The following is a 72,089-nucleotide window of genomic DNA, read 5'->3' as shown; positions in this document are numbered from 1 at the left end:
GCCTATTATTATAGGAAAGAAGAGAAGCTGCTTGTTTATGACTATGCCTCCAATGGTAGCTTGGCCAGTCACCTCCATGGTATGTATATGTATATGTATATGTATATGTATAATGATTAGTGTTTAAATTAAATTATTAATTACTCGGCTATGTGTAGGCAATCACTCTAGGCTGGACTGGTCAAGCCGCTTGAAAATCATAAAAGGAGTTGCAAAGGCGTTGGCCTACCTTCACAACGAGCTGCCAAGCCTAGCACTTCCGCACGGTCACCTCAAGTCATCAAATGTACTTCTGGACAAATATTCTAATCCATTGTTGATGGATTACACATTGGCGCCCCTGGTGAATCTTTCCCAAGTCCAACATCTTTTAGTGGCTTACAAAGCCCCTGAGTATGCACAACAAGGCCGCATCACAAGGAAGACTGATGTTTGGAGCCTTGGGATTCTAATACTAGAGACCCTCACCGGTAAATTCCCAACAAACTATCTTGCTCTCAGCACTGGCTATGGCACCGAACTGGCTACCTGGATTGACACCATCATTAAAGATAATGAATCGGCTTTTGACAAAGAGATGGACCAGCTCACGCATCAAGGACAGATCCAAAAGCTCTTCAACATTGGAGTGGCTTGCTGTCAAGAAGATTTGGATACAAGGTGGGATCTCAAGGAAGCTATTGAAAGTATACAAGCCTTAAATGACAAGGACGATCAAGTTGATGATGGAGTTTAATTTTAACATCGATCAAATACATGTATACACTCAACACCATTAGTTAATTCCCCTCTCTATATTTATATGTGCATTACACATAATCTCATGTTTGTACACATTTTCTACTTATCTAAATGACTCAAGGTGTAAATAGACATGCATGCCAACCGATCGGTCATAAGTATATATGTACTTTGTTTAGCTCTAAAATTTTCTGGTTTAAACTTTAATGGGTTATGCGGTCGTTTAGAAATATTTATTAGTGGCGACCCTTGACTATCACGGCAAAAGACGCCTTTGGCGAAACATATTATGTAGTTCTTCTTATACTTGCTACTCAATTCTTACAAAAAGAAAAAGTGACCGATATGCGAGGAAAAATAACTGGGTGACTAACGAACAAGTGGCCCCATTTTTGCTTGTGCCGGAACGACCCACATAAAGCTGGAGCATTGGGTTGAGTTGGGCACTTTAGTAGACGAATTTTTATTCAAATTAAGTCGTTATGTAAAACAATTTATTAAAGTAATACGTTTTTTTTAAAACTTTACAAAATTAGTATAAACGTATTTCACAGTAATGTTTTAGGGTATATTTTATTTTTAAAAAAACTAACAGTATTAGGTTGATATACGTTACTGTAAGTAACGTTTCACTTTTAAAACGTTATTTTCAGTAACGTTTTACTGTGAGTAACGTTTTAGGAGTAAAACGTTACTGTGAGTAACGTATATCAATCTGACGCCATCAACTTTTAAAAAATAAAATATATTCTAAAACATTATTGTAGAATACGTTTATACTAATTTTGTAAAATTTTAAAAAAACATATTATTTTGATGAATGATTTTATATAATGGCTCAGTTAGATTAAAACCTATTATTAGACTGTACCGGCACGGGTCAAAGCGGCGTACCAGACGCGCTGAAACTATCAATAGCCGCTTAGTCTCGAGATTATCGTTATCGTATCATTAAAAATAACCACAATCTTATTCCAATAAATATGGGATGAACTTATCCTAAAAAAAAATTCAGAATTAATTATCCCTTCTGTCAAATGAGACAATAAGCTTTTAAAATCTAATTAAAATATTTTTCTTCATATTGTTAATGCCTATTTAGAAAGAAAAAAAATCAAATTTATTAAATTATAAAGCAACTAATGTAAATGTAATTTTTGTGATGAATTGACTGTGAAAAGAGGAGATGGGTTTTATGGAGGTCCTGGTGGTGTTTGTGGTGTTTTCTGGTGTTGTTGTTACTAGTTCTTATGGTGGAGGCTGGTAGTCAGAAAACAATTGTAAGCGAGATGCTTTCGCCGGTGACTAATGACTATTCACATTTGCTGTTTCTCACAAAAGAATGTTAAAAATAATATTTCATCCACTAGTGGCGTAGCCATATATTATCAAGGGTGTTCAATTTCGGGAAAAAAATAGCATACATATTAAATAACTTATTTTGAACATTCTTAGCATAACAATTTGTTATTTTTGGACACCCTTTAAAAAATTTCTAACTCCGCCATCATCATCCACACAAAATGAATTGGTTTTTTTATTCCCTTTTACAAATATCAATTTAAGTTATAATGTTAATTCATTAATAAAGTTTATGTTACATTCTGTTTTTAAAACTAAAATTAAAAACATTTCATAGCTGTTAATTTGAAAATAATTAATAAGAGTTGCCAAAGTAATTTAGAAAAATTAAAAAACTATTTAAAAAGATATTTTTTGGGAAAGAAAACCTTGAAATAAATAAACTAGAATCGAATAAGAGTTCAAACAATCCTCTATTAAAAGAATACTACAACCCCAACATTATTCATCTAATAATAATATAACTTGTTAGAGCTTGTAATTAATTTTGTGTACTATCATATATTCCATGACATCATCCATATGGTGAACATCTCCTCAAGGAGAAATTATATTATTATTGTCATGGTCAAAATATTATGAGGAATACATGTTTCTTGTTTTAATTTTGTTGTACCATAGATATACAACCAATAACAAATTTATATTACCACACAATAATATTATTTTGGTCATGGACACAATCTTTGCAGGCAAGAATTATTTCTTTCTTTTGCATTTTCGATACTTCACAATAAACATGTCATAATTACGTGTAAACGTACACGACCATTGACCATTCTTGCCAAATAAATTTATTTATTTCTCTCAAACCTCCCGTAGAGATGAGTTGTGGCGTATATCTTTTTTTTTCTCAAACCTCTCATAGAGGTGAGTTGTGGTATATATCCAACCCATAATGATTTTATCACATCTTGACTCATTCTCTTATAGAATGATCGAGCATTCACGATAATCATCACCAGTCACATTCTCTTCAAAGTATGGACTAATCATTTACATGTACTTCATAAATTTGCATTATAATTACATTGTCATGGTTTTAAAATTCAGCATATTTCCATGACACACCTCAACATCACTTTGAAAAATCAAGTGTACCATCACTTTATCTTCTTGTCTTTTGATGGAGAATTTATAAACTCGTCAAATTATTGGGTCTACAACATTCACAAGTCCAATGACCTTTCATACATTTTTATAATAAAAATTGCCTTCACATTTGGAAGGACTATTTGGAGAACTCGTAGTGTTCTTTCTTTTATAATTACCACAATAATAACTATTATTATTCAGTCCCTTCACGCCCTTTTTCATATTGTTAAGGGAAAATACCCAAGTACCCCCTCAACCTATGCCCGAAATCCCAGAGACACACTTATACTATATTAAGGTCCTATTACCCCCCTGAACTTATTTTATATGTAATTTTCTACCCCTTTTTAGCCTACGTGGAACTAGTTCGAAAAAAAGTCAATCATCGTTGGGCCCACAAGATAGTGCCACGTAAGCTAAAAAGGGGTAAAAAATTATAAATAAAATAAGTTCAGGGGGGTAATAGGACCTTAGTATTGTATAAGTGTGTCTCTGAGATTTCGGGCATAGGTTGAGAGGGTACTTGGGCATTATCCCAATTGTTAATCATTTGTCATCTTTTAGATTAATTATTTTGTGCTACCACATTCATACAATAGAATGGAGAAAGTCAACATGCGATTTTAAAGTTATCATATGTTGCTATCACATTCTTTTAAGAAATGAAGCAAATTCAATAGGACGAATTTCAAGGCTTTTCATCATAGCCTTAGTCATCATTATATCATCACTATGGTGCATTGACTCAAACTCAATGTTATCCATATAAGGCGTGTTAGGCCAAATTCTATGGGACTTGAACCCAATCCTTATTCTCATGGTGCATCAAAATTCAAATTGATGTCTTACCCTCTTTGTTCGATAGAACTTGAATCTACCGTCTTACCCTCAAATACTTTTTCATTATGGTGCATCAGGACTTTAATTTGATGTCTTACCCTTTTGGGTGATGAGACTTGAATCCATCGTCTTACCCTTAACCAAGACCGAAATACAACATGACTCACCTTTTGAGTCTTTCAAAACAATCAAAATAATATTCAAACTCATGCTATTAAAATTTTATGCCTTATTCCATTTAAGAAGTTATGTATAGCATGTCATATTCAACCAATAGTAGTATATGCCTTTGTTTCCTGATAACGGTTAGTGATTAAATATTATTATATTCTAAATCATAAAAATATTTCAGAAAATACATATCTGATTTTATGCAAATAATATCTTGATTCTCATAACGAGATCAACCAAAACATGAGCTAAAGAAAAACTAAACTCACTCTCGATTGGCTAGAGTCTCATGCTGATAACGTATTATAAGATCAAGCTCAAAACAATATAAGTATAAAGACAAAAAGAAGACAAGAAGTATAAGATGAAGGAGAGAACTTTTTTTTCTTATTCAAGTGTATCATACATTGAGAATGATATATCTATTTATAAGTAGAGAAATCATCTCAAAAGCCACTTTGATGAATGTCAAATTAATAAATACATCATTATCCCATAAAGATTCATGTTACCTTGGAAATATACATATCCAAGATAAGGATAAATCTTGGGAATACATATCCATCCTTGAAAAGGATAAGTTCATGAATAAATGGATCATCCACTTAGTTCAATGGTTATAACATTAAATATTTAAAAATGAGTGCAACAAAATAGTGAAAAAACAATCTCCCCCAAGGATTCATCCATCATGTCAAAGAAGAAAATACTAAAAATATATAAAATAACTTTAGGGAATAGTAGCTCTAAACAGAGAATGCATTTGATATTTTTCAGTAAAATATTAACCATGAGAACGAAAGAAACATTAAACAAAGAGACTAAAACAAAGCTAAGAACACATAGAATAACTACGATTTAAACAAACCTAAGAAAGAATTTATCTCAGTGAACTAAGATAACCGGTTGAGAAGCTGTTTCCACCACTCAAAAATTACCATGGAACAAAAAGATTTTAGATATGAAAACAAGAATAGCACCCAAAATCGTGAGAATGATCAGAGAGGCCTACTTATAGGGAAAGATTAGAGGGGATTTCCTGACCAAAAATGATGTGGGAGCACTCAAAATTCAAAATCTTAGAGGATAAGGTTAAAGCTGGCTGATTTGTAAGATGTAGAACGAAAACGAAAAAAAGGAAAAGGAATATTATTGTTGGAGAATTCCTGGAAGCTACGAAATGTTGGGTTTAGCAAAGTGTGAACGGAAAATTAAAAGAGAGAATATGAAAAAGTGAGCGAACCAATTTGGAGGGAAAATGAAAAGTCTTTTTTTTGCAAAGTGCAAATGAAAAGTCATTTCTCCCATATCGGCAAAAGAAAGAGAAATTGTTGTCCTTATATAAGGAAACACTTCCTTTACTTTTTAAAGAGCTAAGAAAAAGGTGCCCCTCACGCCATCGTCGTCGCTCGGCTTCGATTTCGACAAATAATGTGGTTGATTGATAAATTTTTTGGACAAAATTTATTTGATCAATTTTTGTTAATCAAATAAATCCTGTTAATCTTATCTCTTATAAATTAATTCAGGACTTTAGTTAATTAGTTAATTAACAGAATTAATTCGCATTTCCCAAAAGACACATTTTACGAAAAAATTGTTATTTTTTTCAAAAGACGCAACTTTCTGGATAAAAAGAGTCTGAACAGATTTCTCTATACGTTACTTGCTGAAAATGACTATAAAAAGAAGTCATTTTTCGTTTTTTCAAACACTAAATTTTTTTCTCTGCATATATTTTCTCTCAAAACCAAAGTGTCGATCGATTAAGTCTGTGTGACTTGTTGCTATTCTTAAGTTCGTTCAAGTTAAAGAAGCTTGAGGTACCGCTATTTATTTAACAGGATTAATCCATTTTATCTTGGGAGAAATTAATTTGTAACCTCGTTTACAGTGAAAAGATTAAATTTCTTAAGGAGACACAATAGTTTCTATGAACTCGGATTATTCTGTTTTCTGTCTACTTCATCTTATTTTTGTTTTCGTTTTTGACTAACCTTATTAGTACAAATTAATAACAAGAAATGCCTCACTGGCATGCGGACTTGTGCCGAGCACGCTGATATGTATGGATTCATATGAAGATTTGAAGGAACGGTGTCGTTTTGATGATGGGTCGGAGCTTTTGGAGGTTGTTCTTCGTTGGAGAAGAAGAGGTTGAGTTGTTGTGTTCTTTGAGAGCTTGAAAGGGAAAAATGCATTTGTTCAAATAATTTGTTATTATTTGATAAATATTTTTAGTATATAATTTAAATTTTTTAGAAAAAATTATAGTATTCAAGCCAAGTCTCATTTAATAATTTAAATTTTGCATCAAATTTTTATCTTTTATAATAACACTTTCTATAGTAGGTATTTTGCGTTATTTACATAATTATTTTTTTTAAGTGAACATTAAAGTAGTGATATTGAGTAAATATGAAAGTATTGATATGAATGAAATATATTTCTCAAATATGATGAGTGATTTTTTATTTTGAATTTAATTAATTGATCAAATAGGTTACTTCCGTAGAATTGTGTATCCCTATTTGGATAGTCCTATTTTTTTTTTTTATCTATGCAAACACAACAATATTTCAAAAATATATTTATAAAAATGTTACCTCCATTCTACATTGATAATCTTTGTCGCATATTGTGGAAACAAAACACCCCTAGTTCAAGACAGGTTTTCTCGCCCAAATATAATATTGTGTAAACAGGAATAGGGTAGAGCTGTAGAAATGAGAATTTAATTTACAGATTAGGATGCGTTGCATACAAATGTTTTCACATTGCCTTTTAAGTAATTTGTCATTCGCCGTCCCAAACTCAAAACCTCAACTTTTCCCTATTCGTTTCTCTTGCCATTGCAATACCTTTTTCTACTGCAATCTTATACGTCCAGAGCAAGTCTGTCATAAATTGAGGAGTTATGCGCCACTTGTACCTCTTGCTGCTAGGTCTTCGTCGTCAAAACGAACAGAAGACACGGAAGAAGTAATCGCTGAAGCTAGGGAGGCTGTCAGCTATTACCTACAAGAACTTGGTGTTTCTCATAAGGAATCCATCGAAGTAGCCCTCAACTCACCTAATTACGTTAGCATGCTGATAGATAGCGTCCGTGAACTGGATGAGTTTTCCTTATGGAATTCCACTGACTTTGAAAAAGCATATGACCCGGTTCCTGCAATTCCACCTTTCAAGAGCAAGGTCTACCTGATGGCAAAACAAAAAGGTGATAAGGGTATGCTTCCCTTCTTGGAGAGCATTGGCCTCACTCTCTCTTCCGCAACACACTTAGCTCGCTACCTTTCCTCGAATTCTCTGTTTCAGACACTACCTACCCTTATCAATAAGGTACGCCTACTCATTTCTTCTGCTGTATTTTTCTCTTGATTTTGTTTTCCTTACTCCTGTCTGTGTATCTTTTCTTTAAACAGAATAACACTGAACTCCTGTCTGTATATCTTTTCTCTAAACAGAATAACACTAAACTCCTGTCTGTGTATTTTTTCTTTAAACAGAATAACACTAATTACGGAAGACCTTTTGTTAATGTCAAATTGTTGTTATGTTGTTCATCTTTCCTAGTGTTGTTGGCTCATTCTATGAAAATCTCATGAGCTCTGTGGGAGAGTTCTGTCATCTCTGCAGGCATTGAAATATCACAGGAGGATGAAAAGTCTTGATTTAGTGTGGCTAGATAAGAAAGTAATATACTCGCTGGAATCTTTTAAATAATTGCTAAGGTTTCCTCTGGTTCAAAGAATAAGGCCAAGTATAGGTGACATATAGTTATTGATTAAGATCTATAAATTGTGTATATAAATTCTATTCATTCCATGGTTAAGGGAGTTGAAAAGGATCACGAGTGGCCATAAAGTTGTCACTTTCTTGAGATAAGAAGTTTGAACCCTTTTTCAGTTTTTTCTTAATGTGCTGATCCCTCTTCTACTTGCTCATAGGTTAAGTATGTGAAGAAAATATTCTTCGCAAACAGTGATGATGGAGGACATATTGCTAGAAATGCCCGGCAAATGATGATGCACTTGTCCATCAGTATTGATGAGGATGTCCAGCAGACCTTGTCATTTTTTCAGAAGGTCAGTTGCCTCCTTGAATCAGGATGGTTAATGGGGCTTATTTACTGTGCCTGTCTTGGAGTTTGTGGCACTGATGTCTGTTCACTTTCATTGAGCTACACCTACCCTAAAGTTTGTGGAACTAAGTTATTACAACTATATCTTGATATACTCCCTCATCTCCTTTTATGACTATTTTTCCTAAAGGGTACAGTCTGTCATCTACAGACCCTTGAAATAACTTATGGTCAACCACTACTTTATGTCATAGCCTTTACATGACTATTTCTCTAAAATTCACCCAGTTCCACCTAGTCTTAACATATTAGTCTAAACATCCAGTCAATCCCTCACTCTCCATCATAGTTCACAGTCCACTTAAGGAAACTACAACGAGTCAGAATAATACATCCTGCAAGCAACTTCATAATGTGATTGTACTTTTTGTAGATCCAAGCAAGACGTGGAGGTCTACATTTGTTAGGTTCTCAAGATGCATCTTTCCGACATCTTATTGAGTCATTTCCACGACTTCTTTTGCTACCTAAGGAGAGTCATATGAAGCGCCTGATGGTATTTCTTGATGATATTGGAGTGGTGGAAGGATGTAAGAGACAAATTCTTCTTTTATTTCCGCCTATTATTTTCTATGACATTGAAAAGGATGTTAGACCAAGACTGCAGGCGATCCTTAAGGTATCACATTATTTATTTATATCTGATCTTAATAGTTTTCCTTCCTTACTTATCTCCAACTCGGCCTCAAGTTTAGCGACTCATGGTTATCACATAAATATGATAGCAATATGCTCTATTGGCTTCTGTTAATATTACTAGTGCGAGACAAAGGTCATTTAGATCTTTATCATCTCTCTCTCTCTCTTTCCGTCAGTCTCTTCTTTTGGTATGTGTGGAAGTTCTGCACCGAAACCTGTTTGTGAGGATGTACTTACAGACGATTTTGAACAATTTCCTAGTATTTTGGGACTAAGAAAGGAGACAGTTTTCAGCCTTGAACTGATGTAGCAAACATAATTTTTTATAAATCTGCCGAGGAGAACTGAATTATAGTTTTAGAGTTCTGTAGAAATATTAGTGTAGGTATGAAATTGTTAACATACTATTTAAGTTAGAAATTTATTTACTTGTGAATAAGTTGGACAATCTAGGAGCTTTCATTTTTAGGATGGTGTGATTGTTGTTCATTTATTGCAAGGATGGTCTGGAGGCTAAAGATTTTGGGCAGATGTTGCTGAAATATCCATGGATTCTTTCAAGGAGCATTCTGCAAAACTACGAGAACATTCTGATTTTCTTTGATGATGAGAAGGTATAAACCCTGGTTACCCTATTTTGCACATGAGGCCAATTTTCTCATTTGAGCAGTTAGTTTTTGCTATGAAATATGTCTGGTTGATTCTAATGGGTCTTCTATGTATAGTCATTGCAACTTTCTAGGAGTCCCTTAATCCTCTGTATTTAATTACCTTGACTTGTGGTCTCTAATTCAGTGGTGTATCCACTGTGTAGGTTGTTGTTATCCACTGTACAGAAACAGTGGATTTGGTTTCTGTATCACTATATGCCTTGTGCTGCAGTAAGTTAGAGTGTAATATAGATGTCATTTTGCTATTTTATGTTTTGGGCAGGTGCCAAAAATTAGTGTATCTCAGGCAATTAAAAGCTGCCCGCTCCTTTTGGGGTTATCAGTTAACAAGCTGAAATTGGTGGTGGAACAGTTGGGTGACTTCGGCATTCGAAACCAGAAGTTGGGTAAGGTGATTGCTACAAGTCCTCAGTTATTACTACAGAAGCCTCAGGAATTCCATCAGGTGAGAGTCAAAATTATGGTGTTCACCTATCAAATTACTAACATCAGCACAAAAGTATGCAAGATTGTGCATTAGTTCTGATTGACACTGGAGCTTTAGTATGAGATTTTGGAATTATTTGGTGATGGTAGTTGTACAACTAGGCTGGTTGATCCAGGTAGCAACATGCTCCAAATTCCAATCGAAAGGAACCACACGTATGCTAGAAAGACGTATAGGCAAGCCTTCCTTTATGATACATGGATTGCTTTTCATGACTTTTCTTTCCATAGGCATATATTGCAGTCTAACCAGCTTGCAAACTTTAGGGACTGAGAGTCAGTCTTTTGATCCTCCTCGAGCCTAGTCTTGTCTTTCAAATTAAGCTTCCAATTTAGTTGGTGCAAACACCTTCATCTTTATTTTAGTAAATCTTTCATAATACTAGGTTGGTGAAGATGTTTCTTCCCCTTTCAAAATAAAATAAAATAAAATAAATCTTCACAAATCTTGGATTGAGATGATTACACAATTCTTTGGTTCTAAAAGCTTCACATTCCTGATTTAAGGTCCATCATAAATGTGATAGTGATCTTAGAAATGACTTCAAATCTTTTTGTTTCTGGAGTAGTAGACTGTTAGTTTGTCATTAGTTTAAACATGTGGACATGAGAAACTTTCCCATATATGGAAACAGGTCACATCAGTTCTACTCATATAGATGATTTTAGGGTCTTGCTTGTCTTTGAGGTATCCACACTTTATAACATTTAAAATATTTATTGATGATTGAAGGTTATTTGAATTGAGAATTGTTAGTTATAGGGGTATTGCTTTCTTTGAAGTATTCACCTTTATAGCAATAAAATATTTTATTGATGATTGAAGGGTGTTGAAACTGAGAAACACGTATGCTCGTTTTGGGGTATCCCCACTTTCTGTCAATTAAATATATTTCTTTTGAAACATAAGCATTTCAGTAAACATTTTTACTTATAAGAAGAAAAAAAATCATCACAATCTTTCCATGCTCGTAGAATAATCTAAAATTGGAAAAGATTCCAAGGGTAGTAACCATCTAGTCGAGCGCATACCTTAATTAGAGTCAGCTTGAGAATATGACCCCTCAAACCTTTATCAGATTTTTTGATAAATTTAACTATATCTATTAATGAGGATAGTTCTAGCATACAAGATGGATATAAAGTAGGGGTGACATTTGGGCAGGTCAAACAGGTGAAAACGGATAAAATACCGATCTTATCCATATTTGATATGTATAAAAATGGGTAAACTCAATGGATGATATGGATATTTATTGCTTCTTATTATGTAAAGAAACAAGTACTTGCACATTACAAGATTTTTTTTGCAAATCTTTTTCACCTTTTAGGGTGTATATTTGGCATGATGGTAAAATATTTCATATTTTCCTAGAAAATATTTTTCTTGAAAGTGAGTGCTTTGGAATCAAGGTCGGAAGGTCAAGAAACTTTTGAATAATATTTTTATGATTTAAGGTAAGTTTTGAATTTTCTAATTTTCTTATTTTATGTACGAAATTTTTTTCTTTAATCAAAGGAAAATAAAAAGGGCTGCCCGGTGCACTAAAGCTCCCGCTATGTGCAAGGTTCGGGAAAGGGCCTGATCACAAGGGCCTATTATACGCAGTCTTACCTTGCATTTTTGCCAGAGGTTGTTTGCATGGCTTGAACCCTTGACATGACAACAACTTTATCGGTTACTCCAAAGCTTGAACCCATGACTCTCTTGGTCACATGATGAGAACTTTACTGAGTACTCCAAGGCTCGCTTCCAATCAAAGGAAAATAAGTCTATTTGAAAAACATTTTTCAAAACATTTAAACCAACCAAACATGAGAAAATTGAAAAATCTTTTTCTTAATACCAAAACACCTTTAATAAGTGTACTTTTTAAAGGTCCTTCACCCTTACATACTTGATACTTTAAGGGGAGTTCATTTGGTGGATACCCATGAGTTATCCATATTTTATAGAGAAAATTACGCGGTTAAACAAACTTATACTACTTAATTACTCATCATAGCTATAGTTTGCTATAATTACCACTCGCGACTAATATTATACATTAATTACGTGGACTGACTTCGAGTTTGTATAATTAGCCACGTTTGTATATGTATAATTTGCCAGAATATACAAATACATATGTATAATATACAATTATCTAACCTATATAAATATACAATTCACCTCTCCCCCACTTTCTACCCTCTCTCGCTCAACTCTCTCCTCCCTCTCCCAATCTCGCTTGTCATATATACAAATGCATATGTATAATATACAATTATCTAACCATTATACCTATACAATTCACCTCTCTTCCCTCTCGCTCGCCTCTTTCCTCTCTCTCCCAATCTCGCTCGCCTCTCTCCCCCCCTCTCCCTATCTCGCTTGCCATATATACAGATACATATGTATAATATACAATTATCTAACCGATATACATATACAATTCACCTTTCTCCCACTCTTTTCCCCCTCTCTCCTCTCTCTCCGAGTGTCGCTCGCCTCTCTCCTCCCTATAACATGTAGTTACGAATTGTAATTATCAAACTATAGCTATGGAGAGTAATTAGGTTATTTTTGAATGGCTATATGAGAGAGTATCTCTATTTTATAATGGATAATATGTGTTGTTTCATATTTAACCCACTTTAAAATGATTGGAAATCAACCCATTTGAAATGAGTTGGATCGAGACCATAAAGTTTAACCATTTTGCCACCCCTAATACAAAGGGTAGAGATGAAAATATGACTTTATACGAAGAACACCCAATTTCCTGAACTAAGTAGAATGTATATGGAGAGAATTTCATACAAAAGCATGATTCTCACATACATAAGATGAAAGATAAAGGGTTAAGTCATATGCGGCCCCTTAAAGTTGTCCACATTTTTTACTTGGACACCTGAATAAACCTTGTACCCATTGAACAATTGAATTTTAACAAATTTATATCTATTTGACACAAAATAATAATAATTAAAAAGATAAAACACTCATGCATCTCAAACCTTATGCATACCAAATGGACCAATGAAACAATGTACATGTCGATTGGATTAAGTTTTTTAAAAAATCTCTATTTAATTAAAATAATTCAAAAGGAACTTCAAGAAGAAAAAAAAAAGAATATTGAAATTAACCCATCCCCAGCCCATCCTTCTTCTTCTTCTCCATTGAAACTTATTTCCAATTCCACAGTGTAGCTGCACCTCGACCGCTACTTATTTTCATTTCCAATGTCATCAAATCTTAATTCCTAATCATTGAGACGCACCTCAACTGCCACTGAACCATAGCCTCCATCCATTTCTTCTTCTCCATCGAATCTTATCCCTTTCACCGGCGTCAATAATACACCATTGCTATATATCAATCCAAACTAACCCTTCAATACCTTTCATTCTAATGGCATTGAACCTTTCATTTATGGTCTTCATCTTCTTTCACTAGTTATCATTATCACAATTACATGAAAAAATAATGAACTTTTATTGGAAAAAATAATCAATAATTTTGCTGGAATATTATTTTCATCCGAAACAATGGAGCTTTGTCGGAATATTTAAGACCTTAACTAGATCTACATAAAAAAAATAAAAAAGGGAAAAAAGTGGAAGAATAGTTGGAGGGAGAAGATGTTTTTTTTTAAAAAAAATTTACTTATATATTATTATTATTATTTATTAATATAATTTAGGTGTATAAGTTGGAAAAAGAGAAAGAAAAAATATCATTTTTTATTGTTCCACACGCTTAATGAGAGTGTTGCACACATTTTTTTGCCATATCAGCGGATTGTGTCTAATTGGAATCACTTTTGAATATATAAAGTGTTCAATAGGTACAAGGATAAATTGAGGTGTCTAAGTGAAATCTATGGACAACTTTAAGTGGCTGTGTATGACTTAAGCCTAAGATAAATTACTGATGTGCACGTAAGCTGGGTGTGGTGTGCTTTAACCTTAATAATGGTGATTCTTTGCTTGGGTTTTAACCAATTGTTTGAGGATTATCTATATGGCATGGCTGTAAACAAATCTCTACTGTATCTGTCTTGGCTACATGTATTTCTCCTTCTAGCTTGATATTTCAGATGAATGCATTCTCTCCCTCTTCATCTTGATTTTGGCATGCTTTCATTTTTATTTCAGGGAGGGAGGGAGGGAGGGCTTTTTAATTGGTTGTTACTATGATTTTATGATGATGAGAGAGATTGTTTTTTAACTGGTTGTTAACCCTATCAGAGTAAGATTTTATGATGATGCTTGAACATCTTCTTTGCTGATTATAGTAGATACTTTTTTTTTTGGGTGAATGCGAGTAGTATAATTATCTCAGCACCTGTTATATAATTTCTGTTTTCCGTGGGAGTAATAATTCATTATCTCCAGATAGTGTGCTTCTTAAGGGATCTAGGCCTGGATGATGATATTATTGGTAGGATTCTTGGTCGCTGTCCTGAAATTTTTGCATCGAGCATCGGGAGAACTCTTAAGAGAAAACTCAACTTCCTAATGGGTATTGGAGTTTCCAGAAGTCATCTTCCCAGGATTATCAGGAAATATCCCGAGTTTTTTGTATGTGATATCCACAGAGCTTTACGTCCAAGGTACAAATATCATACTCTCTGGTATATGCTTAAGTTGTTCTATTAAATGGCACTCAAGGGTGTGACCTAGTGGTCAATGAAGTAGGAAGAGAAATATGAAGTGTCAAGTTTAAATCCCAATGGAGACACATAACACTAGGTGATTTCTTCCTATCTGCCTAAGCCTTAAGCCAAGTGGACAGAATTATTTGGTATTTGTGTTTGTGGGATGCAGTAGGTACCCTGAGTATTTTGGAAATTGAAACGCAGTTGATTGATCCATATGAATGTTTAAATTTATTTTGCAAAGAGAACTTAGCCCAAGTCCAATTAAAATCCAGAAATGGGTCTAAGTGTAACCTAGCAGAATAGTACTATCAATTTGGGACAAAATAGCAACATTTCATAATGTTGTGATTTCAATCTAGTTTTACATTTTGCTGGGCATACAATTATTAGATAACATACAGATATATGTTTTTACAGCTTTCCAAGCACAATTATAAATTCCTTGTGCAAGTATGATACCTTGTGTTATGACAATGCTTTTCTAATTATCATTTTGAGCAGAATGATGTACTTGATGCATGTTGGGCTTTCGAAGAGGGAAGTAGCACTAATGGTTTGCAGGTTCTCTCCATTGCTTGGCTACAGCATAGACGAAGTTCTCAAGCCTAAGGTAGAATTTCTGATGAATTCAATGGGAAAACCAATAAGTGATGTAGTTGAATACCCAAGATATTTCAGCTATTCTTTAGAGAAGAAGATAAAACCTAGATATTGGGTGCTCAATGGTAGAAACATGGAATGCAGCTTGAAAAGTATGTTGGGTAAAAATGATGAAGAATTTGCTGCAGAGTTTGGAAAGGGGAAGATGCTTGTCCCCCCACTTTAATTCTGGAACATTACTCGCCAGTCGCCAGTGTTGTTTTAATACATTTTTTTAAGTAGATGCACGAATCAATTGATGGTTGGTGTGGTGGACTGGTGCATGTGCACAGGTGACTCGGTGTTTTTTCTTGTGAATAAATTCAGATCACGGAGTTTCAATACAGAGAGATTATTCTTACGTGCTTAACTAACTATAAATGAAGCTCAACATTGTCTCTTTATCTTTTGACTTTAGATTCAAAGGTGGATCATAAACAGTGTTCCATTTTTAAAAAATAATATTATTGGTATTAGTATATACTATATCTGTAACACCTGTTTTATTACTACTTAAACTAAAATACACATCTTGCAACACATAATATTTGGATTTGGATATGGGCAATAGTTACCTGTTTTGTGGGTCCGATCCAAATATTCAATGATGTTGACAAATCACTTCTCCTTCATAATTTTTCTACACCATGAGTGGTCGGAGTAATTTTTTTCTTGTGTTTTCCTACTCTAAACCATACAGACAGTAATGAAGTGCTGTAAGAATCATCGATTCTTTCTTATGAAACAATATACTGAATGACGGGTCTTGACTTTTGAGAGATATTTTTCATGTGAAGAATATCTGAAATTAAAATAATAGTAACACGAGTTGGGAAGGAGTATCTAGTTAAGTTGTTTTATTTTGTTATAGATAGCTAGAGCCGTCAAAATGAATCAACCCTAACGGGTTAGAGAGTTTAATGAGTTGGGACAAACCGACTCTTTTAATTAAATGATCAATAAAATAGCGGTTCAATCCAGCCCTAAGCGGGTCATGGGTTGGGACGGGTAGACCCTTCAATCAAAAAATGAAGATATTACTCTCTTAGAAGGAGTATCCAGGAGTATTCAATGTTGACATCTATGAACATGACATCTATACATACAAATTTTCATTTATGAATCACACATTTCAGTGAATACTTACCGAAATACATTTATGAATCTCACACTTCGATGCATGCTTACCAAAATACATAATAGACAAGTACAACATAAGATTTAGCAGAAAAATGTTGATCATTCAATCATTCCTCCCACGAAAAACAAGCTAGTTTGAAAGACTTGATTCTTTATGTTTTTAAATATTTATTGATAAAAACTTTACAAATAAAACACTATTCTCTCTCTATCTATCTATCTATCTAGCCCATGGGCAGCCTTGGAGGTTTGCAGGTTGAGAGACTAGCGGGTCAAGTGAGGTTGAGCTAAAAAGCTTTGTTCCTAAAGGAGCCAAAAAAATTAGGTATAACTCCACTCAATTCAAGAGTTGGATTGGACTGACCTCGCGGGTCAAGCCCATTTTGACTAACTCTATAAATAGCTTTTCAACATTCTAAAGAAAAGAAAGACATTATGTTCCACTAAAAATACTTATTTTTTTTTATATTTATTACAAATAAAAATAGATTGTGTTTGGCCTATCTTTTAAAAAGTGATTTTAAATGTTTAAATTACGAAAAAGACAAATCTTGTGACGTGGATGGCTATTATACATAGGAATAAAGCTTTTGGAATCATGTGAAAAATTATATTAACTCAAATTTTTTCCTTGTTAATACTTTGTTATTTGGAAGGAGGGTAGAAATATAAGAAAAGGACCGTAAGAGAAAAGAAAAAATAACTCATCTTTATAGTTGACAAATTCAAATCTTGATAAATTATTGATCAAATGATGGAAAAATTTATTTTAGCTCAGTCTTGTAGTATTTAGGCGATTTTTTCGTAAGTAAACTTTATTTTTTATTTTATTTTTTGCAATCAACTCTACTGACATATTTAAATTCTTTTGTATCCATTTTTTCTCTATTGAGACGATTAATAAATCTAGTCATTATAACTTTCTCATCTTCGTCACTGTTAGTTTGAATCCTAGTTGTATAGGTCAAACATGCAATGAAAGCTGGATAAATTAGGAGATACAAAACATTCCAAGTTCGATCAAAGCCATTTCAATAAAAACAACACTCATGAAACATTAAAACATCGGAAAAGGATCTGATATGCCTATCGTTATAAAAGTGACTCAAGTATCCATCAACGAAAGTTAAAAAATTAGTTTTAAATTTATATTTTTTACTTTTACTTTTACTTTTAAAAAAAATCATGTAATTGTATATTTGATCTTTCAAGTGAAGTTCAAAATATTTTTTAATTTATTTTTTTTTATACATAAATTATTTCGTTGACTTCTTTGAGTTTCTTATTAAAAATAATTAAGAAAGTTATATGACAAAATTTACGTGTCCTTTTCCCTTAAAACATTTAGGATGCATTGCAACGTGCAAAAATAAAAAAATTAACTATCATTTAATTTTCTCAAGATATATTTATTTATATGTTAGAGAGAAACGGCATACCTTATCTAATGGCCGTTGCAGGGACTCACTTTACTGTTGTTCAGCAGCCGCAAGTGTTGTTTGCTCCTAAGTCTTGCAGTATTTATAGTCGAACATTCTCTTTCCCTAGTGGTAAAAGCCAGAGCAATCATCAGTTCCAGTTTCAGTACCATACCAAGTCCAAGTATGGGGTTCTGAATTGTATATGCTGCTCTACTGATTCAAATTCAAGTCGTGGTTTCGGTCCGAGTGATGGCAACACTAACAAGGTATTGCTTCACCCTTTTAATTTTGTAATGGATAATTTCGATACTCTTCTTGCTACTTAAATTCAGGGTAAGAATTCTGCAACCGCCAGAAGGCAGGCCAAGGGCACAGTGCGGCCGCAAAGGTATGCTTCTCTGTGGAACTTCTTGTTACAATTCAATTTATAAATAATAATACTAGAAGTTGTCTTAACTTGGTAACCACCAATAACTACTCTTATCTAGTTAAAATAAAAATTACAATTGGTCTTGCATTTTGAAAGAATTTTGACTTTTGCAGCAAATATTTCCTTCTTTTCTCAAAATTCTCTTCCTCGTCCAATCTTTAGGTTGAAAGATGAAGTTGATGTGTCTTCTCTTGTTTTCGGAAGAAGAATTTCTCCATGACTCGTACCAACTTCTTCATCCTAAGAAATCTTGTAGAAAACCTTGACCTTCCTATTACACTCGTAAAATTACAATTTGTGTAAATCCACATACTCCATTGCTAATATACTGTGTTTATTACTTCAATTGCCTCTTGGTACCCAAAGGAGACCTTTGAAGATGCAATACTTGAGCAGATACATGCTTAAGATGAAAACAAAACTTGAAATTTGGTGGATTTAAGCAAAAGAAAGAAAATAGTGGATGCAAGTAAGTTTTCTTAGTCAAAGACAATCATGAAGGCTCTTTGACAAAATTTAAGGCAAGACTTGTGACAAAAGGAAGGATATGTTGAGACTTATAAGGTGGATTATTCAAATATACAACAGTATGTAGATGAAGACTTAACTTAAGAGGCGATATAGAACGGTCATTTGAAGTGGGAGATATTAATTTAATTAGAATGCACTTCTCTCATCTCCTACTGCTTTAGAAATTGTGTGTATTATTCTCTGAACTTGTACCTATGTTGTCTAGAATTGCATATTGATGTAAATAGCGAGTTTATTGTAGTTATTCTAAAGCTGTTGTTTACTCTTGCAGGAATTCATCTACCCGACAGTCAGACGACCTCCTTAATCGTTAGTAAACCACCCTACCTTGCATTTGTGTAGTGTGTAGTTGGGTATCATTTTGTTTGTACTTGTGGTTTACCGATTAATAATTTAAAAGAAAATAGAAAAGTTTGTTTGATTAGATGTATAAATTATGATGCATCAAAAATATTTAGCATTAAACAGATATTATACATTGGGAACTTTTTAACCTAAAATAAGGCATGCCAAAACTCCATTTGAAAAAATAAGAATAGAATTAGGTATGTATTGAGACAGAGGATGTATACCTTAGATTAATCATTTTACTTTCTCGATCTATGCTATAAATGATACATGGAGTTTGAATCACATCGTGAGAAACATTTCTCACATAGTTGATGATCTGATGGAATATCGATGTAACACTCTATCCCTGATAGGACTTTGGAGAAGACCAAACATGTTCTTAGAAAAGAGACACAAAATGTTGGGAGACAAGTCGTAGAGCCGTATGCTCTCGGGAGGAAGGTAGTCAAGGGTCGACCCCCTATAGCCTTTGTGAAAAATATTTGTAGTCTTGTGGCCTAAAGGATTCTCCTATTAATGAATTTCCTTTCTAGAAAAAAGTAGTATCTTTGATTTTTTTCATGTCATCTCCATGCTAGTTAGAGTAGGTCATTTGTGGCTCCGATGTTCTGGTAAATTGTTTTTGAACCATGGGTAATTTTTTTGTTCATGAAACTAACAATACAAAGAAAAACAATCATTATGGTTTAAGGTGTGATATATTGCTCGAGTACATGGTTGCTTGAAGTGTTTCCAACACTTGGTTGAATCTTCTGGAAATACTCTTTGAACCCCTGAATGTGTTGATAGATTACTGTTTGGAAAGTATTCTGATGTGTTTCTTGCCAGTTATTTTATCAACGTTACAATTTGATGTTTTATGTGTACAAGAGCTCTGATGCGTAGCGGTTTCATAGTGTTGTATGATCTGAGTTTGTTTCTATTTTCTGGCTTTCCCTTCCGAATTTATCTTTTGATTCCTTGCCTTGTCCTCACTTGTCAAAACTATTTGACACCACACATTCTTTTGGATTGTAAAGTTGATTCTTCTGGCTAAAATACGTATGCTTTGGAAGCTTATTTCTAATTCAAAATGTGTGAACACATTCTTCTAGTTTCATACTAAGTGGTCTCTTAAAGGGTTTTCCCCTGTTATATCTTGTTTAAGGTGAGGTCTGAGTTATAGGTGTTGTAGAATATACAATCTAAGGCTCATTATTGTGCAGAGGCACCTCGTTTGAACTCTACGAATGATGTCAGAAAGTCAAAAAGTGTGGGGTCAGATCTTCAGTTTGAGGAACGGTTGGATGTAGTAAAAAGGTGCTACTAGTATTTAGAATGGTTTCTTTCCTGCTGGTTTTACATTTATGCTTACCTGCAGTAGCTGTCTTATAAAATTAATTTTTGTTGTATTATTGCACTAACTTGTCATTGTAAATTTTCCTTTTGAGTCAATTATCTGTTCATATTGTATTGGAGTCCAAAATTTGATGACTCACAAAAGCAGATGAAAGAGATTATTTTTCATCATTTTATGTGGTGTACTCATTAGACTTCACATATATGCAAGTAGCCTTCGTATCCATGCTTCATCATATCATCTTGTATGTGGATAGTCACAACAATAACTACTTATCAGCATACCTTGTGAGGGTCTGGGGATGATTTGATGTATGTAGACCTTACCCCTACTTGTGTGGGGTAGAGAAATGTTTCGTACAGACCATCGGCTCAAAAGAAGTGTAATCAAAACATAATAGAAAGGAATTAACGATCCCAAAAATAGCAAGATAAACAAAGCAAATGAAGGAAAAAGTAGTGGGTAAAACAAAGAATAAGATACTATGCAATACTAGATAAGATTAGTAATTGAGGAGAAGGATGAGACAACACCCCTGCCTCTCCCACGTAAAAGTACTTTAACACTCTGCTACCTACTACCCTACCCTAATCCTCGACTTCCATATCTTGTCATCTAGGGTCATGTCAATGTGATTTAAATAGAGACTTCTCTCCCCAACCATTTGAATAAAAAGGAGGAAGTAATACATTCATACATAGATTAGGAGAAATTCTGTCAGCAGTCCTGGTCAATCCACCAGCTGGTAGTGGCCATCACTTTTCAATGACCTAGTATGAAAATAATCTTGGAACTACTTGATCATGCTTACTAGATGTGTCACCAACGTTTTGCATTCCAAACAAGGGATTGAATGAATAATCACTGGTGACAAGTGCTGTGATCAATTATTGAACTTCTGGTTGCAAAGGCAAAATTTGTGCAATTTCAACTAGTGACAAGTGCTTGATCAATTATCAAACTTCTGGTTGCAAAGGCAAAATTTCTGCAATTTCAACTTCTGAGTTTATAATCTAGACTGTTTTGGGATGTTTTTAGTTCTTGGATAAAGTAAGCTCTGCTTCGACAATGTAGGCATGTTAAATCTATGTTGTGTCAACTTTTGATGTCTAGTTTCTTACTTCTTGGACTTCTTGGTCCATCTTTGTGGGCTATGTGGGCAATGTGTTGATGACATTATCCTTTTTTTATCTTTCTTTCTTCATCGATTAAAATATGTTAGGTCGGCGCTTCAGCAGAAAAAAACAGAGGAAGAGAAAGCATATGGAGCAATTGACTATGATGCTCCGGTTGAGTCCAGAAGTACTACAATCGGACTGGGTACCAAGGTGGTACTATAATCTAGCTGACACATCCGCCTATTGATCCATTTTAATTCATTTCTTCATAAGGATACTAATAGATATATTCCAAATTTAATAGATTGGAGTTGGAGCGGCTGTTATTGTATTTGGACTCTTGTTTGCACTTGGTGACTTTCTTCCCTCTGGAAGGTAGATTCTGGTGCTTCCAATTATGCTGGCTATTTGTTATCAAATAGATCTCATTGTTTCCGTCCTATTTTTCTTTTCTACTCTATCTAGAGGTTTCCACGTCTCATGATTTATTTGGTGCTTATTTCTTTTTATTTCCCCCCTTTTTTATTTTGAATGTATCTTAATGAGGCCATTGGTCCAGTGTTAGTCCCACTGAGGAGATTGCCAGCAAGGGTAAGAGAATTGCTGAAGATGAGAGAGCTAACCTCCTGGTAAATTGTTTTCCGTCGCACTGAAATTTATAATTTTCTAGTGTGCAACTATAAGGTAAGACATGCTTTTGAGTTCAGTTGAAAGTTGCTGCAGAAAGAAGAAAGATTGGTGAGAAGCACCTATTGCTAATGCCTACCATCTCTTTATCTATAATGGGCTTGCATATGTAGTTATCATTGCTAGTCAGTATGACCAACTTCTCTCTGATATGAAAGTATGAAACAGGTTCGTACGGAGTTAAATGAATATTTAGGATATAAAATGTGCAATATTAGTAATTTCTACATATAGAAGCTCCTTAGAATAGAAAACTGTTTAGCAATATGTTAAATTCACTCAATTTTGTATAATTGAAGAATTCGTAAATATGTTAAGCAATGTGTCGTTCATCAGATTTGATGCTTTTGCAGAAGACGCTTCAGCAATTTGAGGCTACACTGGCTTCATCACCAGAGGATCCCATCTCGCTTGAAGTGAGTTGTTATCTATGATGTAATTTAAGATTTCTTTGTTTATTGTATGCTTACAGTGTCAGAACTTCCCATTCTCTAAGAGCATACCTACTTCAGTTTAGCCTCCTAAGAGTTGCATATACTTATGCTCGGGGTCTAGAAATTAATCTTATCGCATAAGGAGGCAAAAAATTTTTGCAACTTAAACATACCTCACCCATTAATACCATTGTTCTCTTTACTTTAAGATTGAGTAGCGATATGAAATGCAAGTACGTTAGCTTTTATTAGACTTTGCAACCTCTAGGTTAGTCCCCTTCACTTTAGACGGTGGTTCATTGCCTCTAATTGTTTCTGGCAGGTTTGTTGATAAGCATCAACCCATTTTTTCTTTGTGAGAAGTATAGGAGAAAAATATTATTAAATTGTGTATCTACATTATTACATTGCGACCCTATCTGTAGACTCTATATTACAATCCTTTTCCTGTCAAACGCTTCCCCTCAAGCGAGTGCATACAAGTGATACGAGACCGATGAGGGACTTGATGAAGATATTTGCAAGTTGATCCGTCAACTTCACTAATTTTATAATAGTATCTCAATTTGCTTAGGTTTCTCATGAAATACTGGATTTGATGCAGAATGTTTGATAAAACACAAAATGATCAGCTCCATTACAAGTTATGCCAAGCTCCTGAATTATTGTGTTGAACTTTCCAAACCAAGCTTGAGAAGACTATTTCAGATCATAGAGTGACCTGCGCAACCGACATACAAGGCTACTAGACTTCTCGCAAGCAACAAAATCAGGTGGTTGCTCCATATAGACTTCTTCCTCGAGATCACTATGGAAAAAAACATTATTAATGTCTAACTAATTAAAAGACAAATGGAAAATGACAACCACAGATAGAATCGGAGTATACCCTTTTGGCAAAAGTGCATCTGAAATGGAGAATAATATTGGAAAACTTAGATTTGTTGGAAACAATGTATTTGTTGTTGGAAAGTGCTTAAAATCTGGTATAAAACATATGGATTGTCTCGGAATCAAGAGACGAGTTAATATTGAACAAGAAAGTTGCCAAATAATTGGTTAGAAGAGGCTCACGCATCAGTGCGTGGTACGATCTAGTCAAAGGTGATGATATCTTTGGTGGCGCATGGAGGCACGTGGGAGTTTTATCCGTTGTAGTGTCAGTTGTGGTTTAAACGCAAGGAGATACTATACGTTTTGGTGGTGTTGATTTTTTGCACAACACTGGCGAAAAGTGAGACTATGTAAGTAATATTTGAGGAGTCACCGGAAGACACACGAAATTATGCAGATCAGATGTGTCACTAAAAAGACGCACGGTGCTACACAACTAGATATAAAAAAGTAGTTCGAAAAGATGCATGGTGCTACACAAATCAGATATGAGAAAGTAGTCACCAAAAAGATGCACGGTGCTACACAAATCAAAGATAAAAAGGCAGTCACCGGAGGTGCCACACAAAATCAGGTTTGTGAGAATAGTCACTGGAAGATGGACGGTGCCACGCAAAATCAGATATGAGAAAATAGTCACCACGAAAATGCATGGTGCTACACAAATTAGATATGAAAAAGTAGTCACAAAAAAGATGCATAGTGCTACGATAAAGTAACCATAAGGTAGATGCACGGTGCTATGCAAAATCATATTTGAGAAAGTAGTCATCAGAATGAAGCACTATGACTACTATGCATCTTTTCGGTGACTATTTTTTCATATCTGATTTGTGTAGCACCATGCATTTTCCTAGTGACTATTTTCTCATATCTGATTTTGCACCATGCATTTGTACTTCAAATAGCAATAAATAAGAGTAGTTAAATCTCTACATCTCCAAGTTTTGAAGGATTTTCCTTTGAATTCTGAAGCTTCGTTAAAATTTCTGCATAGCCACTGTAGAGCTACTCTACTCAACTCCATTCTTCTCACATACCGTCCAACACTCTCCACCCATTCAAACCTAGAATCTGAAGCTAGCTTAGTATCAGTTAAGTCATAAGACTTAACCCATAATTTGAAAAAGATTCTGTTATCCATCTCTGTCCAGAAATTCGAAGAAAAGAAAATTAAGTGCTTTAAACTAAAGCAGAGTGGGAGGTGAAAGCCCTTGTGGCCTGGATCAAACCAAGAAAAAGAAAAAATTCTGATTTTTGTCGACTCACGCGCCGGCGCGTGTCGCGAGTGACGTCGAGATCTGAGCAGAAGTGGTGGCGCGTGGGAAACTTTCTGGTGATGAGTCTTTTTGGGCTTGAGTCGCGGGTGTGTTTTAGAGGCTTTGGTGGAAGGAGATTGTCAGAAAAGGAAGAGGGAGGGAGGATTCCGGTGATCAAAAGGATTAGCGGTGGGGTTAAAGGTTGGGAGTTGATTTTAAAATTACATTGGGATTCGTGCCTGGGAGGAAAGAGAAAGATTTCAGTCTTATATATATATATATATATAGAAAGAGAAAGATTTCAGTCTTAATATATATATATATATATATTCCTCCCTTTACGCCTTTTTTCATTAATGCCCACACTTTATTTGCACTTTGCGCTTAAAGCCCCGACGGACCTTAGAGCTTTTTTGTGCTTTTCGCCTTTGATAACACTGATACTATATACTATTCATGTTCTTATTCTAACATTCTCTTATGAGGCATTCAACTTGAATTGATCAAGCAACTTCCCAGTTCGATAACACTAAAGTTATGGCAACTTTTTTCTGGTGTGCAACTACTATACTGTCCCTAACCATCTTTTTCCTTGCCTGTCATGGAAAGCTGTGGTCCCCTTGTCCTCAAAAACCCCGTAATCTTGTCCCAGTCAACCTTGACAAAAATGATGACAGTTGGGTGTATAGTCAAGTGAAAGGAGGAATCAAATTTCTACAAGGCTTATTCCAGAAAAACCTGGGCTTAATGTCTCAGCTCCTTCTCTTTCCCTTTATTCCAACAACAATCAAGTGGATTGGGTCTTGCTGGATTTATTAAGGTCTCAAAAATTTACATGCTGTTTCCTTCGCTTCAGCTACTGTATTACCTGTTGTTGCTATTGTTCCTTCTCCTTTATTTTTAGCATGGTTTTTTTTACTGTTGCATTTCTTTTCCATACTTGTCTTTTGATATGTTTTACTTGAGACAAGGGCATACCAGAAACAATTTATCTAACTTCGTAAGGTAGCGGTGAGAATGTGTACACTCTTTACCAAAACAGAACACCTAACTTCTTCACTTGTGCCTCCTTTTCTTTACAACGATACTGTGAAATTTATAGCTACTTGTAAAACGTTTAAAGGTATTTTAGTATTTCTAAAAAAAGAACAGCTTATCAACACTTCTTTACCACTTATTAGCAATTTTAGTACTTCTATCAAACACGACTGCCCATTATTAAATCATGATCAACATTTGAAATGCTTAGCAGCTATTTATAATCAGCTAGTTTAAACGGGCTCATAGTGCCCTGTGTCTTGTAAGGATTTTCCTTTATATTTTATGTAAGAATTATTGTATGCAATTTCTTTTTTTGATGTCATCCAATCCAAAACCACCTCTTTTTAATTTTCACTCTGCAACTGTGTAAGTTTTTTTTAATGGTTTTCAGGGAGCTGCTGTGACCTTATCAGAACTGGGGGAGTACAATCGAGCCTCTTCCCTTCTTGAAGAATTGATTAAGGTTTTCTTCAGCTGACTTATTTTTTGCTTATCAAGAGATTGTTCTATGTCCATATGAATAAAACGAAATCACCTGTTCGCGAATGCAGAAAAAACCAAGTGACCCAGATGTTTACCGTTTGCTTGGAGAAGTCAAATATGGACTGATGGATTATGAAGGGAGTGCTGCTGCTTTTAGAATGTCTGCCATGGTCAGTAGCTTATTAGCTGGATAATATGTCTATTCTGGTATACCTTGTTACTTTAATCAGTTATCATTGTTTATGGTGCCTACCTGTAGTACCTCTCTAGACTTGAACCTTTTGAAATGTTCGTTGGTTGTAAGGTTTTCGAAAGAAGTCTCCTTATTTTATTTATTCTATCTAAACATCTACCTAGCCTAAAAGTTAACTGATTTATATTCATCAGGTTTGTCATGTTAGTAGACCATACCAAATCCCACAAATAAAATGTTTATTAGAGATTCTTCACCTCTTGTTCATAGAATAGTTTTCTCAGCACTTGGCCAAACTCGAATAACCTGTTAGGATGATCTTACAGGTATCCGGAACTATTGATTTTGAAGTTCAACGTGGCCTTACAAATGCACTAATTGCCGCGAGGAAGCCAGATGAGGTTGGTCGGTCAATCTGCTAGTTCCTCTTTTTACATTGCTCCATTGCCTGCACTTCTAGACAGGAAATGATTCTCAGTTTCTTTGTTCCAGTTAATCACTTTTTTGACTGCTTAATAATTTGTGAGCTCTGATAAAAATATGAAGATGTCGTCGTTGGTGGAACTGAAGTAGAAAAGAGTATCTATATTTACCTTCGTAACCACAGTTCGTAAGTAGAGAAGTGAATATTATGCTCTGAGATTGAGTAAACACTGTCAAAATGTGTATGGTTCATTTGTGTTCAAGATTTATGTGAAATTGAATATGTAAACTGCTTTAGGTACTTTAGCCTTTCGCCAAGGGTATGATCTAAATGTTTTTCTCCTCTGGCACCTGCTCTCTTTCATGGACTCTTTATTTGTCTTGATGCACCTTTTAGCACTGGTCCGTTGCAACGGACCCTTCATTTCTCTTGCTGCACCTTGTTGAAATTGGATATGACATATATATTTGGTGCTTCTCATGGATCCTTCAAAATATACAACAAATTATATTTATCTGTATTGGATCCATTTAACATTAGGCACCTGAAATCAGTTAAGAGGATTGGTGTGATCTCTTAAAACTGACCAAATTTCTGCAACTTATAATGCGTGAAAGGGCGAAAGAATGATACTTAATATGGAGTACTAAATTTGGAGCTTATTGGGAATATGTGGAACATGTTATTGCATTTTGAAGTTCCAATCTTGAGAATTCAACTCTCCCCCCACCCCATTTCTCTCAATTTGTAATTAGTTTGATGTTTAAAGCTAAGTAAAATCTATTGGTTTCACAATGCCAGTTGCTCACTTTTTAATCTGATTGTATAAACTGTTCTTTAGTTGTTAGAGTAGGTTGCTTTAAATAGTATTTTCAGTGCTAAGCCTACTCTGTTATCCTATTGATTTGTGTATGTCGACTAGGAATTTCACTTTACTAGCTAACATTCATTGACAAAGAATAAGGTGACTTATATCAGAATAACATTCACTGAATTTTTTTAACATAGAGTAAAATCGCATGTGGAATAGATTCATTGAGAACGGTAAAGATGTTGGATGTTACTCAACGCTGTTGTAACTTAATACTCCCGCTCTCCCAATTTATGTAGCGCACTTTTCTTTTTAGTATGTCCCAAAGAGAATGTCGCCTTTCTATATTTAGAAACTATATAACGATGAAACTATTATTATTTTACCCTTAATGAGATAACTAATAAATCACACAAATGTCTAAGAATTGTTTTAAACCACAAGTTTCAAAAGTATTCATTTCTTTCTTAGATTCCGTGCATAGAAAAATAGTGTCACATAAATTGGGACAAATTAAATAATTAAATAGATCTACGTTGGGCGCTCAAGTCTGAGCAACTTAGCCGTATACAAGTGGTACACCAAAAAGTAGTCAACCTTACAAAAGACATTGTTTTCTACGAAACACATCCAATATTCTATACATAAAGGAAACTTATGGGTGCACTGGAAGTAAATAAGAGAAAAGAGGCTACTCCTCAAGTGAACAAGATCTTTCTACTCCATCAAAAGCTCTCATGTTCCTCTCTTCCAAATAATCCACATTAATACTAGAGGTGGAACATCCCATTCCCTTCATCTTCTTATTCGTCTTCTGAAAGCGCAACTAAACATAGTTTTTTTCACAGTGCTCAACATCACCCACTCAAGACCAAACGACGTTAATAATTACCACCACAAATAAGATGTCCGTAATAGGAGGTGATTCACATCTTTCACTGAGTCTTTACATATGAGCACCAACCAACATGGGTAATCTTTCTCAAATTCTCTGCTATCAAAATCACCTCTTTCAAAGCTAACCAAGTGAAAAAATAGGCTTCTCTTGGTAGTCGGTATGCTAGGGATCCATAACGAAATGTCTGGAAAGGCTGGCTCCTCCTTAACTAAAAGCTTTTCATAATAGAACTTAACAGAAAAGTATTCCTTATCCTCCCATCTCCATACATCATGACTATCATGTGAAATCTGTTGATTGCAAAGCAAATACTGAAATTCTTTCACCACTCCTAAACCTCAAATCCGCTACAGTTCTCCTTGTGGTCTCCACAAACGTTGGATTGCCATCATGAAATTTTATAGATATGTAGACATGTGAGTCTCAAAGTCTTGTATCCACACCACCTGTCCTCAAAAGCTCACCCCCATCACCCACCCTGAATGAAATGTTTAGAACCTTGCAAGCATTCAGCCATGTTGATATATCTGCAATGTTGGTATCTCTTGCATTGGTTCATATTCAGATAACTTCTTGACATAAAAGGTGATAACACCATCATTCCAGATTATCTTCTTGTATTGAGTTTCTCTACCATTCAGTTGTGTCTAAGATTGCAAAGCAACCTTCTGCAAGCATGATAAGAAAATGGTCATTTATCATCTTTGTTGCTATAAAACATAATTAAAATTGATTTCTATTTTGTGGCATTTCAATACGTGGACTTGATATGGGTATCTTACTTTTTTAGGCTGTTCAAATGCTTTTGGCATCACGCAAAAGTCTGAAAGAAGAAAAAACTAGTGGTAGCAGTGATGGAACCAAGAACAGTGCAGCGAAATCAAAGTCAGAGGTAGACCCAATTCAAGTAAGTTTGGCATGTCAATTGTGATACTCCCTCGGTTTTGATTTGTTTGGTACAATTATTATTTGGAGAGTAAATAATTTTTCAAACAGTTCTTAAATATTTGTAACTTTAAACTGTAACTAGTAGTAATTTTTAACTAATTTAAACATGTAAAATTTTATCTCAAAAAATAACTTCGCTTGGTAACTTAGATGAGTTGACACTACTACACTGAACACCTGTAGGAAATAATTGTTAGGCTGTATCACGTTTGCACTAACTCATCTGGTAGCCTGTAAAACTTCCTGCATTAATAAAAGGATAAACGCATGGATCTGAACAAAGGAGCAAATGTAAGAGAATGAAAGAAACAGCAAAGATTAAAAGCAAGAGTAAAACTATAGTTAACGATGGAGAAGAAGTTCTTAGCTTTAGATGACTAGCCCTACCAAAATATCATGTGCAAAGCTGTTGACAATTCCTACAGTTCCTTCACTTTGTTCAACTGTTAAGTTGTTGAAATGTGTTAGGTATTGTTGGTTGATATGAGTGAATATTGCAGTGTGCTCTCAATTAGAATTAACTTCTTGGCACATGATATTCTAAGTTGTCTCTTTTTTCTTCGATGCATAGCACAAACAGAGGTAGATGGTAACGTTATCTAAAACCCTTGTAGAAGTATGAAATAAAGTTTCCAATCTCGCTCTCTTATGTTGTATCGTTCTGTAAATGTTAGATGTAATTTTGAAATCTTACTCAAGAAAATGAGGTTGATTAATAAATTGACAATTTGGAACTTTTCTCTCTTTGCTGAATTTTGTACAGTTCAGTTTCAGCCACTCGAATATTCAATGTTCCTTTTTATTTCTCGTCAAATGCATGGCATCTTCTTCTGGAAGTCAAAGAGGCTGTCTAAATCCATAACTTCACAAATCCTAGCAATCATTAGCAAGCTATTGAGAATCTCAATGTTATTACTCAACAAGCATGAAACTAGTCTCCTAATGCAAATTTGTCTCCTTTTTAACAAATACTAGTTTTTTATAGTTAAATTGGTTAAGAAGAACAAATAAAACATCTATTTACCTTAGTGTTTACCTGCTTTTGAGGGAAATTGTGCAATGTATCTTTCACTCATTTGAGGAACCATTATCAAAGGCAAGGATTCTTGCACTCTCTTGCTTGAATGAATACACTCATTGCACGGTTACCTTTTATTCCTTTTCTACTCCCTTTTCAGGTTGACCTGCTTCTGGGAAAAGCATACTCAGAATGGGGCCATATCAGTGATGCCGTGTCTGTATATAATCAACTCATTTCTACCTATCCTGACGACTTTAGGGGTTACTTAGCGAAGGTTCTTTCAATTTGGTCCATATTTTACCTGCAACAGTTATTTGTATTTTTATCCGCTTAAAGTTTGCGCATTAGATGGATGGTCTATTAAATTTTGGAAACCATTTTGGACAATCCAAAAGTTGTTTTAGTGCAATTATTAATATTATTAGTAATATTGTGTAGTTTTTTAAGTTTAACTACAAAAGAAATATGAGAATTCCTAATCTTGCAAACCTTAGTTTTAATGTGGAGATTAGGGTGTCAAAATGAGCCCAAATATAAGTAAATAGCCCAACCTGCTCAGAATTTTATGGGTGTTAGGGCTCAAAATAGTTTAAATTAGGTTCAATCCATTCAAGCCTTGACCCATTTTAAAAGAATCCTCAATTGAGCTCAATTTAATATCCAATACCAACCCGTTTTAAGACTCTTTTTTCATTGATGTAATGTATGTTTCTATATTCAAGGTATGATTAATATCTATTTTTATATATTCTAGGATTTATTCGTCCATTTGTGATTCTTTTTTCTTGAGTTGAAACTCAAATTGTGGTTATAAAAGTTAAATAACATGTTAAAATTATAGACATTAAGCGGATCAAACTTGGCGGCTTATGATCCAACCCGATATTTTGCCCATTTGAGCCCAAAGTAAACTTGTGTGGGTCATAACCCAACCCAATTTTTTTTCAACCCATTGTAATATATATCTAATTTCAACCCAATCCGCCCATTTGACACCCCTAGAAGAGATAGTAGAGATAAGATTCAAAGAATAGTGTGAAGTGTGGCAAAAACAATAACTACACACCTAGTGTAATCCCACAAGTGGGATCTGTGGAAGGGTAGTGCGTATGTAGTCTTACCCCTACCTTGTGAAAGGAATAAATTGTTGTTTCTCATAATATATCAAAGTAGTGTAAATGAATATATTAGTTAATAAATAGTATAGTATCTTGTAGAATAGGAAGAAAATCATGATAGTATAATATCTTGTAGAATAGGAAAAAAATCATGATAGTATAATATCTTGTATAATAGGAAGAAAATCATGACATTTTGAATTTTGATGTTTCTATTGTAGGTTTATAGATTTCTTCATCTCGATTTGTGCAGGGTATCATTTTGAAAGAGAACGGAAATGTTGGTGATGCTGAGCGGATGTTTATACAAGTGAGTATATGAACATATTTATGGATAGTCTTGGGAACCTTTTCCATAAGTTGACACCATGATAAATGCTTCCTTCCATTTAATTGTTCATTATTATGGTACAATTATTAATTCCCAGATATGATAAATGGTTAACCCTTCTTATTGTGAAGCATTTTGGTTTTGCATTTATTACAATTCTTTTTCACGTAGGACTATTAGAATAGGAATAGGAATACTAAATAGTATCCTAATTGGTAAAGTATTGTATTCTAGCGTCTATAAATATAGGGTCTCAATGTAATAATGTAGACACAACAACAATTCAATAATATTCTTTCCTTATATTTCTCACATGGTATCAGAGCCTCTAAAATCTTGGTAAACAATCAAAGAGCTTCCGCTGCCGGTGGGCAGCTATTATCATCTATATATGCCGTCCATCTGGCTAATGATTATGTTAGCAAAAGTTGGATCACCGTGTATCTTTGCGGTAACTACTTTCTTATGTCTAATTAGTGTAGCACCGTGCCATCATTCAGGTGACTACTTTTTCATATTTAATTTTTATAGCAGCGTGCCATCATTTTGGTGACTACTTTTTTCATATTTAATTTGTGTAGCATTGTGTCATCATTCCAGTGACTACTTTTTCATATATAATTTGTGCAGCGCCGTGCCATCTTTTCGGTGACTACCTTTTTTTTGCATATCTGATTTGTGTAGCACCGTGTATCTCCCGAATTACTTTTCATATTTAATTTGTGTTGTACCGTGGATTTTTCTGATCTATTTTCTCATATCTGAGTTGCATAACATCATGTTTCTTTCAAGTGACTTAGATTTGATTTGTATAGTCTCATTCGTCTTTCCGGTGACTCTTTAAATCTGATTTGCATAGGATTATGCCATCATTCCAACCCTACTCATATTATTTCTTTTTTTCAATGGAGTCGTTCCATCAATTCGAATTATCCTATATATATAATTTCTATTTACTAGTTGGGTCGTGACATCATTCTGACCATGCCCATATAATTTTATTTCTTAGATTATGACCATTTTTAGCCATCAAATCTAATACTCCGGCATATGAGCATGTTCCGATCAATTTTTTGGTGACTTTCTTATTTAATATCAACTCATCTATTGATTCCAACATGATCCATATACTTCATACTAGGTTTGAGCACTTTATTGCTCGGGGGGGGGGGGGGGGAGGTTTAGTAGCCTTGTATGTCGATTATGTGAGTCATTCTATGGTCTGAAGCAGTCTTTGCAGGTTTGGTTTGGGAAGTTCGACACTGGAATTTTATCTCTATGTTTACTGACATTATGCATGAAATCCAACATTATGCATCAAATCCAATATTTAATGAGAAGACAAGCACATTGAGATTAATTGTCAATTTTGTGAAGTCGAATGATCAACTTATAGATATCTCACCAAGCCCCTCATCAGTCCTCGTGTTAATAACATTTGTAACAAGCTAGGTACATGAATTGTATGCATTAGCTTGAGGGGGAGTATTAGAATAGGAATAGGAATAGGAATACTAAATAGTATCCTACTTGGTAAAGGATTGTATTCTAGCGTCTATAAATAGGGTCTCAATTTAACAATATAGACACAACAACAATTCAATAATATTCTTCACTTATATTTCTCACAGACACTATATACAATTCTATTCCTATTATTAGAGTCTGTTTGGCTTAACTTCAAAAAAGTAGCTTTTTAAAAGTAGTTTTTGAAAAAATCAAACAAAATGGGAAGCAGGGAAGTACCAACTTGTAACTTTTATCATTTTTAAGTTATTTTAAATCTATTTTAAGTTATTTTTAACTTTATCAAACACTCCCAAAAGCTAAAAATGACTAAAAAGTTGGTTTGACCAATTTTTAAGCCAATCCAAACAAGCTATTATTCTAACATTCTCCTCTAGTTGGTGCGTACAAGTTACGACATGTTACTTCATACCTCATCGAGGTAAATCACCTCTATCAACTTCACTTCCTCAAGTACCTTAGATAATGTTTTATCCTCTGGCCATTTACTTTAATCTTTTACCATCTTGGTATTCAACTTCAATGGCTCCGTTTGACGGAATACTTGAGTAACTTGAAATGGTCCAGATCACTTGGACCTCAACTTTCCAGGAAGCAATAGTCTTGAGTTGAACAACAAGACTATATCTCCATATCTGAACTCCCTTTGGAGTGTCTGCTTGTCGTAATAGTGCTTCATCCAGGCTTTGCAGAGCGATGAGATCTCTTAAGCTCTCAATCTGAACTCATGCAATTCATTTATCTATTCTAACCTTTAGTTACAGGCTTCTTCCCAATTCAAGTTCCGCTTTTTCAGTGCCTAAAGAGATTTGTGCACAAGCTCCACCGATGATGACATGCTTTTCCAAATACCAATTGATAAAGAGACATCCCTATTGGAGTCTTATATGCAGTCTTGTACACCTATAGTGCATCATCTAGCTTCTGGGACTAAACTACCCTGTTTACGTTCACTGTTTAGGACAGGATGCTCTTGATCTCATGATTGGAAACTTCCACTTGTTTGCGGATGATAGGGAGTAACAACCTTGTGTCCGTACTTCTCAAGCAACAAACTAAACAGCCGGTTGCAGAACTGCAACCCCCTGTCACTAATAATAGCTCGTGGAGTATCAGACCCGCTGAAGATGTTCTTTTTTCAAGAAAGCGGTGACACTCCTTCCTTAATTGTTTGGGAGCACTACTGCCTCCACCCATTTTGACACACAGTCAACAGCCACCAAGATCTACTTCTGCCTATATGAACTCACGAAAGGGCCGTGAAAGTCAAACAACTTAATCTCAATAATATGGGCTAGATGTGAAGGGACTTGGGTGATCTGTGGGGACTTTAATGTATCCAGATTTCCATCTGAAAGGACAAACTGTAATAGAATAACCAGAATCATGGCTGATTTCAACCAATGCATAAATGATCTTGAGTTTCTGGATCCTCCTCTTTCCGGAGAATACATGGAGGAGAGGTCAAAATCACAGTTGTGCGACAAGAATAGATAGATCTTATTCTCTTCCAATGGGATGAGAATTTCTCCGAAATCAGCCAAAAGTGTTCTCCCAGAACTTGGCTTGGACCATAACACATCCTACTATCCTGTGGTGATTGGAAACATAGGAAATCATATTTCAAATTTGAAAATTGGTGGCTTAAGGAGGAAGTATTCATAGACAAGTTAAAAGAACGATGGAGCAGCTCCAATGCAACTGGCAGACCTGATTCTCAATTAGCTTCCAAGCTTTGTCGATTGAAAGTCAAGCTCAAAGAATGGAGCAAAGCCAACAAGAACAACTGGAAGGAAAGGAAAGATCTGATTCATCACAAGTGGGAAATCTGGAATCCATTCCAGGATCTCAGACTTTTGACAGATGATGAACAACTGCAGTAAATTCAACTGGCTATAGAGGTGTCCAGAAATGAGGAAATTTCCCGGAGACAGATCCAGGGAACAATGGATCAAAAATGGTGACAAAAACAAACAGTATTTCCACAGAATGGCCAATGCACAGAAGATCCAACTCCATTGACATCCTCAAAATCAAGGGGGCTGAAGTTACTAATCCTGAAGAAATGAAAAATTTCATAGCGAGCTTTTATCAGGAACTCTACAAGGAGTCTGAGAATTGGAGACCTGATTTCACACTCCAATGGAACACCAAGATCTCCACTGAAGAACAGGAGTGGCTGGAAAGACTACTTGAAGAGGATGAAATATTAGAGGGGCTTAAACAGTTCTGCCATTGACAAGGCTCGAGGCCCTGATGAATTCCCGATGTCATTCTTCATATACTACTTACCTACAGAATTTCCATTGGCAATAGGTTTTTGAGGAGAGCTTCAATGCCACATTTGTAGCTCTTACCCCAAAGAAGGTGGGGGGCAACTGAGATGAGAAACTTCAGACCAATAAGTCTGTCTCATTACTGGAATGTGCAAGGTCATTGCAAAAGAGTGATAGATAAGCTAAAAAACCCTCATTATAATGACCATGATGTTAAAGGAAGGCACAGATGCAGCTTCAGTGGCAAGTAAGTGTGTAGACACTAAATTGAAAGGCTCAGCACCAGGGGTGATGTGCAAATTAGACATCAAGAAGGCATTCGACCACAAGTTCCTCATAACATAAATACTATGCTCTCAGCACATATCCCAAAAACTCTCTCCTACTTCCTAGGAGAGAGAGAGAACCCTCATTCCGTTTAGGTCGCCTGAGAACTACCATCTCTCTTCTTCTTTCACAGCTATCTCCTGCCATAGTCTACTTTTATTTTCTGTTCTCTCTCTCTCCAACAGATATGGGGTGGAATAGAATATATTTCAATGCAGGATTCAAATCATTTGACATTGGCAGATGGAGCTCAGATGGATCTGTTTGGTATGAATGGGTGGAGAGGAGTCGAAGGATGATAAGAATATCAACTGTTAGCTGCAAGGTGATGGACTGGATATGTTTTGTCACGCCCTAACGAGAAAGGGGCGGACATCAAGGATATGAGGTTTTGGCCAAAAACATCCTTCAACAATATCTCAAACTTAAGCTACATCCTTAAAGTATCATTCTTAGCAGAAAACATCCTTCAAGTATTTAAAAGTGAGCAATTTGGGTGTTCTAATTAGGATTCCTTTTAGAGGAAATTTGGTGGATATTGGGTTATGGGGCGAATAGTTAGGTTTTAGGTTAAAAAGAGGGGTTAAACGGGTAGTTCAATAGGATTAAGACACGTGTAAAAAATTAGGAGTCTTAGTGAGAGGGGTATATGTGTACCTAGCATTGAACGGCAGGGGCTTATGTGGATGCAAAGTATAACAGAAGGCATATACGTACCATTTATTAAAGTTCATACGTAACTCCATCCTTTTTCGCAATCATAAAATATAAATTAATTAATAAAAAATAATTAACCGGAACCGGAATATACTGGAATTAACTTGTACCGGTACACCGGTATTAAATTGTGATTACGTTCCGTCCCAAGTACCGGTTCACTTTGTCCCATTCCGTTCCATAGACTATCGGAATGGACCGAAATGGTACAGGAACGGTACCGATACAACCCGGTCTGGTGCCCAGCCTTAGTCACTAGTATCTTGTTGCCATCTCTGTAAATCACATGCTTCATATTTTAGTTTTTCTGTGACCCCCTTTGCTAGCTTTGCTCTTTTTCCCATATACAACTTAGTTATAGACAAGGAATAGGTTCCTAAACAGCAGTGTCATTATAGGCCCTCTATGTTTCTACCTATGCTGCTCAAATTCTCCAAAATGTCTACACACGTTCGATCTTCTAAAAATGCAGTTTGTGAATCTGACATTAGACCAGTGTTTTTAATAAAAATATTCAACATTCAAGATGTGCCACAAGTTTATGTGATCTTTCTGTGATATCGGACACTAGAACAGTGTGTTTTTATGACAAGATATTAAACATTCAAGTTATGCTACAAGTTTATGTGATATTTCTGTGATATCGGCATGCTTGCTGGTTGCTATTGGAGACGGTATTCAAACTTGTCAAAATTTTATCTCTTAACGTAAAAATTACACCTGCAATATCTTTTGAAATTTCATAAGACTTACCTATTATAATTTGGATTTTTATATAATTTATCTTCTAACATGTCAGTTGATGTCACAGGCGAGATTCTTTGCACCAGAGAACGCTAAGGCGCTTGTTGATAAGTATTCAAAATGATTTCCCTTGAATAGTCCTTTGATATCCCTGGCTGTTACACTATTTTGATGGCTGAAACAGGGTTTAATTGTCCAGCATCAGAGAAAAGTTAAGTAGCCTGCGGCTTATGAATTGTGAGATTCTTTGGTTACTGGGAAGTATATAGTAGTGGATGGCAGTTACCAACATATGTTTCATTACTAGTTATTGTGTAGACATATAATATTTCTGTTGAATAATGTGGTATGTCGAGTCGGTCAAAAACGCTATGTTTGTATTCAGTTTGCTCAGTTGCTTTTCTATAATATACGTGAGGTCAGCACTCAGCAGACTCCTTAGATGATACATGAAGTTGACGTCATTGACGCAGTACTAACTTGGCTAATTTGGTGACAACCTGCCAAAACCTGCGGGGTTCTGATGAAGGAAGGAAACTGACTCATGTAACCATCAGATTGAATTAAGATAAAGCAGTCATAAATTGGTCAATGACTAGTCTCTCACCAAAAAAAAAAAAAAAGACTCGGTATCAATTAAAGTAACAACACTATGTGGAATCTACCTAATTAAGGATATTTTGAACTTAGATTCTCGTATAAACTATGTTACTCAAAAATTGCATGAGTTGCGGGCTTAATGCTACCAGTTAGAGATTGTATTATGTATCAAAAGGAGCTCAAGGCATTTGTGATGTGATGAGCAACGGTGAAACAAACAAAATGGAAGAGTATTAATTATCCTTGAACTTGACTATTTGATAGTGTTCCACGATGTGATTCAAATACTAAGAGAGTAGTGAGATATAATACCGTCCGTTTGTGTTTCTTATCAAAAGTAACCTCTCATCTAACTAATGGATCACAAAAGGCACATGTATGTCATTTTCAAACTTAAGAAGCCATGCATAGAAAATTGCTAGAAGAGAAAGTGATAAAGCGAGAAGAGGGAGGAGTGAGTTAAATGTCTGATAGACAAGAAATGTACAACATGCATGAAGACTAAATACGTAGTAATTAATTAATTTTTTTAAAAAAAGGGGGGGAAATGAATAAGAAAAAGCAGTAGTATGCTGAATGGATGATTCATATACTGCACAATTGAGGAGGCATGATATTGTGTTGTTGTTGGTGATTGTCTGGAGAGCAGCAGCAGGCGCCGACGACATTATTGTGAATAGTAGTATCCTCATTTGGTTGTTGTTTATTAGATTGTATGGTTTTCAAAATCTTGTCAAAAAGGGAGATTTGACAAGGAATCTTGAGGATTCCCTGTTGTTGGAAACCAAACTCTTCTTCAGCTTCTCTCAAGAGGACTTGAAATGATTGATGGGCCAAGTAGTCCATTGGGATGACAAATCTCTTCTCCTCCTCCTTGCCAACGCATAGTACTGCAAGGCATCCTTTGGGGACATTATTATTATTATTACTATTACTGACGTCTTCCTTGTCTGAAAATGAAAGAGTTTTCTTGAGGAACTTATTGATGCTAGTACCACTACTAGTATTGCGTTGAAGGTGAGTAGAAGAAGGGGATGCAGCTGCAATCTTTTTCCATTTTTTGAGCAGCTGCTGAAGCCTAACTATTTGTCTGATCTTATTACAAGAACTTCCAGACCTAAGAAGCTGCTTATTGTTTGATGGAATATCCATATTCATAGTATCTAGCTCTAGCTCTAGCTCTAGCTGTTATGAATAATGATCCTTCTTATATAGTAATATATATATATATATATGTATATGCTTATTTGATTCCATTAATTAAAAAATAATCAAGTGTTGCCGGCCTACTGGTACGGTACCTTCATCAATATAATTATTATTACCTTACCAATCTCAATTATCAAATAACTAACCCTAGCTCTCTTCCGTACAAGTTATATTATAGAATGAAATTGAAGCATGACTAAAATATATAGAGTAACTTGTTGCATTTAATTCATCACAGCTTCTCTTACGCTGGCTGGCTGACTGACGTACGAAATTAGCAATCTATCTCCTCTATTCTAATTAAAATAACCTGGCCACTACTTAATACATATATTGGATTCTAAACTTGACTTCAAATTTTAATTTTGACCTCCAATTTTCATAATGCACAAACAGACAATTTAACTATCCAACTTTTAAATAAATAAACACATTAATCCTACATGGCACAATACGCATAGGACACCACGTAGGACAAAAAATGACATGTAGGACATGTGTGTCTATTTGTTCAACTTTATACAAATTTAAGTGTCTACTTGTGCACACCCAAAATTGAAGGATATAAATGTGATTCGAAGCCAAATTAAAAGGTACATGCCTTTTTTCTTATGGGTAATTAGGGGCATCGGGATAGCAAAAATGTCATGATTAGGCACATGAACATGATAATTCATTTGAGAAAGTCAAAAGCTGATCTGATATCAAATAATAATAATAATGATTATTATTATTAGACGAATATGGCAGCGTAAGACGTGGGAGCCTGAGATAACGTGATTCATTCTTGGGGAACTTTATACAACTATTTCCTCAACTTCTCATGATCACCACCTGCCATGTGATCATTATTATGTTAATGTGCCCTGCACTATACCTACATTCAAATTGTACACCATATACGCACTACGTTTACACATCATTCTTCTCACTCCAAAAATGTTTCATTAACATTTCACCCAAACAACCCTTATCCAACATCGTCAAAGTTTCAACTTTTTGCTTCCATCTCTAGATGGAAGGGGTTGCGTATTTATTCAACTCACATGCCAAATATGTATTAGCAAAAAAAAAAAAAAAACACGACTTATGTTTACTAATATAGTCTTTACAAACACATTGTTTACAAACGATGAGCCATAAAAAGATCCCAGCAAAACAACAAATTTAAAAAGGTACATGTGTTATTCAATATCACTCTCCAATCATTCACCAGAAATGCATTTTTAGGAAATGAAATATTATACAAACATACCTACAACAAGGGCGTAAAATGATTAGTGATATTCATTTAGCCTGCATCATAAATCCTAAGGCGTAAGAAACATATTACAGCTTGCTGCACCCAAAAATTATAATTACAGTAAGCTTCAACCAATAATTAGCTTTCCTCTCCCAATACTGATTGCAAAAAGTTGAAACTTGGGAGTATGAACCAAAACAAGCCTCCTAGATGTTGACCAGCATCTTTTTAAAGCTAAACAGTACCTGCTGAATTCTAGCATTATGATCCAAAACTGATGCAACTGGAGAAGTACTCAATCTAAAAGAAATATAATAAGTTGAGAGGAGACATTCTAAGGATTTAATGGAGGACACAGGCATGTAATAACTTTAAACCCCTTCAATGGTTGTTCATCTTCAACCTGGACTTTACACAAGGATAATTTGGTAAACTGGGATCTAATGGGAAATCAAGAGTGTAGTCTGTGCAGAGAGTATAAGCGTGAATGTTATTTATAAAAAGGTACCTAGAGTTATAATTTCACATCATATGTAATATTTTAAAAGATTGGGTATTTTGATTATTATATCTTTAAAGTGGATATTCCATGTTAATTTTCCGAAAAGATGATATAACAATTCAGCCCATTTGAGTACCAAAGAAATAAGAGTAATTTGTGGGCACCCCCCTTTTGATTCAGAGTTCTATATGAACTTCATCTGCAGAGAAAATAATCAAAGCCAACAGACGCTAGTTTCAGGGCACACAACCTGCCTCAAGAACAAAAATCATGAAATGGAAGCACATCCAGGATGATCATTTTTTAACAATTTTCCAATATCCAACTTCCAATTGTTAAAGATTTCTTACGGGGCACTTTACCTTGTTGAAACAAAAAGTAAAAGGAGCTCCTATATCTCCACTGAATGAGAACTCTGAAGAAGGAACCTATTCCACCTTGCACACCTCAAATGTGTCAACCAGACCCTTTGGATCCAGCAGATATCTCTCAAATAACGACCTTGATGAATATGCCAGTCCTTGCGTAAGAAGGAATTGCTGCTAGCTCTATAAAAGTAAAATGTTTTCATGAGATGTAGAAAGAAGTAAAGCACCTAGGACACTACTCTCGCAGACACTATAAACAACATTCATCTGCCTACTTTTTGAAAATCCAGACCATAATTATACAGAGAGTTAAAGCAAGAACGGCAACCGAACAGCTAAACTGTATCAAAAAATTGGGCCTAGGCCATATGCACAATTGTTGAATATAGAAAAGTCAGAATGCTAATGGATGATCAGGTTTAAGAAATGCTTTTGAATGTTGAATATCCACGGGTAGGATCAAAAAATGCTACCATACTTGGAAAGACATAGATACTATCACAATTCCAAAACGCTAAATTGAAGTGCATCATCCATCTAATAGGATTATAGGAATAGAGTTTCCAGCTTGACTGTAAGAAAAGAAAAGACTTCTATCAACATTCCAAAGTAACATAATCCCTTCATCATAACAAACAAAAAGAGCCACCATGTTGGTAAGTTATAATGTTCCTGAAGGCCTTGAAACTCAACTAGAAGAATCATTATGATGGAGCAAGTACAAAGAGCTTGTGGGTAGCCGTATAGGTAGTTATGAAAAGCAAAAGATGATAAAATCTTTGAAGACTGAGTTCAGGGGAGCTAAGAAAGTTGCTACCAACGCCTCACGTAAAACTCTAGATGACCTGTACGATATGGGGCAGAGAGAGAAACATAAAGCCAGCACAATGATAGAGAAAGGGGTACAAACTACAACTATGATGTGTATTATTTGCTTTTGCACAGCAATGTGGCTACTGATCTTTGGAAATTCTCATTTTTGGGTTGAAATAGGTCATGCTAGAGACCACAAAAGAGGAACATATGAACTGGAGCATGAGGATAGTTGATGAAACCATCAAAAGGATCTGGCTAATGATCCCTGCTGCCATCTTCTGAAGTACTAATTGGAATGAAAGGAATAGGAGGTATCTTGATGGAATCTTAACAACAAATCACTCCCTCAAAACTGGATGCTTACTTTTTTGCTGGTCTTAATTGTCTAATGTATCACTGTGGAGGCATACAAGGTGTGGCAGTAAAATGGATTAGTAGCAGTCAGACAATATATGAAATGGATCCAAACAGAAACAAATTGGAGAATATACATAGTTGGTCATACTAGCTTGAATATGAGGTGTAATCGTTGGTCGTGGTGGTAAAAAGTTAAAACTATTACTCCCTCCGTCTTATGTTGAATGCTCGTTTCTCTTTAAAGAATACAACTTAAATCATACATCATATCTCATATCTTAACAACAAATCATATATATATATATATATATGTGGCGTCACCACAAACAAGATTTCCCTTTTAATTTATTTATTTCCAACACTAGCCTTCCTTTTTCATAAAAAGTTGTGACTTTTACGAAAAGTCATGACTTTAATGAAGAGTTGTGACTTTTACATAAAAAGGTTTAACTTTTGTTAAAAGTTGTGACTTTTTATGAAGAGTTGAGACTTTTATGAAAGGTTGTACCTTTCCGAAAGATTGTAACTTTTCCAAAGAGTTGTGCAATTTCCAATAAGGCACAATAAAAATTTATTCAAACTATACTTTGTTGTCTATAAATAGAAGGATTTCCTGCCACTACTCTTGCATCTTTCATTCCACAACTTTTAACAATGTTGAAATGGTTGAATTCATTACATTTGGTTCTTTAGTAAACAAAAATTTTATTTTTGCCACTATTATTTTTAAGGTTTTTTTTTTCCACAAGGAAGTCGAATTCAAATAAATTATTTAAAGTTCTTATGAAGTGATTTATTCCTCATATTTCATGAAGCTTAATCTTTTACCATAAGTCATAGTGATTCATGTATGTATTGCATTTTTTATTTGCTATTTTGGTGACTTTTTTTGAACTCTTTCAAAAATTAAAATTCCAGTAAGGAAAGTTGAAAATTTATCATTTCTTTTCCCTTTCTACGGGTTTTTTCATTAATTTTTTGGAAAGTTTCTTGTGGGTTATACTATATTTGATAGCACACAACAACAAATATATGATAACTGATGCGGAACCAATGATGAACTTTGTTAAAAGAACCAAACAAATTGTTGTCTTGCTTGCCCCAGTTAGTATATTATTTTGATTGTTTTTTTAGGTACATACAATGAGTATGTCATTGCACTCTTCCTAGAATATTAGTATAGACAGAATTAGTCCACTTCTTTTTTCGCAAGTTAAGTAATTTGCCATATTTCTTCTTCTCTTCTTTTTGGGCATAATAAGAATCAAGTTTTCTTGAAACAAACAGATGTCCAAAATGCACTATAACAAAAATATTTTTTATTGATAATAAATATGAACATTAACGGAGAGTGCTAGAGCCTTTACCGACATTAATTAATTGACATTAGACTCAATGTTGCTATAATCTTTAGGAACATTTATAAAGAGTACCAATTGCCTCTTAAAATACATACTTACCAATAATTAAACTATTAATTGTTAAATATCATATTTACTATAGTGATAACTCTTCATTTTGATAAAGTTTTCTGTTTTTCTTTTGATAAAGAAGTAACAACTCTTTTTTTTGGATTATTTCAATTAATTTTTTGAACTGTAAGCTTGGATACAACCTGATAGACTAGCAACATGTCTTTTTCTTCTTGATTGCTAGGAAAGAAAGGTTGTTTTTATTATTATTTTTGGATATTTGTGAGTTAAAGTGCTCACAAAATTATGTTGTTTGATTTTAATATGTTATGTATCAAAATTTTGGTTTATATCCAATTGTGAACAGTTCCATTCAGATGTCACCAGCTTCTTGGTTGATAATTGAATTAATTCTTTCTAATTGCATAGTATAACCATAGAAATAACTATGGTTCAATTCAAAATAAGTTGGGGCCTGTGTTATAAAATATAAGCAATAGTAATGACTACTCTGAGACAATGAGGAAAAACATTTACGGTACAAACAATTTTAGGCTCATTTTTAAATATATACATGATATAATAAAAACAACTTGATTGAGGTTCATAAGAAAGGAGTCGAAGATCTTCCATTTGAGTTTAGTTAATTATGTTCTTGTATGGACGTGATGTTCCACTTTACTTGGGAGTGTTGTTGTTCGAGGCTTTTTGGTCTCTTATTTATTGTTTGATGTTGTTCTTTTACTTATGATCAACTATTTCTATGGAGATTTTCTTAGACTTCTTTCTTCTACTCAAAATCTCTCTATGACTCATAATTTCTATTTAAAAAATAAATAAATAAATATATATATATATATATATATATAGCACTTTAAGATTTTGGAGGAACGCTTTGCCTTAAAATAAATGTTCTTGATAATGCAGTGTATATATCGAAAATATGAATATTATCAAATGATCATATATGAGCCTAATAAAATAGTTCAATCCCGTGCGAAGCATGGGTAATTTACCTAGTTAGTTATAAGTTATAACTAGGGGTTCTTTTAAATATTTTAAACATGTTAAGACATGAAAAATTCGAAAAGCTCATGGTTCCGCATATAGTTAATGATGAACATCTAAGAATATTTTCAAATAAACTCACCGACTAATTATTCCAACTTGGTAAGAGGACATTTATTAGGGGATAGAATGAGAAAAATGTAACTTCTAATCATCTCAGCAAACTTGATCGATAACTTAAAGACTTTTACCTTATTTTGCTTAGATGGTCTAATTGGAGGACATCCAGCATTTGGTGAACTCATCCTTTTGGCAGGCAAAGATTTTAGTGAAGACCTAGACTTGTTCGAAGATATTAGTGCTGAAGAAAGAAGAGCATCAACAGCATCACGTTGTTGTTTCCTCTCTGATATTATGTGATCAGGCTGTTTAACCTGATTACAAGCTCCAATCCCATCTTCCACATCCTTCTGCATAAGAGATGTCTTAGCAGGGTTCTTCCAACCTCTCGTATTCCGCAATTTATCATCGTGTTCTAAAGGTAGTTGAAATCTTTCAGATGCAACAGATATAGAATGTTTATGGTTATCACTCCTCGACTTTTTTGAGTTCCCCAAGTTACTCTCTAAGCTGTCACAATGTTTTCCGTGATGCCCATGAGCTTTCCTCTCTTTCCTGTGCTTCTTACTGATCTTTTCGCAACTTTCACTCGATTCTGATTGATTTTGCCTGAGTAAAATATGTGCACCCTTGGTATTTCTGCAATGATCATTATTGAGATCCTTTTTCAACAAAAGACTACTTTCATCTTTAGATCTTTGTTCTCCCTCAACATTTTTTCCATACAGCTCAGCACGTATTGGAATGTCAATTGGAGCTCCAAGGCTGGTGTCTTTTCTTTTCCTTTCTGTCACATGCTTTACATTGTTCTTTTGACTATCAGCATGCTGACATGTGGTTTCAACCCCGCTGACATGCTTCAACGTCCTCGAACAATTTTCTGGTTTCTCTGAAGTCAACAGTTTCTCCCGATCAGATGATTTAAAAGTAGCATTATATGGTCTTTTAAGTGACATCACTAACTCTCTTTCTTTTGCATCCTTCACTAGAGCTTCCCAGTTTTGGTTAGTCCGCAATGTCCTTGCATTCCCCATGATCCACAAAGAAAGTTTTGCCCTGGTCAAAGCAACATTCATCCGCCTTACATCAGCCACAAAACCAATACGGCTAGAATTAACCTGTGTTGCATTTGAGCATGCCTCGAATGCCCTCACTGTGGAGAGTATAACTATATCAACTTCTCGACCTTGAAAACCATCGACTGTATTAAACTCCATGTCAGCAGTGATAGAAGATCCAAATGCACTTGAAAATCGTGAGCGTAACAGAGAAAGTTGACACCGATAAGGAGTTATAATACCAATTCTTCCACCAGCAAACTCAGATGGAAACCTAAGCATGGCATAAGAAGAAAGGCTTTAAAACAATTGAGGTAGAATTTCAGTACAAGGCATCAAAAGAACGTACCTCCTCTTGAAAAATCTCAACACTTCAACTGCAGCATCAGCCTCACACTCATTGTAGAGGGATAATGTGCCAGATTTTTTATCATGGAGCTCCTTCCCATCAACAATATCAAAGAATACATAGGGACCAAGACCCTTGGTCCCATGAAATGATGCAACTTTGCTGGATAACTGGTCTCCATCAACCAACTTACCATCATAAAAATGGAAAGAAGGAAAACGGCATATCTCTGGGTGCATCCTATACTGCCATTTAAAGAAACCATTAGATGACAGATGGGTTATAGGTGCTGATAAAGCAAAAATATAAACACTTGTACAACAACCAGACTGGTTGCTTATTTTTGTTATTTGGCGGGCATAAAGAGAATCATGTTTGTTAAAACTTTGGAGATTGACAAAAGTTCAGACACAAAATCCTTTTTCTGAAGACAAATGATACAATACATAACGGTTACTGCACCAAGTGCAAATAATCTAGCCAGCTGAGAGTTGATCAAGGAAACTGCAGCATGGAATTAATGGAAGCTCTAACACAGCAATAGTACTTTCACCTCACATCTATTGGCTGCAAACTCATGCAACTTACCATCTCAAAATCTTGAAATATATTTTGGAACTAAAAGGTCTATAAAGTTTGATTGAAAACTACCTGCTGTGTGAGCATGTTAACAGGATAACCAGCTCTTTGCAAGCGTTCAAACATGCTACATTGGAAAGAAAATTTGCTGGCAATATTAGAGAGAACTGTGGCTGGAAGCTGCTTTGGATCACCCACCTTCAACACCAATATTACACTTCAGTTATATTATTAACCTTCACGACAAAATAACGCATCCTAAGCTTACCATCACACATCTAGTTCCCGTTGATTTTAATAGTTGAAGTGGTATGAGGGAAGCAGGCTCCAGAGCCTGAAAGTTGCAAAAACGCAATTTTTTAGAAAGCCTGAATGGTGATCCATTCTACAGACATCAAAAGGACAAAGAGAAAGAGAAGCCAGGAAAAAAGGAAAGAACAAACGAAAAACGGTTTCATACTTGAGCAGCTTCATCAATCACAACTGCATCAAATAGGACACCCTCGGATGAACTGCTAAATCTCTGGCCGGACACAGATGCAGCACAAACCCCATGTAGATCTCCACCACAGCCACTCAGTGTAGTCGCCACAATCTCAGCCTCTTTTAGTATAGCCTTCCGTAATTTATGTCTAAGAGCTTTTGTTTCTTCATTAGCTTTCCTCTCTCGTGCCTGAGCAGCAGCGAGATCCATGTATATTGATTTCTTTCTTTCATACAATATTCGAAGCTTTGCTTCTACTTCTGCATCAGACATTTCCTTGGCATTATCTGCTTTATCAGTTCCTCCTTCCAATAAACTGTTAGAATCAGAATCTCCATCCCGTAAACTAGCTCTTTTAGCTTCATAACATTTGATAGTATCAACCAACTTCTCAAGATTAGACCGCAAGAATGTCAGAGTATCCTCGCTGGCATCATTCTTTGAATCAGTTGCATTTATTTTCTCCTCAGCTATGCGGTGATCAACAAGCGTATCAATGAAGAATGGCAATGAATTAGGATGAACTGTTTTCGTATTACCTACTCTAACGATATAAGGCTTGTACATCGTCCCATCACTGCTATAAAGGCCTTCACTACTTATTCTTGACACTAGTTCATCTACTGCAGCATTTGATTGTGCACAGATGAGAATTCTTCTTTTACTGCAGTTTCCAACTGGTTTATCATTCTCTAAATCCCCGTTAAGTTGTCTAGCTAAGGCTGCGACCTGCCATGCCCTAGCAACAGCTGCAGCTTGACAGATTCGCTGTCTTGAAGCAGTGCAAGACATTCCAGTAGACTTTAGACCTCCATTTGATGATCTCTTGGTGTCCACTTGGGAAAAAGAAAGCAATGAACTGACAATGGCCACAATCACTCGGGTCTTCCCGGTACCTAATAGAAGTTGTCCAACAATGAACAGAAAAAAAAATATATTTTTCCAAGTACAATGAATAAATAGACACAAAAATAACACACCTGGAGGACCTTGTATTAGAGACAATTGAAAATCCTTTTTAGGATCAAAAGGTCCAATAGCAGCACTGATAGCTTGCAGTTGACTGTCATTATATGCCGATTTGAGGACTTGCTGTAAAGGTCTAGATAGTTTATTGAAACTCTCACCGTAATGTTTACAGTGATTGTAACTGGTGGGATTCAAGATAACAGGAAGCAAAGGAATTCCCCTAATAGCCGACAATGCTTGAAATTCTCTGAGTTGAGAAGTTATGGTCATTAGACGACTAATGCACCATTTGCTTCGCGCAACAAGAAACTTTTGAGCTCGCATCAGATGAGGTCTATTTTGCAAGTACAACCTGATGAGTAGGATGCTTGATCTCCTTTTACAATCTCTTTCACGCTTTTCCACCTGCAAACAGTCGGGATGCTCCGATATCAGAACACCGAGACATCCATATGATCACATCCAAAATGTCCAATAGATAGTACACAGTTTTCAAAGAAATCAAAAGCTCTGACAGTATGATTACATAAACTCCAGAGTAGAAGTCATCAGACTAATAACAACCAGACGTCAAAACAAAGGTTGAAACGGGTGTTACATATGTATAAAGGAGAAAACCTACAAATGTGGTTATCTCAAAAAGACACCAACACTCTATACAAATAGGAATTACATGGGTGCTCCAAAAGAAAATAAGGGATCAAAGACTACTCATTTGAGCAAAGCTCATCTTCACCCCTTCACAAATTCTCCTATTCCTCTCTTTCCAAATGACCCATATCAAAGCAAAAAGGCTTGTGACTTCTTCTAGTAGCTCCACTGCTCCAGTAGAACATCACTTCTTGATGGTTCTTGGCATAAACCAAGAAACTCCAAACCATCTAAAAGATATTCTTCCATAACCTCATGGTTAAATTGCAATGGAATAGAATAGATCCACTCCTCACTCACCTCCTTACAAAGTAAAAACACTAGGTCATGCAGACAACCATTTGTTTTTTAAGATTCTCTGCTGTCAAAATCACGAGAAGTCCCTCTAACTTATTTTTTTGGATAAATTATTCTTAAATGAGAATAACTAACAGCCCTTGGGTTAGCCTAGTAGTCAACGAAGTGGATCAAGAACCATGAGGTCAAATGTTAAAATCCAAATAAAGGCACAAACACTAGGTGACTTCATCCCACTACCTAAACGTTGGTTGGCAGAGTTACCCGATAAACAAAGGTAAATTTTAGAATACTGAAAAAAAAATGGAGAGGAAAAGATAGGATATAAAAAGAGTTAACGCACTCGTTAATGAATTTAGTGATCACCAAATACCCATTGATGTCCTAAGGACAAAACATATATTAAAGCTTGTATTAAACATGTGATATGAAGTCCTGATTTTCTTTGAGAATGGTAACTTGAGTATAAAAGAAAAAGGCACTTGATGGTGCCAAAACCATAAATACAGATAGAAAGGACAAGCAGATCCAACTATGAAAACCTAACTGTTACAGAGCACCTATTAGATCTACTAAGGATATTGCCCCCTCTACAAAACGTTCTTTATACCAAAAATGAAAAAGAAGACAGCACTTCATCTTAAATTTTTGTAAAGAGATACTTCTTCCTTCAAAAATTCTTAAGTTCCTTTCTTGCAAAACTATATGAAGTCATGATTTTAAATCGGAATTTGGACATGCGATTTGGGATCATGATTTCAAAGCCCAAATTCTTCAAAGAAAAAATGCAAAACTTGGGATTCGAAATCATGATTTCAACTTTTTTAAGATGTGAAATATGACGCATACGAGGTGTATTTTGTACAGAAATCATTTTGAATTTTGAAAAAAAAAACAATTAAAAATAATCATGCTCGGCGTGGAGATTGTATGTACCATGTTCAATGATGAATATTAAAGAATTACTAGTTACTACTATTGTTGACTAGTGGATCTTTATAAAATTATGTGTATTTAGAAGTTCGTAATAGTAAAAATTTATTAACAGAAGGAACATGGAGATATGCAATTTATGCCTTAGGATATTTAGATATATTGTTTATGAACTACAGACAGGAGAGGATCAATTGTGGTGGACAGGAGACGACAAGGGAATGTTCAAAGTCAACAAATCCTACAAGTTGATGGATCACAGTGCTCAAGCAAATATGGAAGAGCAGAATCCTCACAAAGTCTCCTTTTTTGTTTGATCAATGGCTAAGGTAGCAGTCCTTAGTTAAGAATAGAGGGATAACCTTGTGTTCCAGGTGGTGGTGAAACATCTGAGACTGTTTAACCATCTATTTTTACATGGCAAGTACACCCATCATTTATGGAGAATATTCCTAAGCTCAAAGGCATCTCCTGGACAATGCCCAGGAAGGTGACTGAGGCATACCGCATGCTAAGGACAGAGGTAGATAGAGAATTATCCTAGGGGCTGTCTGGTAGGATGTTTGGAAAGAAAGGAATTCCAGATATTTTGAGAGCATAGGAGAACAATGCGCAGAAAGTTAAACTAAACTGCATTTTACTTTAAGTCTTTTGGTGCAATCAATTATACTCTAATGACACTCTCTATTATTGATGTGCTAGACTCAATTTAGACGTAGAGAAGTGAAATCAAGAGTATACTTGTATATAAGGTACTGTACTGCTTTGTGATATAATACAAAGTTACCAAGTTAAAAAAAAACACTACGGCTTTACTCATTTGATAAGATAGTATAAGAATTGAAAAACAATTGATAGTTTTCAAAACTTGTTGGTTTTCATGTTTATGAGAATTACATTTAAAGAAATCCAAATAGCACGTCCAAACAAAACTCAAACTTCATATGATCGATTTCATATCACATGTCCAAATGGGCCCTAAGAATTTATGCACAGAAAAAAATCAACAGGGGTTATACCAAAAGCAACCTATCTCCTCGGGAATAGATAATTAAACATCAACCAATAACTAGCATAGCATAATAAAGTTCTACTCAGAAAGTACACTCACCTTTCCAACCATGTGAATATCAGGACAAGAATCCCTCAGGGGTTGTCTTGTAAGCAAAATAAGATCATTGTCTGAGCAGCTTTTAGAACCAGATGAATCAACATCCTCGTGAACACAGCGAATGAAGTGAAAATCATCAATTCTTTCAACTGACATTACAGAAAGACTGCCACAAGACATCTCTTCTAGAGAAGTTATCTCCTGAAAGGAACTCTGCAATTGTGCTTTAAATTCTTCCAATATAAGTGGACGAAAAATTTCAACATATTCATCAACAGATTGGAAACAAACAGGAACCTCCTTTAATTTACTCAAAGTATCATTCTTTCCTTCACCTGCAGTTGTCAATCCAACTGTTAAGAAGTAATTGCACTCCAGAATAGGTCTATACCAATCATCAAGCCTCACAGCCTTAAATCTTTTTACTCCATCATCCAATCTCAAAGCATTAGACCTATTTTCAACTGGTAAGCCAAGTTGAATGACTTTCCTTTTCGGACCAGAGAAACTTGTTTTTAGGGAAAATGATTGTTGACGTCTAACTGAAGTGAGAAAAACTGACTCCCGATCACTTCTAGTTTCACTTACAAGCTCTTTCAAGACTGTATCATTAGGTTTCATATCATGTTGAACAGCTTCCCCCTCATTCTCTTTCATACACACGCCTCCATAAGATGAGCTCCCTAGAGCAGAATGAAGCCCAGAGGTGACGTGACTATTTTCTTTGGAATTCAGATTTGTATCATTTAAGTGGCACTTGATATCAGTTTCCTTGTTCTTAGGCTCCATAGCTTTTGATTTGACAAGAGGCGAATCTTTTCTGGCATGCAGTGCATTTAATTGAAGTCTTGGGATATCCAGATCCAAACAAAGATCAATTGGCTGAGAAATTTTCCTGGAGTCAATTTTTTTAGCAGGATTAGAATACACAACGCTCGCAGCAATATGGCCAACAAGCTTAGGATCAAAGCTGATACAAGAATTGATATCCGCACCAGCAGAAGTATCTGTTTCTCTTTCATCACCTGAATGCACTATCGCGTTACTTCTTTCTTCACCAACAAATGTTTTCAAGTCTGGAATATGCATTTCTTTACCCAGCCTACTAAAAGGTGCGGCTGCTTCAGCTAAAGAGTTCTTCGTATGAACAAATTCTTCACCAGGCAAACATTTGGAATCAATACTAGTTTTTTTCAAGTCAATGTACCTCTCATCCACAAGTGAAACAGAAAGCCGAGCAACTTGCTTGGTCAACTCATTCATAGGAATATTATCTGCAATCCAGCAACATGGTAAAAAAACATTATTTTAAAAACTGATCATTATCATAATGACACAACAGACAAGAAGTAAATGATAACTCGACAAACAGAGTATTAAACTCGCCACATAAAATAAGTTTCTCAATATCTGCAGCTAATGAGGCAGGGACACCACTGCATGATGCTTTAATCAGAATCAGCAATGAAATTAAAGCGTCTTTCCAATATCTGACCACTACTGCAAGTGGTGAATACCCCCAATCTATCAGATCACGAAGACATTGTGTCACTGCATTATTAAGCACGGTAGTTGGTACTCGGCAAAGCCTTCTGAAAACAACAGGAAGGGTCTCTAATAATCTGATGCAGGTCATCTGGAATAAGAAGAAAGCATACTTTGTTATAAAATTTGCAGAAACCATTTGATTGAGCATCAAAGATTTTGGTCTTGATTATAAGATGATCTTCACATCCTCAGCATTAACAGTTTCCAAGAAAGTGGTCAGCTGTAGGCCAAATACATGCACTGCAAATTTTTCAAAAGTCTGTACGCCACATTTAAGCACTTCAACTGAACAGAACTAATCACAACACGTTTTCATCTTTCTTTTGGGACTAGTGAATAATGAGATCTCATTTTCATGTTATTGAAGCAATACTTTGGCAGAACTCAACAGACAATTTAAATGCCAGACTACATGGAGGATAAGAGGAGAACATGCACAATACAATTTCCATACATGTGAAAGAAAATTCATACTTCAGTGCTACCCACAATTAAGAAAAACATTCAGCACTAAACAAGTGTATGAAGCCGATGATTTTGGATTCGGGGAAGGCCAAGAGCTGACCAGTGGTCTAGAAAACAATGAATTATCACTCCCAGTATACAACTTAAAAATGTGAGGTAGAGTTGCTGAGATGTAGTATTGAGTGGGTGATGCCGAGAACTGTAATAGAAATAATGTTTAGCTGGGCTTTTAGAAGACTGAAGAGGAGATGCAGGGCATAGGAAGTGGCTCCCTTGGAACTGATAAGGACCATGTGGAGAGATGAGAACAGGCGAGCTTTTTGGTGTAGAAAAAACTTTGTACACTTGAAAAATAGCCTTGTTTCTCTTATTTCTTTTTGGTGCAACCATGAGGCTCCTACTTGTATAAATTTTTGGGTAGCATTCGAAGAAAACCATGTTCTTTTTTAAGGTTTTCTACTTTTTGTATGCTCCTTGTCTACAGGCTACTTTTTGCCTTTTGTTTATAATACTCCCTCCGTTTCAATTTGTTTGTCCTATTTTGACTTGGCACTGAGTTTGAGAAAATAAAGAAGACTTTTGGATTTTGTGGTGTTAAATAAAAGAAGTCAAATGTACCAAAATGCCCTTTCATCTTGTGGTTTTAAACATGTCACATGGAAAGTTGGCATTAAAGAGTTGCTAAATATGGAAGGACGCATTCTTTTTAAATTAGAGTAAAAGTTAGGACAAACAAATTGAAGTGGACGAAGTAATTTTTACTTCATCAAAAAATAATCATTTACAGTTTCCAAAAGATTCCATAAGCTATTAAACGAAGAAGGGGGCAGGGATATCATGCTAGGGAAGTTAGATTCCGGGAGGCGTAGAAATTTTAGGTATTGTAGGTGCATAAATGCTACGGGGGTTGAAGGGGCTATTCATGAAATGAGGGGAACTGCCACTAGGCCGGACGAGATCTCTTGGATTTGTGGAAGAACGCAGGCGAGGCAGGTACGGAGTGATTGACTGGGTTGTTTACTATATCTTTAAGGATGGTCAAAATGCCAGAAGATTGAAGGTGAAGAATAATGGTTCCGTGGTACAAAAACAAGACTGGTGTTCAAATGCATCAGGGAAAAGTGCCAAAGCTCTTGAATTTGGGTCGTGAAGATAATTTCAAAATTGTCTTCATTTCATATTGAAGCAAGAAGGGGAAGTCAACCTGTGAAAATGAGGGGGTATATGGATTTTTATACAGGGAAAAGTTACCATATACCCAACTCCTATACTAGATAAAATACTGTTATGAAAATTGCAATTAATAGGATGAATTGATGAACATTTCTTGTATACGGAGTTTCACCCCCAGATGTCAGTCAGATTATTTACCTTATTCCCAAAAAAAGGAAGGGTGATGAATATTCTATCATATTCATCAGTTGGAAGCAAACGATGGTTTTCTCTTTTCTATTGGAAGTTCACTATTTATTATGAGTACCATAGTTTTCAAACAACAGGAAAGAAAGAAATATCACTAGATAGTAGGTAAACACACTAATATCCATACCTGAGATGGTTTTTGACCTATAAAAACCTTCCCAGCTGCCAAGCACTTCTGAACACAGATCCAAGCCATTTCTGAGAGTAAGCAACAAAATTTCTCCCATAAAATGGAGCTGACAACTGATTTATGTGCGTCCATGTGCTCACTTTGAGCTTGAAGCACTGGCTGCTTTAAGAATCCCCCTTGAGAAGAAAATTTTGAGATACTAGAGTCCTCAGAGGATTTTCTAACTAAAGGTTGGCTACATGAATTCCCTTCTTTTAGTAGTTTGCACAAAACAAAAAAGAAATGATGCAATGTCTGAAATTCTGATAGAACGCAGTCCAACTGTACCTGGAAAAGAGGCAAAAAGGATTAAAACTGACAAATATAACTGGAGAACAATTTTCATAGTAATACAACATTAGAAGACATGCAGCCACAAGAAAGGGAAATTGTGAGAAATATATTGTTGAAATTGTGTATCTACATTATTAGATTGAAGCCCTATTTATAGACACTACACATTGGACTCCTTTTCAAATTAGGATTCCTATTTCTATTCCAAGTAGAATTTATATATTTATTCCTATTCTAACACTCTCCCTCAAGCTGGTGCATGCAAATCATATGTACCTAGCTTGCTACGAATATAATTAATACATGCGAGGACCAGTGAGGCACTTGCGGAAGATATTTGCAAGTTGATCATTCGACTTCACAAATTTTGGAACAATATCTCATGAGTATCTTTTCCATCACAAAGTGACCGTCAATCTCAATGTGCTTAGTCCTTTCATGAAACACTAGATTTGATGCGATATGAAGGGCCGCTTGATTATCACTGACAAGTTCCATCAGACCGATTTCGCCAAATTTTAGCTCTCTCGGAAGCTGTTTGATCCAAATTAGCTCATAAGAATCTGCAGCCATTGCTCGATATTCTGATTCTGCACTAGATCGAGCAACCAACTTTGTTTTTAACTCTTTGAGGACACCAAATTACCTCCTACTAATACACAACATCATGATGTCGAATGTCTATCAGAGGGTGATCTTGACCAATCAGCGTCTTTATCCAGTGATATGCTCATGGCCTTGATCCTTAAAGAGTAGTCCTTTACCAGGAGCTGACTTTATATGTCGACAATCGCTTCCCAATGACTATCACAAGGGGAAGTCATAAACTGAATCACAACACTCCCAGAAAAAGAGATGTCAAATCTAGTCACCGTGAGATAATTCAACTTTCCAACCAGTCGTCTACACCTCTCAAGATTATTGAATGGCTCCTCATGTCCTGGAAGGAGTTTAACATTCGGATCCATAAGAGTGTCAATGGGTCTAAAACTCATCATTTTTGTCTTCTCAAAAATGTCTAAGGCATAATTGCGATGAGAAATAACAATACCTGATCTAGACTAAGCCCTCAATACCTGAATACTTCAGTCCGCCAAGGTCTTTAGTCTGGAAATGCTTAAAGAAATTTTGCTTCAAATTAGTGGTATCATCTTGATCATTGCCAGTGATAATAATATCATCAACATAAACCAAAAAAATACACCAATTTGGTGCAGAATGCCGATAAAACACAAATGATCAGCTTCATTACGAGTGATGCCGAAACGTTGTGCTAAACTTTGCAAACCAGGCTCGATGACACTGTTTCAGACCATAGAATGACTTACACAAACGGCATACAAGGCTACTAGACTCCCCCTTAGCAACAAAACCAGGTGGTTGCTCAATATAGACTACTTTCCGCAAGATCACCATGTGGAAAAGCATTTTCAATGTCCAACTGATGAAGAGGCCAATGAAGAATTGTAGTCATAGATAAAAAAAAGTCAAACAAATGTTATTTTAGCCATAGGAGAGAAAGTATCACTATAATTGAGTCTAAATATCTGAGTATACCCTTCGGCAACAAGGAGAGACTAAAGCCGATCAACCTGACTGCGTGGGACCAATTTTGACTGCATAAACCCAACGACAACCAACCGTAGACAGAGAGACAAGTTTCCAAGTACCACTCATATGTAAAGCAGACATCTAATCAATCATAGCCTGCTGACATCCAGAATGGGTAAGTGTTTCACCAATAGCCTTAGGAATGGTAATTGAGGACAAAGATGGTACAAAGGCATAATGGGGTGATGGGAGACTATGATAACTCAAGAAAGTATAATGTGGGTTTGCATTTCTAATAGGAAGCGCAATTGGTTGACTAGAAGGAGTCAAGTCCGTTGTAGGAGCAGGTCCGATGCATGACATGAATAATCCAGGACTAGTGGGGGTGGACGACGATGATAAGTCAAAAAGATGTAGAAGTAATTGTAAATTCCTCAAAAGTTGGTACAAGCAAAGATATGAGGTATGGGTAAGACCTCAAAGACATCAAAATGATCAGAAGATGTATAATAAGGTTTCAAAGAATGTGACATCAGCAAACATAAGGTATCAACGAATATCAAGTGAATAGCAACGGTACCCTCTTTTGAACTCGAGAGTAACCAAGAAAGACGCATGTGAGAGAATGAGTTGCTAATTTATCTTTACCCGAGGCTTAGTTATGAACAAAGCAAGTGCTCCCAAGACACGAGAAAATAGTATGGAATGTGGAACCTGATTCTTAATCGAAAATGAGGGCATTCTATTAATCAAATAACAAGATGCAAGACATGCATCACCCTAAAAATGCAACGAAGCATGGGATTAAATAAGAGTGCAGGCAATTTCAATGAGATGTTAACTTTTCATTTCTGTCACACCACTCTGTTGAGGTGTGTTGTTGAGGGGTGTACAAGAAGAAATTGTGAATAAACAATATCATACGGGAGTGATATGTTACCAAAAATATGACTAGAAGCGCCCGAGTCCATGACCTATGATCCAAGAGTACTAGACTGTGAAACACAAGCATGAGAATTAGCTGCACCATGAACAATAAGCTGAGTAACCGAGGGTACTTGTGGAGACATTTGCTTACTTGCTTGATACCGAAGGAACTCATCATATTTTGCATGAGCAATATGAGCATTATTAGGTGGTCGATAGCAACAGATGCTACTTGTGGAGATGTTTGCTTACTTGCGCGATTTCGAAAGGACTATTCCTTATAATAGTAGGATCATAATTGGGTGGTGGACCATACAAAATATGACATATCTCACGAGTATGTCCAAGCTTATAACAATAACTACACTTGGATTGAGATCTTCCAAAACCACCTCTTTCTCACTGATTCTCCATAGGATGATATATTCATTAGTCTATTATTTGAGATGCCAAAATGAAAGAGTCAATGGTGGATGTTGAAACTACTTTGATGTTATGAGGCGCGGCTAAACAAAGTAGATAAGAAAATAATTCATCAATTATAGATACTGCATGACTAGCTGAAATCTAATCACGCACAAAACAAGGTCAGGAGAAAGTTCAGCAAGTGTAAGAACTAGAAATAATGTTTATATGTGCTCTTGTTGTTTGTTCACATTAGTAGTGACTTGTCATCAACATTTCAAATTCCTCCATAATTGCTTGTACCTAAATAGACATTGGATTCTTATTTCTTTAAATTGGTCATTCTAGATATCACATCATAAAACCGAGAAATATCATTATTATATAAGGAGAAACATGGCATTAAGTTAGAGGCGATTGACCGCCATAAGAGACTACATAATTGAGCATCAACCTTCTCCCATAGTGTTTTGGCTTTACCATATTCCTCACTAGCATCAGCCTTTTCATCTACAACATAAGCATTGTTGGTTAAGTGATCTTGGATGCCTTGGCCCTTGCACCACAACTCAACCGAAGAAGCCCAAGCTAAAAAGTTTGAGCTTCCCATTAATTGGTTCAGTAGTGATCATAGCACTTGAACTTCCTATATTCTTGGAGCCAAGAATATCAAATCCCAAACGACATTTTCTGAAATTAGAATACACTACCCAAAAAAAAAAAAGAATTTTGGAGCCAAAATCTGATTGCAAGAATGGCTAACTTCCGGAACTGGAACTACCGGAAATAGATCTGACTGCCGGAAAAAGAGATCTGATTACCAAAAACTGATCTGGAACTGTTGGAAATAGATCTGACTGCCGGAAAAAGAGATCTGATCACCAAAAACTGATTGGAATCAGGAAAAAATTATATGGTCAGCCTCCGAATTAAAGAGGTGATTCTACTGGAAAAAGAAAATTGCTGAAAAACACTGCCAGAAAATTTTATCTTCTAGGGCAGCAATTTAGGTCACAGGTAATTGCAGTGACGGCTGATTTCATTTTCTCACCATTGCTCTCATACCATGTGTGAAATATAGGGGAAATATATTATTGAAATTGTGTATATACATTATTACATTGAGACCCTATTTATAGACAGTACATTGGACTCCTTTTCAAATTAGGATTCCTATTCCTATTCTAATTCCTATTCCTATTCTAAGTAGGATTATATATTTATTCCTATTCTAACATAAATAAAAGACAGCACAAGAATTCACCAAGGAAATAAAGATATAGGGTGCTCTCAATTTCAATGCTAACTAACACTCAAAAAGAGTGATTCCGCTATTAGATCTTACCAGCTTTAGAGCATGTCTTAACCCTGTAGTGGTAGCTGAGAGTGAAGATGGCATAGAGCAAAGAAACTGCAGTCCACTTGTTAGACCTCGTGTATTTGAAACTTGTTCAAGAATACACCGACCAACATGTCTCGCATTCTGCAGCAACCAGATAAGGTGGACACAGCATTAACACAGATGCAAGATCCTTCATCAAAAATATAAAATGATTGACTCAGTTGTCCATTTGTATGTAACTTTTTGGAATGAAACTATTACATCGTTGGGATCCACGAGCAGAAGAATCAAACTGTCACTCATCATTGGCTCCCATGTCCACTGCTTCCTTAGCTCTCCTTGCTCCATTCTGATGATAAAATGAGCAGTCGACCTGTAATAACCTCCAGAAAATAATCAAGAAAAGTGCTTATATGAACACGAAATTCTTCTGATCCCTAGCAAAACCTCAGAATCAACAGCATTAAGCCATAGGATCAACTGCAAACCTCTTGAAAAGCCTAATTAGAGGCATACACTTTGTTGAGACCCTAATGGAGTTTTTAGACTCCACTCCCTCACCACCATCATTTGAACCAGATGGAACCTTCCAACTGAAAACATGAGAGACATCTGAACCACAGTTTCTTAACCAGTGACTGGCTGAAGGTGTCATACCAAACTCATTATCAGATTCAAGAAAAGGAAGACGTGACAGAGCCCAGAAAACAGACTTAGCAAATGATACTGGAAGAATCAAGGGATCAGTTTCAACCAAAACCTCAAACCACAACATTGGGATGCACATCCAATCCCCACATAAAGCTGATGTTATATCAGCTTGAGAACTAAATTCGTTCCAACAACTGACATCATTTTCTTCAAAATCACAACCAAACAAATTTCCTCGGTCCTCTTCTTCATCAAGCTGTAACGGCAAGCATCTTTCACCACTTGTAGCAAGTTGATACTTCAAAATTGAAGTTACCAGAGCAGAAGCATCAGAAACTATAATAGCTTGAATAGCATCAAATGCAGGTTGACGGAGAGAACTGTGAAGTGATGAATCCTTCAGAGAGGACAGAAGAGAAGGTCCCCTACAGAATTAAGCAGGACAATGCAGAGGTATGTATCAGAAGCCACTATCCCACATTCAATTGTAGATTTATGGTTGCATTGAGACAGCAGTCGAGAATATATGCATATTGAAATATGTGAATTTCAACAAAGTAATACAATGACGTAGAAAAGAGGTTCGTGAAAACACTATACTCAAGTATGCAATCTTTCAAGAATAGCCTAGGCCCATTGTCCAGATTGATGTACTATTAAAAATATTGTTAGTAATAATGAGAGGTTATTTCATGTTAACAAAATTCTGCAAATAAGTTGACTTACCTTAGAATAGGCAAATAACCACTACAATGTCACTTGTGTTAAGATAACTGTTTAAGACTAATAATCTCTCACGCTCTTTAACGCAGTATTGAACTTCACATGGTTTCAGAATCAAAGAGAAATAATGTCTGCATCCAGGCCAATATAGTGACGGGAAAAGTTTTCTTTTCTTTTTCTTTTTCTTTTTCTTTTTTTGAATTGAAGGTAGGCATCAGCCCATTTATTAATATAAAAAGGAAACAAAACCATTTACAAAGACAAGGTCCAACTGGTCCAAAAGAAACAAAAGTTCTCGTTTCTTTAATGTATGGTCACCGGAAAAGTTTTTCAGCATGTTTGAGCAAAGGTTTATAAACTGCTTGAAGGTTTGTGTCAATCCCGTCTCCTGTAAGCCAACAATCTACACCAGGAGCTTCGTCTCAGAGAGAGACAGACATTGACCCAACAGTACTAAGCGCCACTGCACAAACCCTCACTCGCTGTCACATTGACAGCCATGTATTGGCACACGAAATCATGGGCCAATGGTTGTCTCAGTCATTGCCATGCGTACAGCATGTAAGGAACAAACTTTGTGCAATGATTACTAGGAATATTCTTGATTCTTCTTTTCAAGCTGGAGCATATAGGTCATAGGTCCAATTATAATATAGTGCACATTAATTTAACAGACATACTTGGGAGTAACAGTATCCTTTAAATAAGGTAACTTACCTTATTTTATTTTTTCATGACTAAATAAGGTAACTTACCTAATTAAAGTAGGTCAACAATTCACATATAGGAAACAATGATATAATGATTTTAATCATCTCGAAAGGTTGTTTCTTCTCCGGGTGTCTCTCTCTTTCACACAATCAACATAACTCCTATGTTTTTGCTTCGCTTACAGGTCAAATAGACTTTGCTCAGATTCACTTTTAAGGTACATTCAGTTTTGCTCAATTGAATGACAAGAATAAATAGCACAAACTGCTATCCTATGCCTCTTTAACATACTGCACAATTTTTTATCGAGAAAAAATTGACAAATATTCTTGTTTGACTTTTAAAAGGTCAGCGTAAAGAATCAACGCGAGGGGAGGAGTAAGTGCAAAAAGAAAATATCAACAAGATGTAGGCCATGTTTGCTCAAGTCAGGAAAGGGCATTACTTCATCGCCTGAAGCGATAAAGTGATGAGAAACGAGGGGTTATCGCTTCACCTCAATTATGATCATTTTGAATTTGAAAAAAGAAAGATACATCTAATTCGCTCGCTTCGACCCTCGCTCCGATCCATAAATGACTAAGGAACCAACAACTCTATCTTCTCAAATAACCTATACCCTCCCCACTACGGACCCTCTGCTATCCACTGCAGCAGAGCTGTTTCACGGGGCTATGATACTTTAGAGAAGAAATTGACCCCAACGGAAACCATACCATTCTTTAAATCCAAACTTTGAATAGATAATTAATATTGACTTAAATATACATCAGATGCTAAAATTAGTTATTTTATTTGGTTATTATAGTACTAAAATCATATATTTTGGAATTTTCTGCTCCTAGTAATGTGTGTGATGCACTTCAAAAAATAAGAGTACACTTTGACTTCAGGCCCAAAGGACCTTGAAGCGTTTTCTGCTTCTCTTTTGAACATTGTGACTGAAGCAAATCTAACGTAACCAATGCAATGGACGAAATCAACAGTCACTCAATCATATGAATAATTGACCTCTAGGTACATACCACATATGTGCACATTCATATGGCGGAGAAGGCGGGTTCATAGTATAACCTCGGTGAACTATGAGAAGAGCTATCTGCAATATATTGAATCTCATGATGAATAAGACAGAACATCAACATCAACACACTTTGGGCTGAAGACAAGATAATAACCTGGCAAGCTTTTTTTCTCATGAGCAAGCTGAAGTTGCTACTCACAGTAGCTTGATGCAGGAGAAAATAAAGAAGATTTCTCCGTTGTTTTTCATGTTCTCCATCTTGTAAAGCTTCAAGAGACTGCAAGGTTTACACATGAGAGCGGAAACATAACTAGGACCACAGATAGATCAATCGAAAGAAGATAACCACACATTATTAAAATTACATAGCTGAGTGAAAAATATGCCTGTAGAAAAGGCAGGAAAAGATCAAAGATTTCCTTATGGATTTTCTCATTTCGAGTGTGGAAACACTGGCCCAATAGTGTATTGCGCATCACACTTGGAGATAATGAAGTCTTCAACCAAAGCTTATATCCTTAACAAAGTGCGATTGGAGATATATCAGGAATTAACGGAAGGAGTGAACAGAAAACTAAAAAGGTATGTATGGAAACATACCAAGCATCTCAAACAATAATCTCAGACAATTAACAGCATAAGAAAATTCTGGTGAATCATCACTGATATGGTTGAGAACAACACTCAGAAAAATGGGATAGCGATCTAAAATGCCTTCTTCAAAAGCAGGAGGCTCCAAGAATCCAAGCCTTCAAGACACAGAAAAGGTAACAATGAGAAATATAAAAATGAAGAATACAATAGCTCGCACACAAGGGAATAGAAGTCAACTACTTCTTACAATGCTTTGATCCCAAGCCATACAGTAACTCGATCCAACTCAACCCTAGGCCTTAGATTCGGCGTAGATAATGGTGAAAAATCTGCTGCCAAATAAGAAATGTACTTCTTTAGCAAATGCTGCAAAGCATCCAACTCTGCTGATTGCCTACAATGAAACAACAAATTAAAAAGACATCAATAAGCTGTGTACATATTAGTTACTCTCATTGTTCTAGTAAGAAAAATAAGAGGAAGTCTTTCCTAAAGAAAGGCTATACTAACAATACTTCAGGATGGTAATCTAAGAAATTAACTTATCAAGGCAGAAAATCAGAGCCTAATTTACTTTCATAATTTGTTAAGTGTCAAGTGCGCTATAATGAGCTAACATCACTTCTTTTTTCTTCTTCTTTTGATAACTACCTCATTTATCTCTTAATATGGACTATTTTACAAGCTAAAACTTCTTACATTGGCATGGAGCAGCTTATTCTTTGGTTCTCTGGTTTTGCACATGAGGAACTTGGGGTCTGGAGACAACCATAACCTCAAGTTCCACCTGCAGAACCAAGAGGACCAGCTTGATTTATTTAGAGAGGAGAATTCATTAAAAGAGGATGGAATTTCTTTCAAAGAGTTCATTCAAGGATGGTAAATTTATTTAAACATTTCAGCAGCCCTTTGTGAAACAAGACTTGTCACAGAACTCTTCCTGGGGAAATACTCAATTTGTGTCAGTTCACACTCTCTTTGGCTCGCATGTATAAATTCTCTTTTGTTTTTCCATTTGGAGTGTGTGGGCATGCCCATCCTCTAGGGAGGAACTCTTCCTACCTCTATGTTTCCTATAAGTGTGGAAGAGAGTATGGATGCTTTGAGAAGGAAATTATTATGGCAGGGAAATAAAGAGAAGAGAGATTTTTTTTTCTGTCTCAAAAAAAAATAAAGAGGAGAGATTTCCACTTACTTAAATGGAAAAATCTGAACAGCCCTGAAGGAAGCATGCCTAACACAAGACAAACTCAGGAAAAAAAGGGGTAATCCTCATCAACAGATGTGTCATGTGCAAGCAAACCAATGAGAGTGTTAATCACCTTTTTTGCACTGCCCGGCAGCAGTTAGCCTATGGTATTTTTTCTAATCTATGCTTGGCCTACAATGGGTAATGCCCTACAATATGAAGGATGCCAAAGCCAGCTGGATATTGTGGAGAGTTGACAAGTCCATCAAAAAGATCTGGAGAAATGATCCCAACAGCCATTTTTTGGAGCATATGGAAAGAGAGAAACAACAGATGCTTTAATGGAATATTAACCTATTTCTACACTCTTAAAGCCCAATGTCTAGTTAGTTTATTTAGCTGGCACTTTTTTGCAAATGTAAACAGAGTGTGGATAACCTTTTGGATTATGTTAGTTCCCTATCTCTAGTACAGTAGAGTAGTAGGGTTCCCCTTCGACTGTTTCACAAGTTTTTGCCAAGCTAGCTCCATATTTTTCTGTTTGGAGCAGCTTTCTTGCACACTGTGCTTTTGTAACTTCGCATTGATGCTTTCTAATATCATTTATTTACTTTACCAAACAATAAAAATCTGACTATTAGAAAAAAAGAAAGATGTCTGGGAATCAGGAATTTATAGCAGTAAAACGAGTGTTTTTCTAATGAATTTGTTATGGAGGTTCACAAAAGAAGAGCAGCTATCTGGAGCACAGTGATATAAGCGAAGTATAGCAAAGAAGGATTCTGGATGACTAAAAGGATGCCAATATTTATGGAATTAGTTAGTAGAAAACTATCAGAAACTTAAGGTTGAATCTCAAAGTCAGATTGAGATTTAATGTTAAGGATGGCAGAAAAATAACATTTTGGGAGGTAATTGGTTGGGTAATGGAAAACTGAAGTTTTTATTCCCTGATTTATATGATTTAAGTCTTCGGGGGGGGGGGGGGGGGGGGGGCATGCTTTGAAGGAGTTCTGGTCCCCGCAAGGATGGAATCCTTTTTTTTGAAGGTTATTACACACTGCGAGGTGCCAAGGTAACATAATTCTTCAAAATGTAGGAGTAAAGCAAGGGGCTGCAAGAGGTAGGATACACTGAGACGGCAAAACTGTTCAAGTGGAATTTCTACAGTTAGTTCAGCTTATAAGGATTTGAATCAGGTTGAATCCCAGATTACATTTTGGCAATGAAAACATATTTGAAAAGTTAAGGTGGCTTGCTCCTCCTGGTTGGTTGAAAGAGAGGCTGTGCTGACTCGTGGTGATCTTTTTTTTAAAATAAAGGTAAAGCTACTAACTCATGATGGACCTAGAAAGAGGGGGATACAGTATTGTTCAAGATGCTTCTTGTTGTGTGGGCAAGAGGAAGAAACATAAGTCATCTGATTCACATAGCAGAATTACAAGACATTTAACAAATTTGCTCATCAATCCTGGAGTTTCTAGTTGGACAGTGCCAAGAAGAACTCCTTGAGTTGTAGCATTCTAGAACAAAGGTGGAAACTGCAACAGTAGCAAAGACAGATGGAAAAATGTAACATCAACTAATTGGTGGACAACAAGGGAGGAGAGCAACTCAAGGTGTTTAGAAGATACAAGTAGCAATTACAACAAATTAAGATGATTGTATTCTTCTTTCAAATTTTAGGTGAAAATCTGAATTCATAGATGAACCTGAGGCAGTCATAGATGTATTAGGTTCCTCGTAGGGTGAGCAAGGCTATTTTGTGTAATTTATTTGCGTTTCTCTTTTTTGGCAATCTCGTTTAGTCACTCCATTTTGGTTACCAATGCACTTTTTACTCTGATATCTATATACACAAAAGGAATATGTTATCTTTTCAAAAATAAAATCTAGTGTTCTCTACTGGAAAGCCCACCAAGCAAAATCTTCCCATTATTGGTGGTGTCTATGTTGTTTAGTAATGTGTTCAGTCAATTTATATCCCACAATAACTACAAGCTTTGATGTCCTTCAAAACATTTTTTAAGTAAAGCCCTAAAACAATCGTCTTCTTAGAGAATGTTTGGATTGGCTTTTTAAAGTTTTTTTAAGCCAAAAGCACTTTTGGAGTGTTCGGTAAAGTAAAGAAGTGCTTATAAGCACTTGGTTTTAAGCTGACATGATAAAAATAAGCCAAAAGCCATAAGTTAGAATTTTTAACTTATGATTTTGGCTTATGAGTCAAAAACTAATAGTCAATTCAAACAGGCTCTTAAGTGTTTAAACAATTCCACCAAAATTGGATTTCTGGGTGGAAGAAGACACCTATCCTGCTATATGAATCTCCAAAAGAAAGAAATGGAATAGTCTTAGCATAATTTTTTTTTTGAAACTGGTAACTTTAGTCTATATAACCACAGGTATACTTCAACAAAAGTGTAGTTCCCCTTCAATAGTCTTTGCATAATTTCTAGCAGAATATAATAGCGAGCAGTTAAGATAAGTTTTAAGGTGATATTTATAGTTATAAGCACTGAAGGAGTTCTACAGATTTATTTCAACATCTATGTGGCCTTCTTTGACCTTGGATTTTTCTTTCATCTAAGGGATGACTATGCAAAGCAATTCAGAACAGTAACCCAGTCAGGTGCAAAGTATTTGAGCCACTTTGTATAACGGTAAGGGTATATATGAGTCACTTTAATACGAGGGGCATATCAGCTCTAAATGGCAAAGTTGAGGGGTATATCAGGCCCATTTCCCAAGTATTTATAATCATTGTCAAGTCTTCATCAAAAAAAGTTACAATTAATGTAAGTCTTAACCGCCAAAAACATTTGACACAAATTGTTGGAGGCATAAAAAACAGCAGGCTAAAGTAAACGAAGAACAGATGCACTGACAACCAAGGAATCGCATCTGATAGTATGAGTTTCATACCAATTGAAGCAAAAAAGACCTAGGAGTCAAGTACTCTTATACCACATCAAAACTTAATTACTGTGTACATGTTCGCTCAACCAAAAATGACGACATGGTTTTTCTATAAAGTAATAAATTTAACTAATAGAACGGCAAAAGCTTGCCCGTATCAACAAGTATACCCCAAAAAATAGAAAACCTTACAAGAAGACACGATTTTCTATAATAACACCCAATCATGTATACATGTATGAATCATATGATGCACCAAAAAGAAAGAAGAGAAAATAGGCTATCCCCACCATATAGTTGAACTGGCTGAGTTACAAACCACTGATTATAGACAACACACAAAGCTAATAGATACAATACCTCAATTTACTCATGCGTCCAGCCAGTCGCAAACCAATAGAACGAGCTCTTCGACCTTTATGGAAAAGTAACGCATAAACTCCCTATACAAAAATGGAAAAATCAAATTAATATGACTGTAACAGAAGACAGTTGAAGCATAATATGAAGTAGAAACATAAAGCATAGAAAGGCAGGTCGAACCGGATACTGTTGGTGTCCACCCAAGGTTAGTTCATGAGTTTTATCGATTGTGTCAATGAATGTTTCAAATTCACTTGCCAAATAAGAATCATCTAACAAAATTGGGAACATTAAAACCTGCAACTCAGAAAAGAGAGCTCTATATCATCACATAATAAAAATAACAAATGATCACAAATCAAGATGAAATGAAATAAAATGAGAAAATAACATATGGAATTAGCATCAAATCAGTTAAGTAAACTAAAATTGTATTGCTACTAATAAATCAGGATACTCATGGTCATTCACTTCACCTAGCAGCAGAAGATCGATGCTTAATTAAATTGCTCATGGTTAGGGTTGATTTTCAAGTGTTGTAGTCTGTATGGCTGATCAAGTCAACCCAAGATGTCATTCACAATGAAGCCCCTGAAAAGTGCACACTGTAACCAGACCATCGGCGCTGGCCATGTCATTTTTAGTGGTATTTGCATACTCATGATGCAATGATTAATGCACATTTACAGATGATTGAGCTGGATTACCAGACAGCTCAATCCATCTCTTTTAGCAACAAGACAGATATTCCCTGCTCATTATATTGTCAGGCACTCAACTTGTACAGATACTTTGTTGGGGGGGATAGTATACATCTACCATCACATGGAAAACCCTTTTTCCTCCATTAGCCAAATACCCTACTAGCTTAATGACAAGAATTTAAACTTAAAGACTTCAAGTTTAAGGTATTCTATGTCCATTTTGTATTATTTTCTGATTGTAGCAATTTCATTAGGTTCTGGAATCTCCTGTGTAGTTCTTAGGATATTTAAGTAGCTATCCACACGGGGAAAGTTTGTGCAGCACTTTAGATGGCAGGTGTCAGCTGGTTGACGGAAAGAAGATCACTAAATCTCCTAGATAATTCATGACTTGATATTGAGTATGAGCAGTTCTACAATGAACATATATTTGATATTTGAATGTGATTTCTCCCTCCCTTTCTCTTAATTTTGGTCAGCAGCAAACTCAGTCACCTCTTACTCTCCCCTCTCTTTTCCCTCTCTTTACATATTCTCTTCTTTCTTCTTGCAATTCTCTGCTAATGAAAAGTTTTCTACAGCCATATTTCTACCTAAAGAGCAATCTAAAGCTTAAACTTGCCCTTCTTCTCCTTCTTCTTCTTCTTTTTTTTTTCTGATGACAGAAAACGTGCCCCTTTATTAGAATTAAAATTAAGGATGCTGCATCAACTGAATACAATCCATCTCCTGCTACAACTTCTGGATAAAGGAATGACACAAAGATGGACCACTAAGCATTGGAAGGAGGGAGAAGTATGAATGGAAACACCTCAAACATGATGCCAACTATTTCTCCACTGCCATGCACTATGTCGTAGTCTCCGCATCTTATTCTGTTATTAATATCTTTAAGATGTTGAGTGATTCTTTCTTCATCAAGGGTGCGCAAAACTTCAAGAAGAGGACCAATGGAAGTTGGGTCATATTCAGTACTGTAAAGCTCTTGGGCTTGATGGTATTGACATATACATTGAGTGCACAGGCGCATTTCCCTAGATGTTCTGTCGTGTAGGAGTTTTAGAGGAGAATCGGTGCGATCATCCTTGTTATAATTATAGAAAGTCTCCAGAAGAGGTCCCATGAGTTCCCATGAACCACACCAAATATGATTTTCATGGGGCATAAAAATCAAGTGGTTGAATGCGTCTGAAAACCTGCATAGAAAGGAAAAGGGACTAAAGCGCACGTAAAAATGGGGAAAATATAATTTTGATGAAATTGGGAGCAAGACCATTCTTCTTTGAGCTGCCGGAAACGATGTCGCTTGAGAGGGTCTACAGATGCAATGTCGTCATCCTCGTCTTCTTCTTCGATGCCCCTCCATCGGTCCAACAGCTCTCTCCTTGTGACCATTTTCTTCGACATTCCTTCTTCTTCCTCTTCTGTGGAACAAAACATAACACCTTCACAATTTTTAGGGTTTTCGACCTTCCCAATTTTACAAGAGCTAACAATATTTTGTGATGATTAAAGGGAATTAAGGGTTTTTGGAGATTAAAACAAGAAACCTCAAAATTACCTTTCTATTCGCTCTAAAAATATTTTCATTCTAATTTTTTTGGGGGGCCCTCTAGTTTTTTGATTTAAAATATTTTTAAACTATATCCTCAATTTAAATTAAATTCTTGATATTCTTCTTTAACAAAAAAAATATCCTCCAAATATTTAAATTTAACAACTTCTATCCCTTTATGTCAAAAGATTATTGAATTCCACACAAAAACATACTCAAAATAAAAAAATTTACTTGTCAGAAAGAACATCCAAAAATTAAAAAAATAAAAGATTTCATAGTTGTATGTAGTGTTGTTCATGATTATGATTAGAAAATCAAATCGAACTGCAATTGAAACCAAATCAATTAAAAAATCGATAGTTAGTGTGATTTAGTTAGGCCTGATTTTAAATTATAAAAATTAATGTTATTTGATTTGCGTTTGATTTTACTAAAAAATAAATCGCAAGACAACCAAATCAGACAGAGAAATTATAAATATATATTATGATTATTTATATATTATTCATAAATAAAATATAAATATTTTGTTAAATTTTGTTTAACTTAAATCTTAACTCTCAAGTTCGACACTTGATTTTAGCCTGACTATTTAAAAATCAAAATTTATTACTTTAATCTTTATCTACTCTACGTCACATTTGACAGTCACACCTTTTCTCTATTGAATCACTTTATTTGTGTAATAATAACTTTTGTATTGCTTAGTTAAATCCATAATAACTTTATATTGTTCAGCTATTAGGTATTTGTCTCTATCAAGACGGATTATTCAAATTTCCAAACAAACAAATAGTAACTAAATCGATAATTTCTTTTTATTTGATTTGATTTGATTTAAAAATGTAAAAACTAACTAAACTGATTTGATTTTAATTTTAGATAATAAATGGTCCAAATCGAATCATGAACACCATTGATCCTTTGAATAAAAATTTAATTAAAACTTTATCAAAAAAAAAAATTTAAAATTATGTGTAGACATACGTTTCATTCGCAAACAAGTTGAAGTTTGTGAGGTAAAAACTATTTCTCTTATTAGTCAACTAGCCAAAAATAACATTTCTAATACATAACATACAAAAACTTTTTTAAATAAAGAAACGAATCGTATCTAATAAAATTTTAATCGAGCAAAAGTCATAAATGATATGAAAATTAGGAGGAATTACTAGTCTTAAGACTGTTTATAGATATTGAATTACTATTTTTATATAATTATGAAATAATTATTTTTTTGAGATTAAATTAATAATATCAAAATAAAATACTATTGAAAGTGCAACACGGTGTGCTAAAATTCAAACTCAATAATCAAATACTTGAGTTTCCAACTGTAAAATCATGAACTCATATAATTTTAATTTTAATTTACTTATTAAAAAAAATTAGAGAAAAATATAAACTTTATAATATATATTATATTTTAAAACAACAAGGCATGCTTTCTTGACTCTCGAGTCCTCGTTTTGATATGTATTGTGTTAAAGAGTTTGAATTCATATATAAATATTTTTAATTCACGAAAACATATTCATATGATGAATTTATTTATTTAATTTGATCA

The 72,089-nt window shown here is 35.3% G+C and overlaps 5 protein-coding genes across 12 annotated transcripts in view; 3 read left to right on the top strand and 2 right to left on the bottom strand.

Annotated features, from left to right (window-relative positions):
* Positions 1-948, top strand: part of LOC101248763 (pollen receptor-like kinase 1) — a 2,516-nt gene extending 1,568 nt beyond the window's left edge. Inside the window, exons 2-3 of the mRNA XM_004236321.3 lie at positions 1-79; positions 159-948. The exon at positions 1-79 is cut by the window's left edge and continues 662 nt beyond it. Of these exons, the coding sequence (XP_004236369.2) occupies positions 1-79; positions 159-736 (657 nt within the window). The 3' untranslated portion in view covers positions 737-948. The remainder of the gene's footprint in view (positions 80-158) is intronic.
* A 5,886-nt stretch (positions 949-6,834) lies between these two features.
* Positions 6,835-15,918, top strand: LOC101262193 (transcription termination factor MTERF2, chloroplastic). 3 transcript variants are annotated; one of them, XM_004235450.5, is made up of 7 exons: positions 6,835-7,551; positions 8,160-8,297; positions 8,727-8,972; positions 9,493-9,606; positions 9,926-10,108; positions 14,533-14,750; positions 15,300-15,918. In XM_004235450.5, the coding sequence occupies exons 1-7, from the start codon at positions 6,961-6,963 to the stop codon at positions 15,622-15,624; spliced, it is 1,815 nt and encodes a 604-aa protein (XP_004235498.1). In that variant the 5' UTR covers positions 6,835-6,960; the 3' UTR covers positions 15,625-15,918. The 3 variants fall into 3 exon arrangements, with proteins under 3 accessions (XP_004235498.1, XP_010318421.1, XP_010318422.1); XM_010320119.4 differs by lacking the exon at positions 9,926-10,108 and having other exon boundaries at positions 6,838-7,551; XM_010320120.4 differs by lacking the exon at positions 14,533-14,750 and having other exon boundaries at positions 6,838-7,551.
* Positions 15,919-17,950: 2,032 nt separating this feature from the next.
* On the top strand, positions 17,951-38,348 carry LOC101262497 (uncharacterized). 2 transcript variants are annotated; one of them, XM_004235451.5, is made up of 15 exons: positions 17,951-18,264; positions 18,331-18,386; positions 19,231-19,268; positions 20,516-20,609; positions 21,872-21,977; positions 22,072-22,142; positions 22,327-22,396; positions 22,808-22,870; positions 26,474-26,545; positions 26,634-26,735; positions 27,085-27,159; positions 29,682-29,798; positions 31,018-31,134; positions 32,232-32,288; positions 37,968-38,348. In XM_004235451.5, the coding sequence occupies exons 1-15, from the start codon at positions 17,995-17,997 to the stop codon at positions 38,022-38,024; spliced, it is 1,365 nt and encodes a 454-aa protein (XP_004235499.2). In that variant the 5' UTR covers positions 17,951-17,994; the 3' UTR covers positions 38,025-38,348. The 2 variants fall into 2 exon arrangements, with proteins under 2 accessions (XP_004235499.2, XP_025886041.2); XM_026030256.2 differs by lacking the exon at positions 31,018-31,134.
* Positions 38,349-39,085: 737 nt separating this feature from the next.
* LOC101249064 (auxin-responsive protein SAUR72-like) lies at positions 39,086-39,652 on the bottom strand. The gene has a single exon (XM_069296036.1). The coding sequence runs from the start codon at positions 39,650-39,652 to the stop codon at positions 39,086-39,088; it is 567 nt and encodes a 188-aa protein (XP_069152137.1).
* Positions 39,653-40,796: 1,144 nt separating this feature from the next.
* On the bottom strand, positions 40,797-70,518 carry LOC101249343 (uncharacterized). 5 transcript variants are annotated; one of them, XM_010320121.4, is made up of 23 exons: positions 70,238-70,518; positions 69,776-70,160; positions 68,441-68,557; positions 68,258-68,340; positions 64,040-64,186; positions 63,799-63,947; positions 63,585-63,715; positions 63,353-63,475; positions 63,200-63,273; positions 60,578-61,165; positions 60,351-60,462; positions 60,093-60,230; positions 55,529-55,858; positions 53,353-53,602; positions 51,967-53,240; positions 48,986-49,379; positions 47,982-48,901; positions 47,790-47,855; positions 47,594-47,719; positions 46,943-47,187; positions 45,667-46,891; positions 41,817-42,002; positions 40,797-41,197 (listed from the first exon to the last, which is right to left on the bottom strand). In XM_010320121.4, the coding sequence occupies exons 1-22, from the start codon at positions 70,402-70,404 to the stop codon at positions 41,997-41,999; spliced, it is 7,050 nt and encodes a 2,349-aa protein (XP_010318423.1). In that variant the 5' UTR covers positions 70,405-70,518; the 3' UTR covers positions 40,797-41,197; positions 41,817-41,996. The 5 variants fall into 5 exon arrangements, with proteins under 5 accessions (XP_010318423.1, XP_025886039.1, XP_010318424.1 ...); XM_026030254.2 differs by having other exon boundaries at positions 40,797-41,186; XM_010320122.4 differs by having other exon boundaries at positions 45,667-46,867.
* Between the last annotated feature and the right edge of the window lie 1,571 nt (positions 70,519-72,089).

Source organism: Solanum lycopersicum, chromosome 3 (assembly GCF_036512215.1).
Source record: "Solanum lycopersicum chromosome 3, SLM_r2.1".
In the NCBI taxonomy this organism is placed as follows: Eukaryota; Viridiplantae; Streptophyta; class Magnoliopsida; order Solanales; family Solanaceae; genus Solanum; species Solanum lycopersicum.
This window is presented reverse-complemented; position numbering and strand designations above follow the sequence as displayed.

Bases quoted from the DNA above. Each gene is read 5' to 3' on its own strand.
- LOC101262193 (XM_004235450.5), top strand. From the start codon at position 6,961: ATGCGTTGCATACAAATGTTTTCACATTGCCTTTTAAGTAATTTGTCA. The intron at 7,552-8,159 runs GTACGCCTACTC...ACTTGCTCATAG, and splicing joins TACCTACCCTTATCAATAAG to GTTAAGTATGTGAAGAAAAT. The intron at 9,607-9,925 runs GTATAAACCCTG...TGTTTTGGGCAG, and splicing joins TTTTCTTTGATGATGAGAAG to GTGCCAAAAATTAGTGTATC.
- LOC101249064 (XM_069296036.1), bottom strand. From the start codon at position 39,652: ATGGATATTCCATCAAACAATAAGCAGCTTCTTAGGTCTGGAAGTTCT.
- LOC101262497 (XM_004235451.5), top strand. From the start codon at position 17,995: ATGTTAGAGAGAAACGGCATACCTTATCTAATGGCCGTTGCAGGGACT. The intron at 21,978-22,071 runs GTGGTACTATAA...CAAATTTAATAG, and splicing joins CAATCGGACTGGGTACCAAG to ATTGGAGTTGGAGCGGCTGT. The intron at 22,397-22,807 runs GTAAATTGTTTT...ATGCTTTTGCAG, and splicing joins ATGAGAGAGCTAACCTCCTG to AAGACGCTTCAGCAATTTGA.
- LOC101249343 (XM_010320121.4), bottom strand. From the start codon at position 70,404: ATGTTTTGTTCCACAGAAGAGGAAGAAGAAGGAATGTCGAAGAAAATG. The intron at 63,476-63,584 runs GCATATTTTTCA...TAAACCTTGCAG, and splicing joins TTTTCCTGCCTTTTCTACAG to TCTCTTGAAGCTTTACAAGA. The intron at 63,274-63,352 runs GTTATTATCTTG...AATATATTGCAG, and splicing joins TGAGAAAAAAAGCTTGCCAG to ATAGCTCTTCTCATAGTTCA.